Below are 72,089 nucleotides of genomic sequence, written 5' to 3'. Positions count from 1 at the left end.
CTCGCTAAACGAGGAGAGGTTTCCTACCAGTTGGAACTACCCCCACATCTTTCTCGAGTTCATGATGTCTTCCACGTCTCTCAACTCAGGCGTTGCTTCTCGGTTCCCATCCGCGGAGTGGACCACGAAACGCTTGATCTCCAAGATAACCTCACTTATCGAGAGTACCCCGTTCGCATTCTGGATCAAGCAGAGCGTGTCACTCGACGTCATAACATCAAGTTTCTCAAGGTTCAGTGGTCTCATCATTCCGAGAGAGAAGCTACTTGGGAGCGAGAAGATCGTCTTCGACTTGAGTACCCCGCTTTCTTTCTGCCAACTCCTGAATCTCGGGACGAGATTTTTTCGAGTGGGGGCGAGTTGTCACATCCCTAGCTCTGGTATGTTATAGGTTTGCTTTGTGCATCATGTTTAAATTTCAAATGAAGTTGAATTGGGGATTGATAAACCCTAGCACAAATGCAATTGAAATAGGTTCAACCAAAATATTTTCAATGGCCTCAAAATATCCTTTTAAAATGTTCATGATTTATGGAAAAAGGTGAAAGTCTCTACCAGAGATGACACATATTTTTCCAGGACATTTTGGTCATTGAATTAAATCATTATGGTATTTGGGTTGGAGTTTAAAATTTACCATTAAATATTGGTTGCTCCAAATATTATGAAATTTGTTGTGTGGTTTGAAAATATTTCAAATATTCCTCACAAAAATTTATAGAATTAACCAAAGTGTTTTGGTTAGTATTTTATTTGCAAAACAGTAGCAGAAATTAGAAAAACTGAAACAAATAAGAGAGAGAGGGAGAAAGCACTTACCTGGCGCTCACCTGGCAGCCCATCTGGCCGGCCGAGCCCACCAGGGGCAGGGAGGTCTTCTTCCTCCCGCCAGTCAAATGCGCAGCGCGTGCCTGACGCACGCACGACCGCCGCATGCAACCTCCTGCCTACCTGCTTGCTCCCGCGACCCCTGGAGACGCCACGCAGACCCCCTCGACTCTCTCTCACTCTCCCTTCGCTCTCTGATCTCTCCCCTGGCCTCTAGCCCCTCTCCCGAGCAGACCCGAACCGCCTCATCGCCACCGACGCCGTTCACCGTAGCCACCGTGCCCCTCTGGGCCTCTCATCTTGCCCCAGAGCTCTGCCTCGCCGCCTGCTACATCCTCAATGAGCCAGGCAACCTGGGAAGCTCTGCATCAACGCCATCTCCATCTTCTTCATCGCCGGCCACTGAAGCTCGTCGGCGTGGATTGGCAAGCTCCAGACCCTCCCCGGCCTCGCCGTTGACTCTGCTGGATTCGCCATGAGCCCCTGTCTCTTTCCCCTCTCTCCCCGTGCTCGTCCGCGCCTTCTAGCCACCGTGGCCATCGGAGCAGACTGCTCCTCGCCGCCGGCCATGTCGCCACCGCGGCTACTGCCATGCAAGCACGCGTCCAAGCTTACCACTGAGCTCACCGCACCCCCACGAGTCCAACGCGCCTAACCGCGGCTCCTGTCATGCCCTGCACCGTCGACTCGTTCGACGCCCGAACGCCGGCCGCCACGCTTGCCATCACCGCCGTTGTTCTGGGCCATCTACGGCGAAGCTGAGGGCACCACTGGATGCGCGCAAGCGCCAGCAACCCGTAGCCACAAACCGCTCGTCGAACAGTGGCCTGTAGAGCAAACCCGACGCGGGCACCGCGGCGGCCTGTCGTCGCCGGCGATTAAACGCCGGTGGCCGACGTGGCACCATTAGTTAGGTGGTTATAATGTTTAGTTATTGCCTGTGTCAATGACATGTGGGTTCCCGAGCATAGTTAGGTTAGTCTAATTTTCTGTTAAGATTAGTACTAATAGGTGTGGACCCCACGTGTCAGCTTTGACTTTGGTCAAGTCAACATGGACCGGTCCCACCTGTCATCCATCAAACCAGTCTGAGACACTGACGTATGGGTCCCACAGGTCAGGTTTGACCTGGCCGACCCAGTTGACCTGCTGACGTCACAGCTTTGTCATGCTGACGCATTAAATCATTTTCTAGGGTTAAATAATTAGAAAATTCCAGAAAATGTCTAAAACTTCTAAAAATCATAGAAATTCAACCGTAGCTCAGAATGAAATAATTTATGTATGAAAAATTATCAGAAAAATGCAAGGAATCCATTTACGCAATTACATGCATGAAAAACCAACTTATACATGCTGTATAAGTGAAAACCTAATATGGGCATTTTAAATGCTTCATTTTGAATTGCATTTGAATCTTTGATTCAAATGGGCTTCAACCAACTTGGTAGCATCTTGAATTAGCCCAAACACTAGCATTTGCACATGTCCTGTTCATGAATCATTTTGTTGCATTTGGTTGTGTGTTGATCGCCGGCACCTGTTGATCGCCGGCACCATTTCTTCTTGATAGGTTCCACTCTGGAAGGTGTTTCCGAGTACCTGTCAGAGGAGCCGTACCCCTTCGTCGTTCTATCGGGCAAGCAAACCCCCTTGAGCATTTTGATAAATCCCACTCTCTTGCTCCTGCTCCTTTTACTGCATTAGGACAACAACAAGTCAACTGCTACTTTTCTTCTTCGGTAGTTGAACCCATTCCTCTGCATGACCTGTCATTGCCACAGTAAATAGTTGAAACCCACTAGCATGAGTAGGAGTTGCTTGAGCCCTGATGTGCCTACTCTTCCATGCTTGTTTTCTTTATGCCGGCTATGCCTAGAGTTCTGTCAGGTCTGATTCATCGGTTATGAATCGGAGTGGTGAACATGTCCTACTGATAAAGGCTAGGTGTGTGAACATGTTTTGGTAAAGGTAGCGATGAGAGGCCATGTAGGAGTACATGGTGGGTTGTCTCATTGGAACCGTCCTAAGCACTGAGTTCTATGTATGTTATCCAAGGCTAGTTACTACCACACATTGGGTTCCGGTTATCCGGCCCCTCTCGGCTTATTAATCCACTTGATCTTTGTCCAGGAGTTGCAACTAGTTTCTGGCGTTTGTAGGTAGTGTTACTTGTCTACCAGGTGGTGTCCGACGGGACGGGCTCGGGGCAGACTAGGCACCGTGGCACGGTGTACCAAGTGGCACCCGGATGGTGGGCTTGGGAACCCTGCACACATCATTTGGGGCCGTGAGCGTCACCCTTGCCGGATCTCCTTGCTTATGGAACCCGAATAGGCGATAAACCTAGACGAGAAACTTGTGTGGTTAGTTAGGTCGTGGCCGACACCCTCGCCCGGCTTCCGCTTGAAGGTTGCCAAGGTACATGACGTGTACATGGATATAAGTGGCGAGAGCGTGTGTGAAGAAGTACACCCCTGCAGGGTTAACATTATCTATTCGAATAGCCGTTTTCCCCGGATATGGAAACTTGGAGGACTTATGTAGTACATAGACAACTTGAAGTGGATACCCTAAAATCCGCAAGATAAGCGTGAGTGCTATGGATGGCCTTCTCGTAGGGAGACCGGAACAGATCCATAGTGGAGTATTGATATGGTGAATATGTGGACTTGTGTGCGTCTTCTCACCTCAAAGAACTTTCTGATACTCGTAGTATAGGTTAGCCACTGAGTCAAAGCTGGCTTGCTGCTATTAAAACTCCACCATCCCCTTTGTTGATATTGTTGCATATGTAGATAGTTCTGATGTAAGACTTGCTGAGTACCTTTGTACTCACTTTTGCTTATTTATGTTTTGCAGTTGGTTACACTAGTGACTTCGACGAGTAGCTTGTATCCCAGCTACGATCTCGTACCCTTGGGAGGGTCATGTTTAGTCAGGCTTCTTAGACTTTTCTTTTTGTAGTTGTTAGTACTCAGACATGTAATGCTTCCGTTGCTTGTATGCTCTGAATGATGGGTCATGAGACCCCTGTTTGTATTGAATGCTATGAGGCTCTTCTGGGCCTTTATCTATATGAGTTTGAGTTATGTTGTGATGCCATGTTGCACAACACATACTTGCATGCTATGCGTACGTGTAACGTGTATTGCTATGTGTGGGATCCGACAACCTAGTTGTTTATCCCTGGTAGCCTCTCTTATGGGGAAATGTAGTCTTGTGCTTCCATGAGTCATAGTAGCCCGCTACAGCCCGGTTCACCGGAGTCCTGCTAGCCTAGCACTGCTGCTCCGGAACACTTGACTGGCCGGCATGTGATTCACTTTGTTCCTGTGTCTGTCCCTTCGGGGAAATGTCACGCCGTGACATCCGGAGTCCTGCCTAGCCTGCTACAGCCTGGGTTCCCGGAGTCCTGTTAGCCCAGTGCTATAGCCCGGATTCATACGCTGTTGACCGACATGCTCGAGGTTGAATCATGTATGCCTGTCCCTATAGGTTAGTGCCACTTTGGGTTCATGACTAGTCATGTCGGCCCGGGTTCTTTGTCCTATGGATGCTAGCGACACTATCATATACGTGAGCCAAAAGGCGCAAATGTTCCCGGGCTAGGTAAGGTGGCACCCGTGGGAATACCGTGCGTGAGGCCGCAAAGTGATATGAAGTGTTACATGCTAGATCGGTGTGACTTAGGATCGGGGTCCCGACATGAGATGAGATGGTGCTGATGAAGATGTTGATCGAGATTGCCCTCTCCTGATGAGAGGAGCGTTGGTGATGATGATGGCGATGATTTCCCCCTCCGGGAGGGAAGTTTCCCCGGCAGAATAGCTCTGCCGGAGATCTAGATTGGATCCGCCAAGGTTCCGCCTCGTGGCGACGGAGTTTCGCCCCGAAAGGTTGCTTCCAATTTTTTTCTCGACGGAAGACTTCATATAGGGGAAGATGGTCATCGGAGAGCCACCAGGGGGCCCACGAAGTAGGGGGCGCGCCCCCACCCTCGTGAGAAGGGTGTGGCCCCCCTGGTCTTCATCTTTGGCAAGGATTTTTCATTATTTATTATAAGGTGTTCCATGGAGTTTCAGGGCTTTTGGAGTTGTGCGGAATAGGTCTCTAATATTTGCTCCTTTTCCAGCCCAGAATTACAGCTGCCGGCATTCTCCCTCCTTATGTAAACCTTGTAAAATAAGAGAGAATAGCCATAAGTATTGTGACATAATGTGAAATAACAGCCCATAATGTAATAAATATCGATATAAAAGCATGATGCAAAATGGACGTATCAACTCCCCCAAGCTTAGACCTCACTTGTCCTCAAGCAAAAGCCGATAACAATAAATATGTCCCCATGTTTAGAGGTAGAGGCGTTGATCAAAATAAAATACGGACATGAGGGCATCATGATTATTCTCATAACAGCAACATGCATAGATATTGTCATATGATTACTTATGTTCAAGTGATGATCTATTCACAATGCAAAAGTATGAATCAGAAACCTTATTGAGAACCAACAAACTATAACCTCAATCATTGAAGCAATTTCAATTTATCATAACATCAGAAAGAGTCTATGTCAGAGCTAAAAAGCAAGTCCACATACTGAACTATCATCTAGTCCTTCATACTTGCTAACACTCGCGCAATACTTGTGGTTACGGAGTTTTAATCGGACACAGAGAAATATAGGGGCTTATAGTTTCTCCCCACAACCTTTTACCTCAAGGGTGATGTCAACAATAATAACTCATGCCCCCTACATCCAATTAGATATATCTATCAGGATCTTTCCAACACACTGTGCTTGCCAAAGGATAAAATGAAAAAGGAAGAGGTGAAGATCACCATGACACTTGCATAAGGTAGAAGATAATAATAAAAGATAGGCCCTTCGCAGAGGGAAGCAGAGGTTGCCATGCACTTTTATGGTTGGATGCACAAAATCTTAATGCGAAAAAACGTCACTTTATATTGCGCCTTGTGATATGAACCTTTATTATGCAGTCCGTCGCTTTTATTACTTCCACATCACAAGATCGTATAAAGCTTATTTCTCCCACACCAATCAATCATACATATTTAGAGAGCAATTTTTATTGCTTTGCACCAATGACAACTTACTTGAAGGATCTTATTCAATCCATAGGTAGATATGGTGGACTCTCATGGCAAAACTGGTTTAAGGGTATTTGGAGGCACAAGTAGTATCTCTACTTGGTGCTGAGAATTTGGCTAGCATGAGGGGGAAAGGCAAGCTCAACATGTTGGATGATCCATGAAAACATACTTTATCTCAGATATAAGAAAACATAACCCATTACGTCGTCTTCCTTGTCCAACATCAACTCTTTAGTATGTCATATTTTGATGAGTGCTCCCAATCATAAAAGATGTCAATGATAATATATTTATATGTGAAACCTCTCTTTCCTTATTACTTCCTATTAATTGCAACGATGACCAAAGCTATTTCACCAACTCCCAACAACTTTTAATCATCACACTCTTCCTATGTGAAGTCATTACTATCAATAAGATCAATATGAACTTTTGTTTCTTCTTATTCCCTTTCTCTTTCTTTTATTCACCCAAGATCATAGCAAGAAAATCAAGCCCTTGACTCAACACTAATCTTTATTGTATAGCTCACGGACTCGATTACATAGAGAGATCATAAAGCAAAACTTAAAACTAGATCATGCCATAAAATTTATTCTACTAGATCAAACTACTACTAATAGGATCAAACTAAGGAAAACGGTAAAGATAAAAGTGATGGTGATACGATACCGGGGCACTCCCCCAAGCTTGGCAGTTGCTAAGTGGAGTGCCCATACCCATGTGATTATATCTCCTTTGTTGGTGAAGAAGGTGGAGTTGTTGATGACGGATAGTCGCACATCGAGCGTAGGAGGTCTTCTAACTTGCGGATAATGCCCTTGAGTGCGATGACATGCTCCTTCAACAAAATATTTTCACGTGTGATATACTTATTTTGTATACGAGCCAACTCAATGATCTTGAAAGCTTCGATTTCTGTAGGGGTAAGAAGATTATGATCCAGTTGAAGGGTGTCTTCTGTTGCTGGAACTTGGTCCTCCATGGCCTTCTTGATCCCGTCATCCTTGTTGATCTCCATAGGTTCTTCTCTCTTCAGCTTTATCTTCATTAGCCAAGCATCGTTGCCCTCATGGTTGGAGGAGGAAGGAGACGACATAGTGCCTGGCCTCGACAACCCTGACAGAAAAAACAACTCGAAACAAAGACATGAGATTTTTGTGTGATACTGGAGTCAAAACCTTCAGGAGAATATATAGTGAATTTTTACTGACCAAAATACGTAACGTCCAAGAAAATGGAGTCTGGAAGGCACACGAGGAGCTCACGAGGTAGGGGGGAGCGCCCAGGAGGGTAGGGCGCGCTCTCCACCCTCGTGGGGCCCTCGTGTCTTTCCCGGACTGCTACTTAATTTTCTATTTTTCTAAATATTCCAAAACGGAGAAATATTGCCTTAAAAATTGTTTTGGAGTCGGTTTACTTATCGCACCACATACCTATTCCTATTTGGAGTCTGAAACATTCTGGAAAGTGTCCTTTATGTATTCCTTCGGGGTTACGGTTTCAATAATATTGGTTTCAACATTTATGGGATTACCTGAGATATAATGTTTGATTCTTTGACCATTTACCACCTTCGGATTTGTGCCTTCGAAGTTGTTGATTTTTATGGCACCGGAACGATAGACCTCCTCGATAAAAGAGGGGCCTTCCCATTTAGAGAGAAGTTTACCTGCAAAAAATCTTAAATGAGAGTTGTATAGCAATACATAATCACCTACATTAAACTCACGCTTTTGTATCCTTTTGTCATGCCATCTTTTAACCTTTTCTTTAAACAACTTGGCATTTTCATAAGCTTGGGTTCTCCATTCATCAAGTGAGCTAATATCAAATAACCTCTTTTCACCGGCAAGTTTAAAATCATAGTTGAGCTCTTTAATAGCCCAATATGCCTTGTTTTCTAGTTCGAGAGGTAAGTGACATGCTTTTCCATATACCATTTTATACGGAGACATACCTGAGGGAGTCCTGAATTAGGGGGTATCAGGACAGCCGGATTATATCCTTTGGCCGGACTGTTGGACTATGAAGATACAAGATTGAAGACTTCGTCCCATGTCCAGATGGGACTCTCCTTGGCGTGGAAGGCATACTTGGCAATACAGAGATGTAGATCTCCTTCCTTGTAACCGACTCTGTGTAACCATAGCCCCCTCCGGTGTCTATATAAACCGGAGGGTTTAGTCCGTAGGACCAGCAACAAGAATCATACCATAGGCTAGCTTCTAGGGTTTAGCCTCTTCGATCTCATGGTAGATCAACTCTGTAATACTCATATCATCAAGATCAATCAAGCAGGAGTAGGGTTTTACCTTCATCGAGACGACCCGAACCTGGGTAAAAACATCGTGTCCCCCGTCTCCTGTTACCATCCGTCTAGACGCACAGTTCGGGATCCCCTACCCAAGATCCGCCGATTTTGACACCGACATTGGTGCTTTCATTGAGAGTTCCTCTGTGTCGTCATCGTCAGGCTTGATGGCTCCTTCGATCATCAATAGCAATGCAGTCCAGGGTGAGACTTTTCTCCCCGGACAGATCTTAGTATTCGGTGGCTTCGCACTGCGGGCCAACTCGCTTGGCCATCTCGAGCAGATCGAGAGTTATGCCCCTGGCCACCAGGTCAGGTTTGGAAGCTTAAACTACATGGCCGACATCCGCGGAGACTTGATCTTCGACGGATTCGAGCCCCTGCCGAGTGTGCCGCACGGTCACGATGAGCATGATTTAGCTCTACCATCGGACAGTGTTCAGGACACCGCACCGGCAACCGCTCCAACCCTCAATTCAGAGCCAATTGCTCCATCCGTGGATGGGTGGATAGACCCCACCATGGAGGCCACATTCTCAGCGGCGATCGGGCTGAGTATCGACCTTACCCTTCACGAGAGCCGTGACGCCAAACTGCCGGATTCTTCCCCGGCCACGGACTCAGAACTGCCTGCGCCCGTGCCTATCGAATCCGACTGAGCGCAGATCATGGAGTTCACCTCCACGGATATCTTTTAGCACTCGCCCTTCTGCGACATACTGAACTCATTAAGGTCTCTCTCCTTGTCAGGAGAGTCCTGGCCAAACTATGTCCGGCAGGATTGGGATGCGGATGACGAAGAAATTCGCCACCCACCCACCACCCACTTATTAGCCACTGTCGACAATTTGACTGACATGCTCGACTTCGACTCCGAAGACATCAACGGTATGGACGACGATGCAGGAGACGAACAAGAACCACTGCCCACAGGGACTGGACAGCCACCTCATCATATGATATATATATGGTGGACACACCCAAAGAAGGCAATGGTGACGGGACAGCGGAGGATGACCCCTCCAAGAAGCAACCCAAGCGCCGACGTCAGCGGCGCCGCTCTAAGTCTCGCCAAGGCAAAAGCGGTGATACCAGAACAGGAGATAATAGCACAACGGACAGTGCCGAAGATGACGAAAATCCCCTCCAGCAAGATTTAGAGCAGGAGGATGGAGAAGCTAGCCCTCCTGAGAGAGCGGCGGATGGAGAGGCGGAGGATGATAATTACATGTCTCCCTTCGAAGACGAGGCAAGCCTCGACGATGATGAATTTGTCGTGCCTGAGGATCCTGTCGAGCAAGAGCGCTTCAAGCGCCGGCTTATAGCCACGACAAATAGCCTTAAGAAAAAGCAACAGCAATTTCTAGGTGATCAAGATTTGCTAGCTGACAGATGGACTGAAGTCCTCGCAGCCGAGGAATATGAACTCGAACGCCCCTCCAAGAGTTACCCAACGCACAGGTTGCTACCCCAACTAGAGGAGGAAGCATTAAAACCTACATCTCCAGCGTATGACGCGGCTGATCGGCCACCTCGTGGCCGCGACAGAGAGGCATTTCAGCCAAAAGCTCAGCCCGCACCCCGGCGCCACTCAAATAAAAATGTCAAGGCACGGGGAAACACGCTAGACTTGCGAGACGTATTGGAGGACAAAGCAAAACACGCAAGATCGATCTATGGATCACGAGGGCGCGCCACTACGCGAGACGATAACCATCACGCCGGATACAGTAAAAGTAAATCCGGCCGGGCCAAACACAGCGGACAAGACTCATTTGAGCTTCGTCGTGATATAGCCCAGTACAGAGGCGCCGCACACCCCCTATGCTTCACAGACGAAGTAATGGATCACCAAATCCCAGAGGGGTTCAAACCCGTAAATATCGAATCATACGACGGTACAACAGATCCTGCGGTATGGATCGAGGACTTCCTCCTGCACATCCACATGGCCCGCGGTGACGATCTACACGCCATCAAATACCTCCCACTCAAACTCAAAGGACCAGCTCGGCATTGGCTCAACAGCCTGGCAGCAGAATCCATTGGCTGTTGGGAAGATCTGGAAGCCGCATTCCTCGACAACTTCCAGGGCACTTATGTGCGACCACCAGATGCCGATGACTTGAGCCACATAATTCAGCAGCCAGAGGAATCGGCCAGGAAATTCTGGACACGATTCCTGACAAAGAAAAATCAGATCGTCGACTGTCCGGATGCAGAGGCCCTAGCAGTTTTTAAGAACAACATCCGCGACGAGTGGCCCCCCCGGCACCTTGCCCAGGAAAAGCCGAAATCTATGGCAGCCCTCACGACACTCATGACCCGCTTTTGCACGGGAGAGGATAGCTGGCTAGCTTGAAGCAATAACATATCAAAGAACCATGGTACTTCGGATACCAAGGATAGCAATGGCAGGTAATGTCGCAACAAACATAAGCGCCGCATCAACAGCGATAATACCGAGGATACGACAGTCAATGCCGGATTCAGAGGCTCTAAACTCGGTCAGCGGAAAAAGCCATTCAATAGAAGCACTCCGGGCGCGTCCAGTTTGGACCGTATACTCGATCGCTCGTGTCATATACATGGCACCACCGACAAGCTAGCCAACCACACCAACAGGGAATGTTGGGTGTTCAAGCAGGCCGGCAAGTTAAATGCCGAAAACAAAGATAAGGGGTTACTTAGCGATGACGAGGAGGAGCCCCGGCCGCCAAACACCGGAGGACAGAAGTGGTTCCCCCCACAAGTGCGGACGGTGAACATGATATACGCAACCCACATCCCCAAGAGGGAGCGGAAGCGTGCGCTAAGGGACGTATATGCGTTCGAGCCAGTCGCGGCAAAGTTCAACCCATGGTCCTCTTGTCCGATCACCTTCGATCGCAGGGACCACCCCACTTGTATCCGTCATGGCGGATTCGCCGCACTTGTCCTAGACCCAATCATCGACGGATTTCACCTCACTCGAGTCCTTATGGACGGCGGCAACAGCCTGAACCTGCTTTATCAGGACACAGTGCGCAAAATGGGTATAGACCCCTCAAGGATCAAACCCACAAAAATGACCTTCAAAGGCGTCATACCAGGTGTAGAGGCCCATTGCACAGGCTCAGTCACACTGGAAGTGGTCCTCGGATCCACGGATAACTTCCGAAGCGAGGAGTTAATCTTTGATTTAGTCCCGTTCCGTAGTGGCTATCATGCACTGCTCGGGTAAACTACATTTGCGAGATTCAATGCGGTACCGAATTATGCATACCTTAAGCTCAAGATGCCAGGACCTCAGGGGGTCATCACAGTCAATGGAAACACAGAGCGCTCTCTCGGCGCGAAGGAGCACACTGCAGCCCTCATAGCAGAAGCACAAAGCAGCCTCTTCAGGCAATCCACTAGTTCGGTGATTAAACACCCGGACACCGTCAAGCACGCTCGGAGTAATCTACAAAAAGACCGCCTGGCACATTCTGAGCTCGCATAGCAATGCGGCCCACACCCCAGCCCTAGCAAAACGGTGAAATCCGTGCCACGCGCACATAATTATGCATTGAAAATACCATGGGCATAGGTGGGGGGGGCACGACTACGGCACGCCCCAAAACGCGGCTCAACCGCACTAGGGGCTTCCCGCTTTGTTATTTTTTTTCTCTCTTTTAGGACTTTACTCTCTAGAAACCCCGTCCGACAGTACGATTGTCGGACACATGATACAACAATCAAGGAGGCATAAAGCTACGTCGCACCATGGAACTCCCAGGTGGTCTCTGAGGGGACATGTCAAATAGTCCTACTTTTTGCTTATCGCACTACTTGTATCATTCTGCTTTGATGCACCTTTTTGAATAAACAATGCATAGCACTAGACCATTACTGCATTCTCTATTCATTTATATATATATATGTTCATTCATGACATTCAGCACCCGTACACTCTGGTACGGCCAATACGCCAGGGGCTTAAGCATACCCCATAATACGGCATGAGAAGTCCAAACACTTTCGACAGTGCGGCACCCCGAACTTATAGCATTATACGCATCAGCTCCGAATCATGTCTTGTGTCAATAGTTGGGTTTGCCCGACTCCCATGTTTTGGTACCTTACGTTCCGCTATATCGGCTAAGGTAGCACTGGGAGAACTACTGCGATTGTGCCTTGGTTCATCTGGGCAAGCACCTCAGTAGAGAAAGCTAAAACTGACTGTCATGATAAGGCGAGAGCTGGTCGCTGTTCGAGAGGTCTCAAGTCCCTAAAGACTTATGCCGCTTAGGGCGAGGAGTCACCTTTGTCCGGCTTAGGCGTGTATAGCGCCCCGAAATCGGCCTTCCGAATACTAGGGGCTTCGCCAAAATTTAAAATTGTAGACTTCTATGGCTAAGTGAGAGTGATAAAGCATTATAGTCCGATTGCCTTGTTCGTTGTGTTGAGCACCTCCCTCGAAGGACCCAACAATGGGAAAAAGGGTGCTCAGATTTATCCCGAACACCCGAGCACTCGTGGCATGGGGGCAGAAGCCGATGACTGGCCATCTCTCAGATTTGATAAACATCCGCAGAGAAGGTAATATTTTAAATTCAAACAAGCGTTGCATAGCGCACATGAACAAGTTTTCATAATACAAGATCACACGAGCAAGTTCATTCAAAAATTACATGCTTCGCACACTCGTCCGCCACAAGACGGGCACCCTTCAGGACATCCTCATAATACATTTTAGGGTGGCGATGCTCCTTGCCCTGCGGTGGCCCCTCCTTCACCAGCTTCTCGGCGTCCATCTTGGCCCAGTGCACCTTCGCACGGGCAAAAGCCCGGCGTGCACCTTCGATGCAGACGGACTACTTTATGACTTCCAGCCGTGGGCAGGCATCCACAAGCTGCCTCACCAGGCCGAAGTAGCTATTGGGAAGGGAGTCGCTAGGCCACATCCGGACTATAAGGCCCCTCATGGCCTTTTCGGCCGCCTTGTGCAGCTCGACCAGTTGCTTCAGCTAGTCGCTCACATGCATCGGGTGTTCGGTCCCAGTATACTGAGACCAGAACAACTTCTCCGTCGAGCTTCCCTCCTCGGCCCGGTAGTACTCTGCGGCATCCGACACGCTGCGGGGCAAATCTGCGAATGCTCCTGGAGAGGTCCGGACTCGGGTAAGTAACAAGTAATTTACTTTCACATGCTTGCTTTGCATAATGAATGCCTTACTCGCCGCTATCTTCCTCATTGCCTCAATTTCCTGGATGGCCTTTTGGGCTTCAGCCTTGGCATGCTTTGTGCTCTCGAGGGCCGCGGCAAGCTCGGACTCTCGCCTCTTCGAGTCAAGCTCCAAAGTCTCGTGCTTCTTCACGAGAGCCTGGAGCTCCTGCTGCACCTCGCCCACCCGTACCTCTTGTTTCTCCCGCTCGGTGCGCTCCTCGGCCGCTTTGTTTTTGGCCTCGGACAATGCTTGCTTCAGGGTTGCCACTTCGGTCGTGGCCCCTGGCACATCCATGATGATCCTATCATTTTGCAACCACATATTATATATATATATATATATATATAGACAAGGTATTACTTACCTTTGTTCTCCTCGAGCTACCTCTTGGCAAGGCCGAGTTCTTTCTTGGACCGCTCGAGGTTCTGCTTCAGTGTTGCGACCTCCGTAGTCAGTGCGGCAGAGGTCAGCAGGGAAGCCTGCATATGCATATAGACATACTTGTATTAGACTCCTGCGAATATTATTTGATCCTCTATTTGGCTTTTCTTTGTGAACACCAAACAGAGCATCAGGGGCTACTGTCTATGCAGTAATATTTTCCTATATTTTAAATACTTACCGCAAAGCCTGTTAGAGGCTAGCACAGGCTTCAGTCAGTCCGCTCTTGGTGGACTGAACCTTGTTGATCACCACACTCATAATAGCGCGGTGCTGTTTGTCGATGGAAGTGCCGCGAAGCGCTCGCAGCAGGTTGTCCGGTGCCTCTGGATAGACGGAGGTCACTTGACTACCTCCCCTCAGTTCGGTGCCCCTTGAGATAATACCTCGACATTGTCCGTAGGGCGAGGAGAGGAGGCGGTTGGAAGTGACTCGCTATTCATGTTCGACGAGTCCAAGGAACCGTCCGACAAGGATACGTCGATGCGGGCTCGGGGCGGACTGCATGCTCATATTCGACGTTAGGAGAAGCAGTGCAATAAAAGTATGCTATGAGTTACTCTGGTATCCGAATACTTACGACTTCGCCAGGGGCTTGGCCCTGAGTAACCACTCGTCTTCGTTGTCGGCGGCGGTGGTGGAACAGTCCGGAAGGAGAGTCCTTCCCTTCTTGGACCCTCCGGCCTCCCCGGTTGGGGCGGCCTTCCTTTTCCTGTCTCCCCTGGCTGGAGGGGGAGAACCGTCATCTTCCTCCTCCTCGTTTTCACGGGAGGAGTGCATCTCGGAGTGTCACACCCTAGCTAGTTCATGCATTAGAGTGTTGCATCATGTTTAAATTCCCAGAAAGGTGAAATGGGGATCACAGAACCCCCAGCACCCCCCTGGAACAACTAGGGTTTACTAAAAACTTTTTCAATGAACCTGAAATGCCCTTCTAAAAAGTCCACCCTTTTTATTTTGGGTTAAAACCTTTGAAAAAATGGTGCACATTTTTCTAGGACATCCTAAGGTCATTAGATTAATTCATATAGTATTTGCATTTGGGCATTTAAATGCAATAAAATATTTTAAATGCTCAAATAATCGTAAACTAAAATGTTTGCTGTTGGATATATTCTAAGCAGTAGCCATGATTAATTTTATGATTTTTGGAAATGCCCTAGCATTTTTAATAAAGCCTTGAAGTTACAGAAATAATAGAATAAATAAAAAAACAGAAAAAGAGAGAGAAAGGAACTTACCTGGCGCAGCACACCTGGCCCACTGGCCGGCCCAGCAATGTGCTGGCCCGTGCCAGTCATCGCCTACCTCTGCCAGTAGGCAGAGGAGGGACACGGCGCACGCGCCCGAGCTCGCCACGCCACCTCCCTGCTCGTCCGCTTCACCTGGCCACTGCCTCGACGCCGCGAACGCCTCCTCGGTGTCGCCCCGACCTGCCCGACACCTCACACTCCCCCCTGCGCTCTCCCTCGCCCTCTCCCACCATGGCCGACGCCTCTACCGCCACACCATCGCCGTAGCCGCGCCTTTCGTCATCCTCGCGCCACGCCGTCGTGTCCACGAGCTCCGCCGTTGTCGACTACATCGAGCAGGCCAAGCCCCGAGCGCTCGCCCGCTCTGGAATCGCCCCGACCTCGTCTTCCCCAACTCCGGCCACCGGAGATCCCCTTCGCCGTGCCCGCCACATCAGCTCGCCCCCACCTCACTAACTGCCTTGTCGTGACCCCCGTGAGCTCAGCCATCTCCCCATCCCCTCCGTTCACCATAGCGACTGCACCATGCTCACCCGCACGCGCCACCGCTCGCGCTCGTCGCCAGCGATGCTCCTGTGACCATTTGGTCCCGGGCATGTGCCCAACGCGCTCCCCGCATCGCGTAGAACCGCCACAGCACTTCACCGTGCTCATTTGCGCACCACAGCCCCATCCCCACCTATACCCGAGCTTCGGCCGCCGCCAAGCTCGTCGCCGGCGCCACTCGGGCCACTCCCTGGCCGTGCCACCACCACGGTTGGATGCGGACGAGCGTCCGCGTCCCGTAGCTGTGCTCCGCGCGCCAAACGGTGCCTCGTAGGTGAATCCCGTGTTGGTCCGCCGCGTCTGGCCTCGCTGGTTGCTAAACGCCGGCGAGTTTGACCCTATTTGACCCTGTGTGGGCCCAGGTTGACCTCCCCTGAGTCACTGACGTGTGGGCCATGCCCCTGTCTAATTAGAATTAGTTTAGCTAACACTAATTATTCTAGTTAATAGGTTGACTCACTGACACGTGGGCCCAGGGCCTAACTAACCTAGTTTAGTGCTAACAAAACACTAACTAACTCTGTTAGTTAGTTGTTACACTGACAGATGGGGCCCACCAGTCAGTTTTGACCTGGGCTAGCACCTTTGACCCGCTGACGTCACATTGACGCCAGGCTGACGCACTAAATCCTTTTTTGGATTTATTCTTATATAGGAAATTCCAAAAAATAACCAAAACTTCAAAAATTCATAACTTTTAATCTATAACTCCAAATGCAAACATTTATATATGAAATTTGATCAGATCAATCTTTCCATCTATAATGGTTTCATGCATGACAAAACACTTTAACCTTGCTATTTAGGTGAAACAAGATAATACACTTATAATGCTTAAGAACATAAGCTCCCATTTGAATCTTTGATTCAAATGGACCCAATTCAACTTGTTTCACATTGCATTAGGCATGACACCTCATATTGCCATGTCATAGCATGCATCATATTGTTGCATATTGCCATGTGATGATTGTATTCTGTGGTGTCTTTCGTGGTAGGTTCTGCCTCCGAGGATATCTCCGAGTATCCAACTGAAGGGCAGTACCCTACTACTACTCCATCAGGCAAGCAGCCCCATTGATCATATTGATACAATAACATGTTCTCGCTTCTGCTCTCACTTACTGCATTAAGACAACAACGTTTCAAACTGTTGTGTGCTGCGGTAGTTGAACCCTTAGCCTCTGCATGACCTGTCATTGCCACAGTAACTAGATGAAACCCACTAGCATGTGTAGGAGTTGATTGAGCCATGTATGTGTTTCCTACCTTGATATGCCTGCTATGTTTAGAGTTGTGTCAGGTCTGGTTCATCTGGGTGATGGGCTAGAGTGAAAATTATGTCGGTAATGTGAGGGATGTGTTGAACATGATTTGGTAAAGGTACCGATGAGAGGCCATGTAGGAGTACATGGTGGGTTGTTTCATTGAGGCCGCCCCTAAGAACTGAGATCTATATGTGTGATTTAAGAATCAGTTACTACCATGCATTGGGATCCTTAATTGACCCTCTCAGCTACTTAATCACCCTAGTACTCTGTCCAGGAGTTGCAACTAGTTTATGGTGTTTGTAGGTTATGTGTTGGCGGCCGTGCTTAGCGCTGACCCTAGGGGTGGGCTATGATGTGGTAGATACACCGTGGCACGGTGTACCGAGTCACCCGTTTGGTGTCTCGGGAACCCTGTTCACATCGTTCGGGGCCGTATGTAGAGACTTGAGTGTTTAGGTAGGCTGTGGCCGACACCCTCATTGGGCTTCCGCTTGAAGGTTGCCGAGTACATGTCGTGTAAATGACGATAAGTGGTGAGAGCGTGTATGAAGAAGTACACCCCTGCAGGGTTAACATCATCTATTCGAATAGCCGCGTCTGCGGTAAAGGACTACTTGGTTGCCTATAAAGTTCATAGACAAGTTAATGGTTACTACTAAAAGACTCAAGATAAGTGTGAGTACCGAGGATGGCCCTCTCGTAGGATGACGAGGGAGGATCCCTGTTGGAGTATTGTGTTGGTGATTAGTGGACTCATGTGCAGAAACTATTTTACAGTGGTGTCTCGTAGGATAGCTTAGCCAAGAGTCAACGCTGGCTTGCTGCAATAACTCCACCACCTTCTTGAGAATGAGCATGTGTAGTAGGATCTGTTGTAAGACTTGCTGAGTACCTATGTACTCATGTTGCTTTAATTACTGTTTTCAGACGACAACACCGCCCCCTCCGATGGGTTTCATGTAGACCTCGACGTCGATGAGTAAGTTGCCACCCAGGTGGTGATTCTGGCAATGGAGGGCCCTATGTAGATAGTCAGGCTTCGACAAGCCTTCTTTCTTTCTAGTGTCTGTACTCAGACTATTTGCTTCCGCATGTGCTTGTATGCTTGTATGACTTGAGTGTCGGGTCATGTGACCCCTACCTGTATGAACATGTTATGTATGGCTCTCTGGAGCCTTTAAATAAAGTACTTGAGTTGTAGAGTTTTGTTGTGATGCCATGTTGTATTTGCACATATCGAGCATATTGTGTGTATGATTGAAATGCTTGGTATGTGTGGGATCCGACAATCTAGTTGTTTATCCTTGGCAGCCTCTCTTATGGGGAAATGTAGTCTAGTGCTCCTTGAGCTATAGTAGTCCGCTACAGCCTGGTTCACCAGAGTCCTGCTAGCCCAGTACTACTGCTCAGGACACTTGACTGGCCGGCATGTGTTTCACTTCGTTCCTATGTCTGTCCCTTCGGGGAAATGTGACGCGGTGACATCCAGAGTCCTTCCTAGCCTGCTACAGCCCGGGTTCCCCGGAGTCTTGTTAGCCCAGTGCTACAGCCCGGATTCACTAGCTGATGATCGACATGCTCGATGTGATTCATGTATGCCTGTACCCATAGGTTAGTGCCGCTTTGGGTTCACGACTAGCCATGTCAGCCCGGGTTCTCTGTCATATGGATGCTAGCGACACTATCATATACGTGAGCCAAAAGGCGCAAACGGTCCCGGGCCATGGTAAGGCGACACCTGTGGGGATACCGTGCATGAGGCAGCAAAGTGATATGAGGTGTTACCGGCTAGATCGATGTGACTTGGAATCGGGTCCTGACAGCATTGACATCAGAGCCGGACTGCCTGTAGGTTCACTGAGCCAAACTAGTCGATGTCGAGTGTAGAAATGCTTTAGTTATATGTTGGGGAATTGATTGTGGGAGGGAACGTAAGGCTCTTTTACTCCTTTACCTTATGCCCTCTGATCTGAGTCATTCTCTTCTCATTCTACGTGGGTTAAGGACTAGGCTCTCTTCTCTCTATCAGGTTCATGTGTTACTAATCCGTAGTAGCTTATAGGATTGTTGTTACAAGCCTCAGTACACTTTATACTACTTTTAGTATGTTGTTAGTTGAACCAGAACCTTGATATGATGTTGTTGAGTGGTATTGCAAACTGTTGTGGATGTGTCAAATCTTTTTCTAAGCATTTACAGCCGTTATGCCGTCTGATTTCTCCTAGAAAATTCTAATGCCTTTGCATTATTCTGTGCTTTCATATGGCCACCCGTTCCCAGAACCAAGTGGTTCGTCTGACCCGGTGCCTCGATGTACCCGGTCACATGGCCATGTTGGTTCGAGTGATGGCCGAGTCAGGCTATCGGTGATATCCGAAATATACCTTCGAGGAGCAGTTCTGAGACTTCAACCAGAGCCAGTACCTTTGTACCGTCAGGATATATCCCTCTTATCCTGGAGCCACTGAACCCCTTCACTGTTCCTATGGACTTGGGGTCACTATTGAGATGTCTATGTAGGATGCAGCTTATTCAATGATGACTATCATTCGAGCCAGGACTGCCTTGCTTCAGAACACCGATTTCCGCTACATGCCAGCCTCACTTCCTGGAGCAGAGGGGTACTATCAGGCTTTGTACTATGAGTCTACACATGAGGAGTCACTACTCTGCACCACTGCCGAGATGCTCGAGGATAAGGACCTCGAAAATCGGGCCTTGTGTATGGAGCTTTTCCACTCTCGTGCTGATCACTGGGCCACTTTGACTCGGTTTGCACCTGCGGTGCAGGCAGGATACATGGATCTGAGGGACCTGTACCCTGTGCGGTCTGGATTGCCAGATTGCATGGAGTGGCGTGATGTAGGAGGCATCACCCTTCCTTGTGGTCCCCGTCTGCCACCGTCTGTGGGACCAAGGCCACATCCGAGTCCCTATGGTCCGCAGGCTCCGCAGGAGCGTCTGTTCCCAGATGATCATGTTCCACTTCCAGGCTTTGGTGGTGACTTTTATGAGGATTACTACGGAGTCGTCTGAGCTAGTAGTAGTTTCACTAGTACTGTGATAGTTGTATTCTCCACAGTCCTGCGTGACCGTGGGATACGACTTGGTGTGTATCACGCTCCGGAGGTGTAGAAAAATAATGTATAGGAGCTTGGAATGCCTCCGATGAGATGTAATGTCTTTCACCATAGTTGTACTCTAGCCTGGGCTTGTACTAAACTATGAACGGTGTGTATGACCAATGGTATATATATGGCAGTTTCTATATTACCATGTCATGCAATGAGCATCTTAGCATTCCATGTTATCCATTACATTTTGGACTTCCTTGCCAAGTTTGTGCCATCCTTCTCTAAACCGTTGTCTTGTTTTTCCTAGGATGGTCAACACCCGCAGCAACCCTGCTGCCCCGGAGCAGGGGGAAGCCAGTGCAGCTAGGGGTGAAAATCTGCCTCACCCGCCTTCTCTGGCCGAAGTTATGCTGGAGGCGGAAAGAAACAAGCGTGAGACTAACCGCTTGCTGCAGCGGATTGAGCAGAACACTGCATGCCATCAGCGAAATGACTTGGTGTCAATCAATGACTTTATCAAGTTGTACCCACCAAATTTTAATCATTCCGTCGAGCCCCTCGACGCGGATGGCTGTCTTCGCAGCATCACCCACAAGCTACGTTCTGCCAACGTAGCCGAAGCTGATAAGGTTACCTATGCTGCTTATCACCTCGAAGGCCCTTCTAGCCTTTGGTGGGAAAACTTTGAGGCTATGCGCCCGGTCGGCCAAATCACTACTTGGGCTGAATTCAGTGAGGCTTTCCGTGAGCATCACATCCCGGAAGGTCTCATAGATCGCAAGAGGGAAGAGTTCTGCAATTTCACCCAAGGCAGACTGACTGTGGATGCATATAGTCGTGAATTTGGGAATCTGGCACGATATGCTCCTGAAGAGGTATCCACCGACGCTAAGAAGCAGGCAAGGTTCCGCAAGGGACTTAGCCCCGAGCTTCGCCGCGATCTTCGTCTGCACGAGTGCACCTCCTTCCAGAAGTTGGTCAATAAAGCCATCAGTGCTGAGACAGGCCAGTCTGACTATGACGCTTCACGCAAGCACTCTCGTGATTTTGGTTCTTCATCCGGCTCTGGATCTCAGAAGCGCCGGGTGTGGATTCCAAGCACGGCACTGCCACCCAGGTTCATTCCGAGGCCATCCTTTGAGGCGCCTCGCCCCAACCAGCAGTTTGCACCGTCTAAGCCCTATGGTGGCCCCGCTGCTAATGCTGCTCCACGCCCCAATGTTGTGACATGTTTCAAGTGTGGAGAGCCGGGTCACTACAGTCGAGAGTGTCCCCAGAACAACAACCCCAATCAGTCTGGAAAGTCGTTGGCCGTGGTAAGCCAGCGGGAAAGACATTCTACGCCAAGCCAGCCACCACTGCACGTGGCCATGTCAACTATGTCTCAGCTGAGGAGGCTCATGAGGATCCTAACGTCGTCCTTGGTACGCTCCTTGTTAATTGCCATCCGGCATCTGTTCTTTTCGATACTGGAGCATCTCATTCATTCATATCTGAGAACTATGCTCGATTGCATAACACGACATTCTGTGACATGCCCACTTCCATGGTAATTCAAACTCCGGGTTCCAAATGGCAAACTTCTAGAGTAAGCCATGGGAATGAAATTCTTGTCGATAGACTTGTCTTCCTTGCATCTTTAATAGCTCTCAAGTCCTCGGACATAAACATCATCTTGGGTATGGACTGGATGTCAGCTCATTATGCTAAGATTGATTGTGCCACTAGAACCGTTCAACTTACTCACCCATCGGGCAAGACAGTCAATGTCTTAACTCGAGTGGCCAAGCGCCAGCTTTACTCCCTAAATGCCAACCCCCTTCCAGACCTTGAAGATATTCCGGTAGTCCGAGACTTCCGGATGTCTTTCCAGAAGAACTGCCAGGTGTTCCACCTGACAGGGATGTCGAGTTTGTGATAGACCTTGTTCCAGGAACCGTCCCAATTTCTAGAAGACCCTATAAGATGGCACCCTTAGAACTAGCCGAGCTTAAGAACCAACTCGATGAGTCCTTGAAAAAGGGTTTCATCCGTCCTAGTTCCTCTCCTTGGGCTTGCCCCGTCCTCTTCGTCAAGAAGAAGGATGGAACGGATCGGATGGTTGTAGATTACCGACCTGTCAACTTGGTCACTATCAAGAACAAGTATCCGCTTCCCAGGATTAACGATCTGTATGATCAGCTCGCTGGATCCTCAGTCTTTTCCATGATGGATTTGAGGTTGGGCTACCATCAAATCAAAATCAGAAACGGGGACATTCCCAAAATGGCCTTTATTACTCGCTATGGCCAATACGAGTACACCGTCATGTCCTTCGGTTTAACCAATGCCCCAGCCACCTTCTCTCAGTTAATGAACTCGGTCTTCATGGAGTATTTGGATAAATTCGTCGTAGTATACCTCGATGATATACTCATCTACTCCAAGAGCGAGGAAGAACATGCCGAACATCTAAGGTTGGTATTGACGAAACTTCGAGAGCATCACCTTTATGCCAAATTCTCCAAGTGTGAATTTTGGTTGCCAGAAGTGACCTATCTAAGCCATGTAATCTCTGGTAAGGGTATTGCTGTCAATCCCGAGCGAGTTCAAGCCGTCCTTGATTGGACTCCACCTGAAACGGTCAAGCAAGTTCGGAGCTTCCTTGGCTTAGCGAGCTATTGCCGCCGCTTCGTCGAGAATTTCTCCAAGGTTGCTAAACCTCTAACTGAACTCCTCAAGAAAGATAAAAAGTTTGAGTGGACCCCACAGTGCGAGTTCAGCTTTCAGGAACTGAAAAGACGCTTGACATCTGCTCCCGTACTGGTACCACCAGATTTCTCCAAGGACTTTATTATCTATTGCGACGCCTCGCGACAAGGACTAGGTTGCATACTCATGCAAGATCGTCAGGTAATTGCCTATGCCTCACGGCAATTACATCCACATGAGGAAAACTATCCCACACATGATCTAGAGCTTGCAGCGGTAGTCCATGCACTTAAAACTTGGCGACATTACCTTCTCGGTAATCGTTGCAAGATCTTCACCGATCACCAAAGTTTTAAATATATCTTCACCCAATCGGATTTGAATCTCAGGAAAAGACGTTGGGTCGAGTTGATCTTGGATTACGACTTAGGAATAACTTACACCCCGGGCAAAGCGAATGTCATGGCTGATGCGCTAAGTCGTAAATCCTATTGTAACAACCTGATGTTACAACAAAGTCAACCACTTCTGCACGAGGAATTTCGTAAGCTTAACCTTCACATTGTTCCTCAAGGATTCCTATCCACCCTGGTGGCGAAACCGAACCTTATGGATCAGATCATAACCGCCCAGCGGTATGACAAGGGAATATCCCGGATTAAGGAAAACATCGCTAGCAGAGTTTCTAAATGTTTTTCCATGGATGAGCGAGGTGTTGTCTTCTTCGAGAACCGCTTGGTAGTTCCCAAGAAACAACATCTACGTCAGTTGATTCTTAAGGAAGCTCATGAATCCCCTCTCACCATTCATCCTGGTAGTACTAAAATGTATCAAGACCTACGCCAGAGGTTTTGGTGGACTAGGATGAAGAGAGAAATTGCTCAATACATTGCTAGTTGCGACGTCTGTCGTCGTGTTAAAGCGAAGCATCAACGGCCTGCTGGCACCCTTCAACCTTTGGCTATTCCTGAGTGGAAATTGGATAAAATCAGTATGGATTTCATTACTGGGTTTCCTAGGACCAAGAGAGGGAATACTGCTATCTTCATCATGATCGATCGTCTTTCCAAAGTAGCCCATTTCCTACCTGTTCGTGAGAGTATCACCGCTAGCCAGCTTGCTGACTTATACATCTCCCGAATAGTGTCTCTCCATGGTATCTCATTGGAAATTAACTCAGACCGTGGGAGTCTCTTCACCTCTCGATTTTGGGAAAGTTTCCAAAATGCTATGGGAACTCGTCTCTCTTTTAGCACCGCCTTCCACCCCAATCAAGTGGTCAAGTAGAGCGAGTCAATCAAATTCTGGAAGATATGCTCCGAGCTTCTGTCATCTCATTCGGAATGGATTGGGAGAAATGCCTTCCATTCGCGGAGTTCGCTTATAACAATAGTTATCAAGCTAGCTTGGGCAAAGCTCCTTTCGAAGTTCTCTATGGACGAAAATGTCGAACACCTCTTAACTGGTCAGAAACCAGGGAAAGACAACTCTTTGGCCCGGATATGATTCAGGAAGCAGAAGAGCAGGTTCGCGTTATTCGTGAGAAATTGAAAACAGCCCAATCTCGTCAAAAGAGCCAATATGATCGTAAATATAAGCTCATGACTTATGAAGTCGGCGAGAAGGCTTACCTTCGGGTTACTCCGTTAAAGGGAACCCATCGTTTCGGTATCAAAGGCAAATTGGCTCCTCGTTACATTGGACCCTTTCACATTCTTGCCAAAAGAGGAGAAGTTGCCTACCAATTGGAACTACCTCCGCATCTTTCCAGAGTTCACGATGTCTTCCATGTTTCTCAGCACAGGCGTTGCTTCGCGGATCCTATCCGTGGAGTGGACCACGAAACGCTTGATCTACAAGATAATCTCTCATATCGGGAATATCCCGTTCGTATCCTTGATCAAGCCGAGTGTACCACTCGACGCCATAACATCAAGTTTCTCAAGGTTCAATGGTCACACCATTCCGAAAAGGAAGCCACTTGGGAAAGGGAGGATCGTCTTCGACTCGAGTACCCCACCTTCTTCCCAATGGATCCTAAATCTCGGGGCGAGATTCTTTTGAGTGGGGGTGAGTTGTCACACCGTAGCTAGTTCATGCATTAGAGTGTTGCATCATGTTTAAATTCCCAGAAAACTGAAATGGGGATGACAGAACCCCCAGCACCCCCTGGAACAACTAGGGTTTACTAAAACCTTTTTCAATGAACCTGAAATGCCCTTCTAAAAAGTCCACCCTTTTTGTTTTGGGTTAAAACCTTTGACAAAAATGGTGCACATTTTTCTAGGACATCCTAAGGTCATTGGATTAATCATAAACTAAAATGTTTGCTATTGGGCATTTAAATGCTATAAAATATTTAAATGCTCACATAATCATAAACTAAAATGTTTGCTATTGGATATATTCTAAGAAGTAGCAATGATTAATTTTATGATTTTTGGAAATGCCCTGGCATTTTAAATAAAGCCCTGAAGTTACAGAAATAATAGAATAAATAAAAAAACAGAAAAAGAGAGAGAAAGGAACTTACCTGGCGCAGCCCACCTGGCCCACTGGCCGGCCCAGCACTGTGCTGGACTGTGCCAGTCATCGCCTACCTCTGCCAGTAGGCAGGGGAGGGACACGGCGCACGTGCCCGAGCTCGCCACGCCACCTCCCTGCTCGTCGGCTTCACCTGGCCACCGCCTCGACGCCGCGAATGCCTCCTCGGTGTCGCCCCGACGTGCCCGACACCTCACACTCCCCCCTGCTCTCTCCCTCGCCCTCTCCCACCATGGCCGATGCTTCTGCTGCCGCAACATCGCCGTAGCCACGCCCTCCGTCATCCTCGCGCCGCGCCATCATGTCCACGACCTCCGCCGTTGTCGACTACGTCGAGCCGGCCGAGCCCCGAGCGCTTGCCCGCTCTGGAATCGCCCCGACCTCGGCTTCCCCAACTCCGGCCACCGGAGATCCCCTTCGCCGTCCCTGCCGCATCAGCTCACCCCCGACCTCGCCGACTGCCTCGTCGTGACCCCCGTGAGCTCAGCCATCTCCCCATCCCCTCCGTTTACCTTCTCGTGCACCGTAGCGACTGCACCATGCTCACCCGCCCGCGCCACCACCCGCGCTCATCACCGGCGATGCTCCGGTGACCTTTTGGTCCCGGGCATGCGCCCAACGCGCTCCCCGCATCGCGTAGAACCCCCGTAGCACCTCGCCGCGCTCATTTGCGCACCACAGCCCCATCCCCACCTGCATCCGAGCTTCGGCCGCCGCCAAGCTCGTCGCCGGCGCCACTCCGGCCACTCCCGGGCCGCGCCACCACCACGGTTGGATGCGGACGAGCGTCCGCGTCTCGTAGCTGTGCTCCGCGCGCCAAACGGCGCCTTGTAGGTGAGTCTTGCGCTGCTCCGCCGCGTCTAGCCTCGCCGGCGGCTAAACGCCGACGAGTTTGACCCTGTTTGACCCCGTGTGGGCCCAGGTTGACCTCCCCTGAGTCACCGACGTGTGGGTCATGCCCCTGTCTAATTAGAATTAGTTTAGTTAACACTAATTATTCTAGTTAATAGGTTGACTCACTGACATGTGGGCCCAGGGCCTAACTAACCTAGTTTAGTGCTAACGAAACACTAACTAACTTTGTTAGTTAGTTGTTACACTCACAGATGGGGCCCACCAGTCAGGTTTGACCTGGCTGGCACCTTTGACCTGCTGACATCACACTGATGCCAGGCTGACGCTATAATTCCTTTTCTGGATTTATTCTTATATAGGAAATTCCAGAAAATACCAAAACTTCAAAAATTCATAACTTTTAATCTATAACTCCAAATGCAAAGATTTATACATGAAATTTGATCAGAAAAATTCAATCTTTCCATCTGTAATGGTTTCATGCATGACAAAACAATTTAACCTTGCTGTTTAGGTGAAACAAGATAATACACTTATAATGCTTAAGAACATAAGCTCCCATTTGAATCTTTGATTCAAATGGACCCAATTCAACTTGTTTCACATTGCATTAGGAAGGACACCTCATATTGCCATGTCATAGCATGCATCATATTGTTGCATATTGCCATGTGATGATTGTATTCTGTGGTGTCTTTCGTGGTAGGTTCTGCCTCCGAGGATATCTCCGAGTATCCAATTGAAGGGCAGTACCCTATTACTACTCCATCAGGCAAGCAACCCCAGTGATCATATCGATACAATCCCATGTTCTCGCTTCTGCTCTCACTTACTGCATTAAGACAACAATGTTTAAACTGCTGTGTGTTGCGGTAGTTGAACCCTTATCCTCTGCATGACCTGTCATTGCAACAGTAACTAGATGAAACCCACTAGCATGTGTAGGAGCTGATTTAGCCATGTCTGTGTTTCCTACCTTGCTATGCCTGCTATGCTTAGAGTTGTGTCAAGTCTGGTTCATCTGGGAGATGGGCTAGAGTGAAATGATTATGTCGGTAATGTGAGGGATGTGTTGAACATGATTTGGTAAAGTTATCAATGAGAGGCCATGTAGGAGTACATGGTGGGTTGTTTCATTGAGGCCGTCTGTCGGTGTCAAAACCGGCGGATCTCAGGTAGGGGGTCCCGAACTGTGCGTCTAGGCCGGATGGTAATAGGAGGCAGGGGACACGATGTTTTACCCAGGTTCGGGCCCTCTTGATGGAGGTAAAACCCTACGTCTTGCTTGATTGATATTGATGATATGGGTAGTACAAGAGTAGATCTATCACGAGATCAGAGAGGCTAAACCCTAGAAGCTAGCCTATGGTATGATTGTATGTTATGGTTGTTGTCCTATGGACTAAAACCCTTCGGTTTATATAGACGCCGGAGAGGGTTAGGGTTACACAAGGTCGGTTACAAAGGAGGAGATATCCATATCCGTATTGCCTAGCTTGCCTTCCGCGCCAAGTAGAGTCCCATCCGGACATGAGACGAAGTCTTCAATCTTGTATCTTCATAGTCTAACAGTCCGGCGAATGGAGATAGTCCGGCTGTCCGGAGACCCCCTAATCCCGGACTCCCTCAGTAGCCCCTGAACCAGGCTTCAATGACGATGAGTCCGGCGCGCAGTATTGTCTTCGGCATTGCAAGGCGGGTTCCTTCTCCGAATACGTCACAAAAGAATTTGAATACGAGGATAGTGTGCAACCCTGCAAAATAAGTTCCACATTCCACCGTAGAGAGAATAATATTTTCGTAGATCTAATTTGCTGGCTTGTTTTGGCAGCATGACGTTACGTCATGTCCCGGTGATTATTCGAACGGTTTCTTTTAGCCAGCCCCACACATAATGCGAGGCAGTTTTTCGACACGTCTTGTCAAATCAGAGATCGTGTCCCCTTATTACGGGATTCTCATCAATACGGGCATGGGTAACCCAACCGCGCCATCAATTGCGGCGCTTGGGGGATAAGCGAGTTTTACCAGGCAAGTGGGGACGCTTAGTTTCGTCTGCCCCTACAAAGGGATAAGGATTCACCTTTCTATCCACGCCTTCTTCCTCCCTTACCCATCCGTTTTCGCACACTCGAGCTCTAGCTCCCAAGTTCGCAATTCCCACCTCGACCTTCTCCAATCATGTCTGGAGCGGGAGGCAGGTGGATGGTCTCCTCCGTCACGGAGGGAGACATCAAGAAACTGAGGAGATCCAGATACCTACCCGACGACATCGCGCACCGGCTCCTAGATGAGGGGCAGCTCATCCCCACCCCCAGGCCCCATGAGAGGGTAGTATTCCTCACCCATTTCCTCCGCGGACTGGGATTCCCTCTCCATCCCTTCGTCCGGGGCTCATGTTTTATTACTTCCTGGATTTCCACGATCTGGCCCCGAACTTCATCCTCAACATCTCGGCGTTTATCATCGTGTGCGAGGCCTTCCTCCGCTTCAAGCCCCACTGTCGGTGTCAAAACCGGCGGATCTCGGGTAGGGGGTCCCGAACTGTGCGTCTAGGCTGGATGGTAACAGGAGGCAAGGGACACGAAGTTTTACCCAAGTTCGGGCCCTCTTGATGGAGGTAAAACCCTACGTCCTGCTTGATTAATATTGATGATATGGTTAGTACAAGAGTAGATCTACCACGAGATCGGAGAGGCTAAACCCTAGAAGCTAGCCTATGGTATGATTATTGTTCTGTATGTTGTCCTACGGACTAAAACCCTCCGGTTTATATAGACACCGGAGAGGGTTAGGGTTAAACAAAGTCGGTTACAATGGTAGGAGATCTACATATCTGTATCGCCAAGCTTGCCTTCGACGCCAAGGAAAGTCCCTTCCGGACACGGGACGAAGTCTTCAATCTTGTATCTTCATAGTCCAGGAGTCCGGCTGAAGGTATAGTCTGGCCATCCGGACACCCCTAATCCAGGACTCCCTCAGTAGCCCCTGAACCAGGCTTCAATGACGACGAGTCCGGGGCGCAGATTGTCTTCCGCATTGCAAGGCGGGTTCCTCCTCCAAGTACTTCATAGAATATTTTGAACACAAAGATAGTGTCCGGCTCTGCAAAATAAGTTTCCACATATTGCTATAGAGAGAATAATATTTACACAAATCTAATCTGCTGATGTATTCCGTAGTCTGACACACCACAACCAAGCCTTTATCCGAATCGTTTTATTATCCCACCTCAGCGCCTCATGCGAGGCGGTTTCCTTGGCACATCTTGTTAAAGCAGAGATCGTGTCCCCTTATTCCGGGATTCTCATCAATATGGGCGTGGGTAACCGAACCATGCCATTGATTACGGCGCTTGGAGATAAGCGAGTTTTACCAGGCTGGTGGGGACACATAGTTGCATCCACCCATATAAGGGGATAAGGATCCACCTTTTCACCTATGCCTTCTTCCTCCATTGCCTATCCATTTTCGTGCACTCGAGCTCCAGCGCCCAAGTCCACACTCCCCACCTCAACCTTCTCTAGCCATGTCCGGAGCGGGAGGCCAGTGGATGGTCTCCTCCGTCACGGAGGGACACATCAAAAAACTAAGGAAGGCCGGATAATTGTCTAACAACACCGCGCACCGGCTTCCCGAAGAGGGGCAGCTCCTCCCCACCCCAAGGCCCCATGAGAGGGTAGTATTCCTTCCCCACTTCCTGCGCGGACTGGGCTTTCCTATCCACCCATTCGTCCGGGGACTCATGTTCTACTACGGCCTGGATTTCCATGATCTGGCCCCGAAATTTATCCTCAACATCTCGGCGTTTACCGTCGTGTGCGAGGCTTTCCTCTGCATCCGCCCCCATTTCGGCCTATGGCTCAAGACTTTCAATGTCAAGCCGAAGGTCGTGCGCGACAACCAGGCGGAGTGCGGAGGCGCCATGGTGGGCAAGATGCCCAACGTCTTATGGCTCGAGGGCTCCTATGTGGAGACCCTGAAGGGGTGGCAATCGGGGTGGTTTTACATCACCGAGCCGCGTGACCCCGAGTGGGTCGCAGCCCCCGAGTTCCAGTCCGGACCCCCAACGCGGCTTACATACTGGAAAGAGACGGGCCTGTCATGGGGTAGCAAAGGAGAAGTGACTGGACTGCAAACATGCATCCAAACCCTGGTGGACAAGCAGCTCAAGCTTGTCAACGTAGTCCAGGTTATGCTCATCCGCCGGATCCTCCCGTGTCAACAACAGGCCTTCAATCTGTGGGAGTTCAACCCGGCGCAGCACCGAACTCTGAGCAAGCTCTTCGACACGACGTACGAAGATGCCTGGAAGGTGCTTTTCAAGGGCGCCGAGGCTCCCGCGTCCGCTATCGAGGATCGCGGATTCAGCGCGCAGCGTCACGCTAGCGCAGTAAGTTGTTTGTATCTTTTACAGGGTATTAGTTTTTCATAGTTTAACTCTATGCGGGATCTAAGCTCCCTTACCTTTGACAGGTTTGGCAGGCGAAATCCGGACAGATCGACTGTCCAGCTCCTTTGCCCGAAGACCCATCTAATGCCCGCTTGGCGAAGCTGCTGGTTCCGGCACCCCATGTGGTGCCGGAGAAGAAGGTCACAAAGAAGGCCACGGGGACTCGAAAAAGTTCCCGGCGCCAGGAGGTGTCGAGTTCATCGTCCGAAGGCTCCAAGGCGCATTCCTCCCGTGAAAACAAGGAGGAGGAAGAAGAGACCTCTCCCCCTCCGGCGGGGGGAGAGAAGAAAAGGAAGGCCACCCTCACTGGGGAGGCCGAAGGGTCCAAGAAGGGGAAAACCCTTCCTCCGGACTACTCCACCAACGCCGACGACGGCGGAGAGGAGTGGCCACTCAGGGCCAAGCCCCTGGCGAAATCGTAAGTAATCCGGATACCAGAGTAATTCATAGTATTCCTTTATTGCACAGCTTTCCCTTATGTCGAATATGATTATGCCGCCCACCCAAAGACCGGCTCGACACGTCGTCGAGCGGTTCACTGGACTCGTCGGATGTGAATTCGCTTCCAACCGCTGCCTCCCCCCGCCCTGCGGATGACGCCGAAGTGTTGTCCCGACAGGTTCCAAGCCAGGAGGTGGTGGTCTTGGAGGCGCCACAAGGCGACCTCCTGGACTCCAAGAGTAAAGGGGATAGAACCCCCCAGGGCTCCAAGTCCGGCCCTAGGCCGGACACCGCTCCGGAACCTTCAAAGGTTCCGGAGTCCAGCGGGCGACCTCCTTCCAAGAGGAGCAAGCCCAACATGCCGGTGACCCCCGTCCAACCGGAGGCGCTGGACAATCTGTTGGAGGTGCTCAAAGGCGCCTCCATCGGCGAGGAGCACCGCACCATTATGAGTGCGGTGGTCCAGAAGGTTCAGTCCGCCAAGAGTGGACTGACTGAAGCTTGTACTAGCCTTCTAACAGGCTTTGAGGTAAGTAAAGAATGTGTAAATAATATTACCACATAGACAGTAGCCCCTGATGCTCTATTTGGCGTTCGGGAAGAAAAGCCGAATAGAGGATCAAATAAAATTCACAGGAGTCTAACAAAAAGGAGTCAATATGCGTATGCAGGCCTCTCTGCTGGCGTCCGCCACACTGACTGCGGAAGTGGACACGCTAAAGCAGAACCTCGAGCAGTCCGAGCAAGACCTTGGGCGTGTCAAGAAGCAGCTCGAGGACAAGGAAGGTAAGAAATACCTTGTTTATATATATATATATATATATAAAGTGCAATTGCAAAAAATGACTGGATTATTGTGGCTATTGTAGGGGCCACGTCTAAGGTGGCGACCCTTAAGTAAGCATTGGTCGAGGCCGAGAAGAGGGCGGCCATGGAGCGCACCGAGCGGGAGAAGTATGAGGCCCAGGTTGGCAAGGTGCAGCAAGAGCTCCAGGCTCTCATGAAAAAACACGAGCGTCCGAGCTCGCGGTGGCTATTAAAAATGCCAAGTCTGCCAAGGCCGAATCCCAGAAGACCCTCCAGGAGTTGGATGCGGTGAAAAAGATAGCTGCGGGTAAGGCATTCTTTATGCAAAGCAAACACATAAACGTGAGTTACTTGTTACTTACCCGAATCCAGAGCTCTCCAGGGGCATTCGCAGATCTTCCCCGTAGCGTGTCTGATGCCGCCGCATTCTACTGAGCCGAGGAGGGCAGATCGACAGAGAAGGTGTTCTGGTCTCAGTATGTCGAGGCCGGACACCCCGTGCCCCTGAGCGACCAGTTGAAGCAACTGGTCGAGCTCCACAAGGCGGCCGAACAGGCCATGAAAGGCCTCATAGTTCGGCTGTGGCCTGGAGAGGCTCTGTCTGGGAGCTATTTCGGGCTGGTGTAGCGGCTGGTGGGGGCCTGTCCAAGGCTCGAAGTCATCAAGTGCTCCGTCTGCATTGAAGGTGCCCATAGGGCCCTTGCCAGTGCTAAGGTGCACTGGGGCAAGCTGGATGCTGAGAAGCTTGTGAAGGACGGGCCACCGCCGGGCAAAGAGCATCGCAAGCCCAAGAATTATTATAATGATGTTCTGAAGGGTGCCTGCCTTATGGCGGATGAATGTTCCAGGGATGTAATTTTTGAGTAAAACTCGCTCGTTTTGTCCTGTGCGCTGTAAACTTGTTCATATGCGCTAAGCAATGCTGTTGGAATTTAAAATATTACCTTCTGTGCGGCTGTTTATCAATTCCGAGAGATGGCGAGTCTTCGGCTTCTGCCCCCGTGCCGCTAGTGCTAGGGTGTTCGGGGATAAACCTGAGCGCTCTTTTGCCCATGTTTGGGTCCTTCGAGGGAGGCGCTCAGCACAACGAACAAGGCAATCAGACTATAATGCTTGAACATTCTCACTTAGCCATAGAATTCTATAATTTTCAATTTCGGCGAAGCCCTTGGTATTCGGAAGACCGAGTTCAGGGCGCTATCCACGCCTTGGCCGGACAGAGCCGACTCCTCGCTCTAAGCGGCATAAGTCTTTAGGGACTCAAAAAACCTCTCGAACAGTGACCAGCTCTCGCTTCATCATGACAGTCAGTTTTAGCTTTCTCTACTGAGGTGCTCGACCCAGCTCAACTGGGGCACAATCGCAGTAGTTCTCCTAGTGCTACCTTAGCCGACACAGCGGAACATAAGGCACCAAAACATAGGAGCCGGGCAAACCCAACTATTGACCCAAGACATGATTCGGAGCCGATGCATATAATGCTATAAGTTCGGGGTGCCGCACTTGTTAAAGTGTTCGGACTTCTCACACCATATTGAGGGGTACTAAAGCCCCTGGCGTATTTTGGCAGTACCAAAGTGTATGGGTGCAACATGTCGTTAAGGAACATATATTTGTAAAAAAAGTAATGCAAAAAAGACAGAAGCTTTGCATTATTTATTAAAAAGGGCTGCGATCAAAGCAGAATGATACAAATAATGTGATAAGCAAAAGGTTGGACTATTTAACATGTCCGTTCCAGGGGCAGGCTGCAGAATGGTATGCAAAACAGGTATACTGCTCGTGATAGAGACCACCTGGGAGTTTCGTAATGTGGCATGGCTTGTCTGCTTCCCTGGTTCTTGCATCGTTTGTGCGGCAATTGAACTGCCGAACAGGCCTGCCGAAGAATGGAGTCCTGAAAGTAAGAGAAAATTAAAAAAAAATCGGCAGCCCCTGGTGCGGTTTAAGCCGTGTTTTGGGCGTGCCGTGATGGTGCCCCTCCCCCTGTACCCATGGTATTTCTAGAGCGTAGTTATGTACGGAAAGCACTGGGGTCGCATTTTTGCGAGGGCTGGGGTTGGGGCCGTATTGCTACGCCTGCTCGGAACGTGCCAGGCGGTCTTGTTGTAGGTTACTCCAGGTGCGCTTGACAATGTTTGGACGTTTAATGGCCGGACTGGAGAACTGCCTGGAGAGGCTGCTTTGAACTTCCGCTGCAAGGGCCGCCGTGTGCTCCTCCGTTCGGAGGGAGCATTCGGTGTTTCCATTGACCGTAATTACTCCTCAAGGGCCTGGCATCTTGAGCTTAAGGTATGCGTAGTGAGGTACCGCGTTGAACTTGGCGAATGCGGTTCGCCCGAGCAGTGCGTGATAGCCACTGCGGAATGGGACTATGTCGAAGATTAACTCCTCGCTTCGGAAATTATCCGGAGATTCGAAGACCACTTAAAGTGTGACTGAGCCTGTACTGTTGGCCTCTACACCTAGTATTACGCCTTTAAAGGTCGTTTTGGTGGGCTTAATCCTCGAGGATCTATGCCCATTTTCCACACTGTATCCTGGTAAAGCAGGTTCAGGCTGCTGCCGCCGTCCATAAGGACTCTAGTGAGATGAAATCCGTCAATAATTGGGTCTAGAACCAATGCGGCGAATCCGCCATGACGGGTGCTAGTGGGATGGTCCCTTCGATCAAAGGTGATCGGGCAGGAGGACCATGGGTTGAACTTTGGGGCGACTGGCTCTATCGCGTATACGTCCCTTAACGCGCGCTTCCGCTCCCTCTTGGGGATGTGGGTTGCGTATATCATGTTCACCGTCCGCACTTGTGGGGGAAAACCCTTCTGTCCACTGTTGTTCGGCGGTTGGGGCTCTTTGTCGTCATCGCTATGCAGCCCCTTGTCGGTATTTTCGGCATTTAACTTGCCTGCCTGCTTGAACACCCAACAATCCCTGTTGGTGTGATTGGCCGGCTTTTCGGGGGTGCCATGTATCTGGCACAAGCGGTCGAGTATTCGGTCCAAACTGGACGGGCCCCTAGGATTTCTTTTGAATGACTTTTTCCGCTGACCGGATTTATAGCCTCTGAATCCGGCATTAACTGCCGTATCCTCAGCATTGTCGCCGTTAATGCGGCGCTTCTGCTTGTTGCGACGCGACCTGCCACTACTGTCCCTGGTATCCGAATTACCAGGGTTCTTGGTCATATTGTTGCTACGAGCAAGCCAGCTGTCTTCTCCCGCGCAAAAGCGGGTCATGAGTGTCGTGAGTGCTGCCATAGATTTCGGCTTTTCCTGTCCAAGGTGCCGGGCAAGCCACTCGTCACGGATATTGTGCTTGAAGGCTGCTAGGGCCTCTGCGTCCGGACAGTCGACTATTTGATTTTTCTTTGTTAGGAACCGTGTCCAGAATTGCCTGGCCGATTCCTCTGGCTGCTGAATTACGTGGCTTAGGTCATCAGCGTCTGGTGGTCGCACATAAGTGCCCTGGAAATTGTCGAGGAATGCGGCTTCCAGGTCCTCCCAACAACTGATTGATCCTGCTGGCAAGCTGTTAAGCCAATGCCGAGCTGGTCCTTTAAGCTTGAGTGGGAGGTATTTGATGGCGTGGAGATCATCGCCGCGGGCCATGTGGATATGAAGGAGATAATCCTCGATCCATACCGCAGGATCTGTTGTGCCATCATATGATTCGATGTTTACGGGTTTGAAACCCTCGGGGATTTGATGATCCATTACTTCGTCTGTGAAGCATAGTGGGTGTGCGGCGCCTCTGTACTGGGCTATATCACGACGTAGCTCCAATGAGCTTTGTCTACTGTGTTCGGCCCTACCGGATTTGTGTCCGGTGTGACGGTTACCGTCTCGAGTCGTGGGGCGCCCACGCGATCCGTAGATCGATCTTGTTTGCCTTGCCTTGTCCTCCAACATATCTCGCAGGTCTGGCGCATTTTCCCGTGCCTTGGTACGGGGTGCAGTTTGAATGGAGGGCCTAGAGGCCTCTCTGTCGCGGCCACGAGGTGGCCGGTCGGCCGTATCAAGTGCTGGTGATGTAGGTTTAAGTGCTTCCTCCTCTAATCGGGGTAGCAACCTGCGCTTTGGGTAGCTCTTGGAGGGGCGTTCGAGTTTATGCTCTTCGGCCGCAAGGACTTCAGTCCATCTGTCGGCTAGCAATTCTTGATCAGCTCTAAGTTGTTGCTGTTTTTTCTTGAGGCTTCTTGCCGTGGCCATAAGCCTGCGTTGAAAACGCTCTTGCTCGTCGGGATCCTCTAACACGACAAATTCATCGTCGTCGAGGCTTGCCTCGTCTTCGGAGGGAGGCATATAATTATCTTCCTCGACCTCTCTATCTGCCGCTCTCTCATGAGGGCTGGCTTCTCCATCGTCCTGTGCTGAATCTTGCTGGAGGGGGGTTTCTTCGGCACTCTCTAGAGTATTATTATCTCCCGTGCTGGAATCACCGTATTTTCTTTGGCGGGATTTTGAGCGGCGTCGCTGACACCGGCGCTTAGGCTGTTTCTTGGAGGGGTCATCCTCCGTTGTTCCATCGCCATCTCCTTCTTTTGGGGTGTCCAACATGTATATGTCATATGACGAGGTGGCTTTCCAGGGCCCAATAGGCGCTAGTTCTTCATCGTCTCCTGCATCGGTGTCCATACCGTCGATGTCTTCAGAGTTGAAGTCAAGCATGTTGGTTAAATTGTCGACAACGGCTACAAAGTTGGTGGTGGGTGAGCTTTGAATTTCTTCATCGTCCGTATCCCAACCTTGCTGACCGTAGTCCGGCCAGGGCTCTCCTCATAAAGAGAGAGACTTTAGTGTCTTGAAAATATCGCTGAAAGGCGAGTGCTGAAAGATGTCCGCGGCAGTAAACTCCGTGATCGGCGCCCAATCGGATTCGATCGGCAGGGGCACGCAGGGTTCAGAGTCCGGAGAGGAGTCCGGCTCCTTGGAGTCACGAGTCTCGCGGAGTGCGGGGCTAGTGTTCGGATCGATCGCCGTTGGGATCGTAGCCCCCGAGGCGACATCCAACCACCCATCCTCGATCGGCGTAGTTGGCTCTGAATTAAGGGTCGAAGCATATGCGGGTACGGCCTCCAGGACACTGTTCGGCGGCAGAGCTAGATCATGGTCTTCGTGACAGTGCGGCGCGCTCGGCAGTGGCTCGAATCCATCGAAGATCAAGTCCCCGCAGATGTCAGCTGTGTAGTTTCAACTTCCAAATCTGACCTGACGGCCAGGGGCATAGCTTTCGATCTGCTCCAGATGACCAAGTGAATTGGCCCGCAGTGCGAAGCCGCCGAAGACAAAGATCTGTCCGGGGAGGAAGGTCTCACCCTGGACTGCATCGCTATTGATGATCGTAGGAGCCATCAAGCCTGACGGCGACGACACAGAGGAACTCTCAATGAAAGCACCAATGTCGGTGTCAAAACCGGCCGATCTTGGGTAGGGGGTCCCGAACTATGCGTCTAGGACGGATGGTAACAGGAGGCAAGGGACACGAAGTTTTACCCAGGTTCGGTCCCTCTTGATGGAGGTAAAACCCTATGTCCTGGTTGATTAATATTGATGATATGGGTAGTACAAGAGTAGATCTACCACGAGATTGGAGAGGCTAAACCCGAGAAGCTAGCCTATGGTATGATTATTGTTCTTTATGTTGTCCTATGGACTAAAACCATCCGGTTTATATAAACACCGGAGAGGGTTAGGGTTACACAAAGTCGGTTACAATGGTAGGAGATCTACATATCCGTATCGCCAAGCTTGCCTTCCACGCCAAGGAAAGTCCCTTCCGGACACGGGACGAAGTCTTCAATCTTGTATCTTCATAGTCCAGGAGTCCGGCTGAAGGTATAGTCCGGCCATCCGGACACCCCCTAATCCAGGACTCCCTCACCCACTTCGGCTTATGGCTGAAGACCTTCAATGTCAAGCCGAAGGTGGTGGGCGGCCGCCAGGCAGAGTGCGGAGGCGCCATGGTGGGCAAGATGCCCAACGTAACATGGCTCGAGGGCTCCTTTGTGGAAACCATAAAGGGGTGGCAATCGGGGTGGTTCTATATCACCGAGCCATGCGACCCTGGGGTAGTTCGAAAGAGCTGACCGGACTCCAAACATGTATTCAAAACATGGTGGACAAGAAGCTCAAGCTTGTCAACATAGTCCAAGTTATGCTCATCCGCCGGATACTCCCGTGCCAACAACGGGAGTTCAACTTGTGGAAGTTCAATCCGGCGCAGCACCGAACTCTGAACAGGCTCTTCAAGACGACTCATGAAGACACCTGGAGGGTGCTGTTCAAAACTGCCGAGGTCCCCCCCCCCTATTACGGAGGATCGCGGATTCAGCGCGAAGCGCCATGCCAGTGCGGTAAGCTGCTTTACCTTTCACAGGATACTTATTTTTTATATAGATCGACCCTATGCAAGATCTAAACTCCCGTACCTTTGACAGGACTGGCAGAAGATGGCCGGACAGATCGACTGTCCGGCTCCTTTGCCCGAAGGCCCCGCAGACGCTCTTCTGGCGAAGATGTTGACTCCGGCCCCTTATACGGTGCCGGAGAAGACAAAGAAGGCCAAGGGAACCCGAAAGAGTTCCCGATGCCAGGCATCGTCGGACTCACCGTCCGATGACTCTGCGACGCACTCTTCCCCCGAAGAGGAGGAGGAGGAGGAAGAAGATGCTCCCCCACCGACTGGGGGAGACAAGAAAAGGAAGGCCGCCACAACCGGGGAGGTCGGAGGGTCCAAGAAGGGAAGGACTCTCCTTCCGGACGGTTCCACCGCCGCCGACGAAGGCGAAGACGAGTGGTTGCCCAGGGTCAATCCCCCGGGGAGATCTAAGTATTCGGATACTAGAGTAACTCATAGGATTCCTTTGTCGCACTGCTTTCCCTAACGTCGAACTCAATTATGCGGGCCGCCACGAGCTAGTATTGATGTATCATCGGACGGCTCCTTGGGCTTGTCGGACATGGATAGCGATCCAGTCCCGACCGCCACCTCCCCTCATCTTGCCGACGATGCCGAGGAGTTGTCTCAAGAGGCACCGGATCGAGGGGAGGCAGTCCCAGAGGCGCCTCAAGGCGACCTTCCGGACTCCGGGAGCCAAGGGGGCGGGGCCCCTGAGAGCTCCGAGTTCGGCCCTCAGCCGAACATCGCACTGGAACCTCTAGTGGTTCCAGGCTCGGGCAGGCGGCCTCCTTCTAAGACGGTCAAGACACCTGTGCCGGTGACCTCTGTCCATCCAGAGGTGCCAGACAATCTGCTGGAAGCACTTTGCAGCGCTTCCATCGCCGAGGAGCACCGCACTATCATGAGTGCGGTGATCCAGAAGGTTCAGCCCGCCAAGAGCGGATTGACTGAAGCCTCTGCCAGCCTTCTAATAGGCTTCGAGGTAAGTGTTTGAAAATGTGGTAGAAATATTACCGCATAGACAGTAGCCCCTGATGCTTTGTTCGGTGTTCACAAAGAAAAGCCGAACAGAGGATCAAATAATATCGCAGGAGTCTAATATAAGTATGTCAATATGCATATGCAGGCTTCGCTGCTGGCGTCCGCCGCACTAACTGCAGAGGTCGCCGTACTGAAGCAGGACCTCGAGGGGTCCAGGAAAGAGCTCGGCCTTGCCAAGAGGCAGCTCGAAGAGAACAAGGGTAAGTAATACCCTATCTTATGTCTATATATAAAAGAGGACGCGATTGCAAAATGACAGGATCATCGTATGTTTGCCAGGGGCCACGACCGAGGTGGCGACCCTGAAGCAAGCGTTAACCAAGGCCAAAGATACAGCGGCCAAGGAGCACACCGAGTGAGAGAAGCACGAGGCTCGGGTGGGCGAGGTGCAGCAAGAGCTCCAGGCTCTTGTGGCGAAGCACGAGGCGTTGGAGCTTGACTCCAAGATGCGGGAGTCTGAGCTTGCCGCGGCCCTCGAGAGTGTAAAAAGTGCCAAGGTCGAAGGCCAAAAGGCCCTCCAAGAGATCGACGCGATGAAGAAGATAGCGACGGGTAAGGCTTTCTATATTCAAAGCAAGCATGTAAAAGTAAATTACCAATTACTTACCTGGATCCGGAGCTCTTCAGGAGCATTCGCAGATTTGCCCCACAGTGTGTCCGATGCCGCACAATTTTACCAGGCCGAGGACGGAAGCTCGACGGAGAAGCTGTTCTGGTCTCAGTATGCTGAGGCCGAACATCCGGTGCCAATGAGCGACCAGCTGAAGCAGATGGCCGAGCTACATAAGGCGGCCGATCAGGCCATGAAGAGCTTTATAGTCCGGCTGTGGCCTGGCGACGCCCTTCCGAACAGCTTCTTCGGCCTGGTGAGGTGGCTTGTGGATGTCTGCCCGCGGCTGGAGGTCGTCAAGCGATCTGTCTACATTGAAGGTGCACGTCGGGCTTTCGCCCATGTGAAATTGCAGTGGGTCAAGCTAGACGCCATGAAGCTGATCAAGGAGGGGCCGCCAGAGGGCAAGGAGCACCGCCACCCCGAGATGTACTACGAGGGTGTTCTGCCGGGTGCCTGTCTCATCGCGGACGAGTGTTCACAAGATGTAATATTTGAATGATACTTGCTCGTTTTATCCTGTATGTATGAAAACTTGTTTCATATGCGCTATGCAACGCTTGTTGGAATTTAAAATATTACCTTCTGTTTGGCTCTTTTTATCCAATCTGAGAGATGGCTAGTCCTCGGCTTCTGCCCCATGTCACGAGTGCTGGGGTGTTCGGGATAAACCTGAGCACTCTTGTTCCCATGTTTGGGTCCTTCGAGGGAGGTGGTCAGCACAGCGAATAAGGCAACCGGACTAATGATGCTTTATCACTCTCACTTAGCCATAGAATTCTATAATTTTAAATTTCGGCGAAGCCCCTGGTATTCTGAAGGCCGAGTTCGGGGCGCGATACACGCCTTTAAGCCGGACAGGGCTGGCCCCTCGCTCTAAGCGGCATAAGTCTTTAGCGACTTGAAAACCTCGCCGAACAGCGACCAGTCTCTCACCTTATCATGACAGTCAGTTTTAGCTTTCTCTACTGAGGTCCTGAACCCAGCAGAACCGGGGCACAATAGCAGTAGTTCTCCTAGCGCTACCTTAGCCGATAGGGCGGAACGTAAGGTACCAAAACATAGGAGTCGGGCAAACCCAACATTTGACCAAAGACATGATTCGGAGATGATGCATATAATGCTATAAGTTCAGGGTGCCGCACTTGTGAAAGTGTTCGGACTTTTCACACCGCATTGTGGGGTACGTAAGCCCCTGGTGTATTAGTCGTACCATAGTGTACGGTTGCAAGGCATCATTAATGAACACATAGCAGGTCACGCATTGTTTATTAAAAAATTGCATTGTGATACAGGTAGTGCGATAAGCAAAGAGTGATACATTGTTTATTAAAAAATTGCGTTAAAGCAGAGTGATACAGGTAGTGCGATAAGCAAAGAGTAGGACTATGTCCCTTCCTAGGGCAAGCTGAGGAATGATGTTAAATTGAATATTTCACTCGTTACTGTAATCAACCTGGGAATTCCGTGGTGTAGCGTAACTGTCTGCCTCCTTGGTTGCTGCATCATGTGTTCGACAATAGTGCTGCCGGACAGTGTTTCCAGAGATTAAGGTCCTGAAAGAAAAAGAAAAAAAATAACCGAACGGGAAGCCCCTAGTGCGGTTTAGGCCGCGTCTTCAGACTTGCCGCAGGTGTGCCCCCTCCCCACCTGTGCCCATGGTATGTTTAATGCGTAATTATGTACGCGCGGCACGAGTTTCGCCGCCGGGCTGGGATTGGGGTGGCCGCCGTATTGCTACGCGAGCTCAGATCGCGCCAGGCGGTCTATTTGCTGATTGCCCCGAGCGCGCTTGAAGGTGTCCGGGCTATGAACCACCGAACTGGTTGATTGCCTTGAGAGGCTGCTTTGCGTTTCTGCTGCGAGGGCTATGGTGTGCTCCTCTGTTCGGAGAGAGCGCTATGTGTTTCCGTTGATTGTAATAACTCCACAAGGTCCTGGCATCTTGAGCTTGAGGTATGCATAATGCGGTACCGCATTGAATCTAGCAAATGCGGTTCTCCCTAGCAGCACGTGATAACCACTGCAGAACGGGACTATATCGAAGATTAACTCTTCGCTTCGGAAGTTATCCGGGGATCCGAAGACCACTTCCAGTGTAATTGAGCCTGTGCAATGGGCCTCTACACCTGGAATGACGCCCTTAAAGGTTGTTTTTGTGGGTTTGATCCTTGAGGGGTCTATACCCATTTTGTGCACTGTGTCCTAATAAAGCAGGTTCAGGTTGCTTCGGTCGTCCATAAGGACTCGAGTGAGGTGAAATCTGTCGATGATTGGGTCTAGGACCAGTGCGGCGAATCCGCCATGACGGATACTAGTGGGGTGGTCCCTGCGATCGAAGGTGATCAAACAGGAGGACCAAGGGTTGAACTTTGGGGCGACTGGCTCCAACGCATATACGTCCCTGAGCGCACGCTTCCGCTCCCTCTTGGGGATGTGGGTTGCGTATATCATGTTCACCATCTGCACTTGCGGGGGAAACCTCTTCTGTCCTCCAGTGTGCGGCTGCCAGGGCTCCTCCTCGTCATCGCTATGCGGCCCCTTGTCCTTGTTTTCGGCAATTAACCTGTCGGCCTGCTTGAACACCCAACAATCCTTGTTGGTGTGATTGGCTGGCTTGTCTGGGGTGCCGTGTATTTGACACGAGCGATCGAGTATACGGTTCAAGCTGGACGGACCCGGCGTACTTTGTTTGAATGACTTTTTCCGCTGACCGGGTTTAGAGCCTTTGAATCCGGCATTGACTGTCGTATCCTCAGTATTTTTGCTATTAATGCGACGCTTATGCTTGTTGCGACGTCACCTGCTATTGCCATCCTTGGTCTCTGAGGTACCATGGTTCTTTGATATGTTGTTACTGCGAGCCAGCCAGCTGTCTTCTCCTGCACAAAAGCGGGTCATGAGCGTCGTAAGAGCTGCCATAGATTTCGGCTTTTCCTGACCAAGGTGCCGGGCTTGCCACTCGTCTCGGATATTGTGCTTGAAAGCCGCTAAGGCCTCCGCATCCGGACAGTCAACAATTTGATATTTCTTTGTAAGGAACCGAGTCCAGAATTGCCTGGCCGACTCTTCTGGCTGCTGAATTATGTGGCTCAAATCATCGGCGTCTGGTGGTCGCACATAAGTGCCCTGAAAGTTGTCGAGGAATGCGGCTTCCAGATCTTCCCAACAGCTAATAGAGTCTGCTGGCAAGCTGTTAAGCCAATGCCGCCCTGGTCCTTTGAGCTTTAGTGGCAGGTATTTGATGACGTGTAAGTCATCGCCGCGGGCCGTGTGGATGTGGAGGAGGAAGTCCTCAATCCGTACTGCGGGATCTGTTGTGCCGTCGTATGATTCAATATTTACAGGTTTGAAACCTTCTGGGAATTGATGTTCCATTACTTCGTCTGTGAAGCATAAGGGGTGTGTGGTGCCTCTGTATTTGGCTATATCGCGACGCAGCTCGAATGGGTCTTGCCCGCTGTGTTCGGCCCGGCAGGATTTGCTTTTACTGTATCCGGCTTGACGTTTCTCGTCTCGCAGAGTGGTGCGCCCTCGTGATCCGTAGATCGATCTTGAATGCTTTGCCTTGTCCTCCAATATGTCTCGCAAGTCTGGCGTATCTCCCCATGCCTTTTTATTTGAATGGCGTTGTGGTGGAGGCTGAGCTTTTGGCCGAAATGCCTCTCTATCGCGGCCACGAGGTGGCCGATCAGCCGTATCATACGCTTGTTCCTCCAGTCGGGGTAGTAACCTGCGCCTTGGGTGAATCTTGGAGGGGCGCTCGAGTTTATATTCCTCGGCCGCGAGGACTTCAGTCCATTTGTCAGCTAGCAGATCTTGATCAGCTTGAAGCTGCTGCTACTTTTTCTTCAAGATATTTGTCGTGGCCATAAGCCAGCGCTTGAAGCGCTCTTGTTCGACGGGATCCTGTGGTACGGTGAATTCATCGTCGCCGAGGCTTGCCTCGTCTTCGGAGGGGGCATGTGATTTTCATCCTCCTCCTCTCCGTCTGCCGCTCTCTCAGGAGAGCTGGCTCCTCCATCCTCCTGCTCTAAATCTTGCTGGAGGGGTTTGTTATTGTCTTCGGCACTATCGGGAGTGTTATTATCTCCTGTGTCGGTATCACGACTTTTGCTTTGGCGGGACTTAGAGCGACGCCGCTGACGTCGGCGTTTGGGTTGCTTCTTGGAGGGGTCATCCTCCGGTATCCCATCGCCACTGCCTTCTTTGGGTGTATCCACCATGTATATGTCATATGACAAGGTGCCTTTCCAGTGCCCTATAGGTGCTGGTTCATGTTCGTGTCCTACATCGTCGTCCATACCATCGATGTCTTCGGAGTCGAAGTCGAGCATGTCGGTTAAATCATCGACAGTGGCTACGAAGTGGGTGGTGGGTGGGCGTCGAATTTCTTCATTGTCCGCATCCCAATCCTGTTGGCCATAATCCGGCCAGGGCTCTCCTGACAAAGAGAGAGACCTTAGTGAATTCAGAATGTTGCCAAAGGGCGAGTGCTGAAAGATATCCACGGCAGTGAATTCCATGATCGGCGCCCAATCGAATTCGATTGGCAGGGGCGCGGATGGTTCGGAGTCCAGAAAAGAGTCCAACACCTTGGAGTCACGGGCTGGGCAGAGGGTTAGGCTGGTGTTCGGCTCGATCGCCGTTGAGACTGCAGCCCCTGAGGCGGTGTCTAACCACCCGTCCTCGACTGGCGCAGTTGGCTCCGAGCTAAGGGTCGGAGCTGATGCGGGCGCAGCCTCTGGGGTACTGTTCGGCGGCAGAGCTAGGTCATACCCATCGCGACAATGCGGCGCGCCCAGTTGTGGCTCGAATCCGTCGAAGATCAAATCTTCGCGAATGTCGGCTGTGTAGTTCAAACTTCCAAATCTTACCTGACGGTCAGGGGCGTAGCTTTCAATCTGCTCTAGAAGGCCAAGCGAAATAGCCCGCAGTGCAAAGCCGCCGAATACGAAGATCTGTCCGGGGAGAAAAGTCTCACCCTGGACCGCATCGCTATCGATGATAGTAGGAGCCATCAAGCCTAACGGCGATGACACAGAGGAACTCTCAATGAAAGCACCAATGCCGGTGTCAAAACCGGTGGATCTCGGGTAGGGGGTCCCGAACTGTGCGTCCAGGCTGGATGGTAACAGGAGGCAGGGGACACGATGTTTTACCCAGGTTCGGGCCCTCTTGATGGAGGTAAAACCCTACATCCTGCTTGATTGATATTGATGATATGGGTAGTACAAGAGTAGATCTACCACGAGATCAGAGAGGCTAAAGCCTTGAAGCTAGCCTATGTTATGATTGTATGTTATGGTTGTTGTCCTACTCTCACATCTCTAGTTCTGGTATGTTATAGGTTTGCTTTGTGCACCATGTTTAAATTTCAAATGAAGTTGAATTGGGGATTGATAAACCCTAGCACAAATGCAATTGAAATAGGTTCAACCAAAATATTTTCAATGACCTCAAAAGATCCTTTTAAAATATTCATGATTTATGGAAAAAGGTGAAAGCCTCTACCAGAGATGATGCATATTTTTCCAGGACATTTTGGTCATTGAATTAAATCATTATGGTAATTGAGTTGGAGTTTAAAATTTACCATTAAATATTGGTTGCTCCAAATATTCTGAAATTTGTTGTGTGGTTTGAAAATATTTCAAATATTCCTCACAAAAATTTACAGAATTAACCAAAGTGTTTTGGTTAGTATTTTATTTGCAAAACAGTAGCAGAAATTAGAAAAACTGAAACAAAAAAGAGAGAGGGAGAAAGCACTTACCTGGCGCTCACCTGGCAGCGCATCTGGCCGGCCCAGCCCACCAGGGGCAGGGAGGTCTTCTTCCTCCCGCCAGTCGGATGCACAACGCGTGCCCGAAGCGCGCACGGCTGCCGCACGCCACCTCCTGCCTCCCTGCTTGCTCCCGTGACCCCTGGAGACGCCACGCAGACCCCCTCGACTCTCTCTCACTCTCCCTTTCCTCTCTACTCTCTCCCCTGGCCTCTAACCCCTCTCCCGAGCAGACCCGAACCCGCTCGTCGCCACCGACGCCGTTCACCGTAGCCACCGTGCCCCTCTGGGCCTCTCATCTTGCCCCAGAGCTCCGCCTCGCCGCCTGCTACGTCCTCAATGACCCAGGCGACCCGGGAAGCTCTGCATCAACGCCATCTCAATCTTCTTCATCGTCGGCCACTGAAGCTCGCTGGCGTGGATTCGCGAGCTCCAGACCCTCCCAGGCCTCGCCGTTGACTCTGTTGGATTCGCTGTGAGCCCCTGTTTCTTTCCCCTCTCTCCCCGTGCTCGTCCGTGCCTTCTAGCCACCATGGCCATCAAAGCCGATTGCTCCTCGCTGCCGTCCAAGCTTACCACTCAGCTCACCGCACCCCCACGAGTCCAACGCGCCTAACCACGCCTCCTGCCATGCCCTGCATCGTTGACTCATTCGACGCCTGAACGTCGGCCGCCGCACTTGCCATCACTGCCGTCTTTCTGGGCCATCTCCGGCGAAGCTGAGGGCACCACTGGATGCGCGCAAGTGCCCGCAACTCGTAGCCACAAACAGCTCATCGAACGGTGGCCTGTAGAGCAAAACCGATGCGGGCACCGCCGCGGCCTGTCGTCGCCGGCGGTTAAACGCCGGTGGCTGACGTGGCACCATTAGTTAGGTGCTAATCATGTTTAGTTATTGCCTGTGTCAATTTTCTGTTAAGATTAGTACTAATACGTGTGGACCCCACGTGTCAGCTTTAACTTTGGTCAAGTCAACATGGACCGGTCCCACCTGTCATCCACCAAACCAGTCTGAGACACCGACGTATGGGTCCTACAGGTCAGGTTTGACCTGGCCGACCCAGTTGACCTGCTGACGTCACAGCTATGTCATGCTGATGCAGTAAATCATTTTCTTGGTTTCAAATAATTAGAAAATTCCAGAATATTTCCTAAACTTCAAAAAATCATAATAATTCAACCGTAGCTCAGAATGAAATAAATTATATATGAAAAATTATCAGAAAAATGCATGGAATCCATTTGTGCCAGTTACATGCATGAAAAACCAACTTATACATGCTGTATAAGTGAAAACATAATATGGTCATTTTAAATGCTTCATTTTGAATTGCATTTGAATCTTGGATTCAAATGGGCTTCAACCAACTTGGTAGCATCTTGCATTAGCCCAAACACTAGCATTTGAACATGCCATGTTCATGCATCATTTTGTTGCATTTGTTTGTGTGTTGATCGCCGGCACCATTTCTTCTCGATAGGTTCCACTCCAGAAGGTGTTCCCGAGTACCTGTCAGAGGAGCCGTACCCCTTTGTCATTCTATCAGGCAAGCAAACCCCCTTGAGCATCTCGATAAATCGCACTCTCTCGCTCTTGCTCCTTATACTGAATTAGGACAACAACGATTCAACTGCTACTTTTCTGTTGTGGTAGTTGAACCCATTCCTCTGCATGACCTGTCATTGCCACAGTAAATAGTTGAAACCCACTAGCATGAGTAGGAGTTGCTTGAGCCTTGATGTGCCTACTCATCCATGCTTGTTTTCTTTATGCCAGCTATGTTTAGAGTTGTGTCAGGTCTGATTCATCGGGAATGAATCAGAGTGGTGAACATGTCCTACCGATAAAAGGCTAAGAGTGTGAACACGTTTTGGTAAAGTTAGCGATGAGAGGCCATGTAGGAGTCCATGGTGGGTTGTCTCATTGGAACCGTCCCTAAGCACTGAGTTCTGTGTATGTTATCCAAGTCCAGTTGCTACCACACATTGGGTTCCGGTTATCCGGCCCTCTCGGCTTATTAATCCACTTGATCTTTGTCCAGGAGTTGCAACTAGTTTCTGGCGTTTGTAGGTAGTGCTACTTGTCTACCAGGTGGTGTCCGACAGGACGGGCTTGGGACATACTAGGCACCGTGGCAAGGTGTACCAAGTGGCACCCGGATGGTGGGCTTGGGAACCCTGCACACATCGTTTGGGGCCGTGAGCGACACCCCGGCCGGATCTCCTTGCAGATGGAACCCGAATTGGCGATAAACCTAGATGAGAGACTCTTGTGGTTAGTCAGGTCGTGGCCGACACCCTCGCCCGGCTTCCGCTTGAAGGTTGCCGAGGCACATGACATGTACAGGGCCATAAGTGGCGAGAGCGTGTGTGAAGAAGTACACCCCTGCAGGGTTACCATTATCTATTCGAATAGCCGTTTTCCTCGGATATGGAAACTTGGAGGACCTATGTAGTACATAGACAACTTGAAGTGGATACTCTAAAATACGCAAGATAAGCGTGAGTGCTATGGATGGCCTTCTCGTAGGGAGACGGGAACGGATCCATAGTGGAGTATTGATATGGTGAATATGTGGACTCGGGTGCGTCTTCTCACCTCAAAGAAGTTTCTGATACTCGTAGTATAGGTTAGCCACTGAGTCAAAGCTGGCTTGCTGTTGTTAAAACTCCACCACCCCCTTTGTTGATAATGTTGCATATGTAGATAGTTTTGATGTAAGACTTGCTGAGTAACTTTGTACTCACGTTTGCTTATTTATGTTTTGCAGTTGGTTACGCTAGTGACTTCGACGAGTAGCTTGTATCCCAGCTACGATTTTTTACCCTTGGGAGGGTCGCGTTTAGTCAGGCTTCTTAGTATTTTCCTTTTGTAGTTGTCTGTACTCAGACATGTAATGCTTCCGTTGCTTGTATGCTCTGAATGATGGGTCATGAGACCCCTGTTTGTATGGAACGTTATGTGGCTCTTCTGGGCCTTTAACTATATGAGTTTGAGTTATGTTGTGATGCCATGTTGTACAGCACATACTTGCATGTTATGCGTACGTGTAATGTGTATTGCTATGTGTGGGATCCGACAACCTAGTTGTTTATCCCTGGTAGACTCTCTTATGGGGAAATGTAGTCTTGTGCTTCCATGAGCCATAGTAGTCCGCTACAACCTGGTTCACCGGAGTCCTGCTAGCCCAGCACTACTGCTTCGGAACATTTGACTGGCCGGCATGTGATTCACTTCGTTCCTGTGTCTGTACCTTTGGGGAAATGTCACGCGGTGACATCCGGAGTCCTGCCTAGCCTGCTACAGCCCGGGTTCCCGGAGTCCTGTTAGCCCAGTGCTAAAGCCCGGATTCATACGCTGTTGACCGACATGCTCGAGGTTGATTCATGTATTCCTGTCCCTGTAAGTTAGTGCTACTTTGGGTTCACGACTAGTCATGTCGGCCTGGGTTCTCTATCCTATGGATGCTAGCGACACTATCATATACGTGAGCCAAAAGGCACAAATGCTCCCGGGCCAGGTAAGGTGGCACCCGTGGGAATACCGTGCGTGAGGCCGCAAAGTGATATGAAGTGTTATGTGCTAGATTGGTGTGACTTAGGATCGGGGTCCCGACAGCGTTGGTATCAGAGCCTGACTGACTGTAGGATTGCCATGCCAAACTGGTCGAAGTTGAGTTTAGAAATGCTTTAGTTATGTAAGGGAATTGATTGTGGAAGGGAACGTAAGGCTCTTTTACTCCTTTACCTCATGTCATTCTTTCTGAGTCAGCCTCTTCTTTTCTACGAGGGTTAAGGCCTAGGCTTCTCCTCTATCTCTCAGGATGACTTGTTTCTAAACCGTCAAGTCTTAGGATTGTTGGGTTTGTGTCTCTATTCGATTCTTCTACTTCCGTGTGTCCTCAGTTTGACCCAGAACCTTGATATTATGATGCTGATTGATTATGCTATTCCTTTGATGAATGTATCAAAATCCTTTTGAGCAATTACAACCGTTATGCTGCCGAAATTGTCCTAGGATTTCAAGAGTTTCCAATGCTTTTGCATTTCATTCCACATCCTTATGTCGATGCTAATTCCATCCTTGTTTGCTTGGTTTCTGTGCCAGGATGTCATCTGCTAACTGAGGTTCAGTTGCTCATAGCAACAACCATGGAGATGGTAGGGATGAGGATCCTCCTGACTAGCCTTTGATGGCAGAGTTCTTGTTAGCATCCGAGAGGAACAAGCGTGAGACTAACCACTTGCTAGCACAGATTGAGCAGAACACCGCACATCAGCGTAAGAAGTTGGTTTCCATCACCGACTTCATTGGTCTGAAACCACCCACCTTCCATCATTCCATTGAGCCACTCGTTGCAGATGACTGGCTCCGAAGCATCACTCACAAGTTGCATTCTGCGAACGTAGCTGAAGGTGACAAGGTCACCTATGCTACCTATCACCTGGAAGGTCCTACTAGTATTTGGTGGCAGAGCTATGAGGCTATGCTACCAGCTGGCCAGATTCCTACCTGGAGGGATTTCACCGAGGCTTTTCGTGACCACCACATTCCTCAGGCTCTCATTGACCGCAAGAGGGAAGAGTTTTGTAGTTTTACCCAGGGTAAGCTGTCTGTTGATGCTTGCAGTAGAGAGTTTGGAAACCTCGCCCGCTATGCTACAGAAGAAGTGTCCACGGACGCTAAGAAGTAGGCTAGGTTCCGGAAGGGTCTCAACCCTAAGTTGCGTCATGATCTCCACCTGCATCATTGTGATACTTTCCAGGCTCTTGTGAACAAGGAGTCTCATAAGCACAACCGTGATCTGGGTTCTTCCTCCCGCTCTGGTTCTCAGAAGCGACGAATTTGGATTCCCAACTCGGCTCTTCCACCTGGATATGCACCGAGGCCATCCGATGTGGCGCCTCACCCAACTTAGCAACGTGCTCCACCCAGGCCTATTAGTGGACCACTTGCCAATGTAGGTCCACGTCCTACCTCAGGAACTTGCTTCACCTGCGGAGAACCAGGACACTATGCACGTGACTGCCCTCACTCCAGTTATACCCCATGCCAGTCTGAGAGGTGTGTTGGCCGTGATAAGCCATCAGGCAAGATGATTAGTACCAAGCCAGCCACCACTGAACGAGCATGTGTGCACCACATCTCAGCTATAGAAGCTCAAGATGATCCCGACGTCGTATTGGGAACGCTTCTTGTCAATTGTCACCCAGCTTCAGTTCTATTCGATACTGGAGCATCCCACTCCTTCATATCTGAAGGTTATGCTTGGTTGCACGACATGTCATTTTGTGATATGCCAACTCCACTAATAATCCAGACTCCTGGTTCCAAATGGCAAACCTCCAAGGTATGCCATGGTAATGAAATCCTTGTTGACAGACTGGTATTCCTTGCTTCTTTGATATCTCTCATGTCTTCAGATATTACCATCATCTTGGGCATGGACTGGATGACAGCTCATCACCAAGATCGATTGTTACACTAGATCTATTCAACTTACACATCCATCTGGCAAAATAGTCACTGTCTCCACTAGAGTTGCAAGGCATCAACTCTATTCTCTTAATGCCAGCCCTCTTCCAGACCTCACTACTAGGAAAAGGGCTATAGATGGAAATGACACTAATGGCGCACCAGACATGTGGTGCGCCATTACTATATACTAATGGCGCACCATCTGTTGGTGCGCCATTAGTCTGGAAGACACTAATGGCGCACCAGGCACCCAGTGCGCCACTAGTAACAAAATGTTTTTTTCATTTTTTCAAACATACTAATGGCGCATCCAGGCAGAGTGCGCCATTAGTAGTTAGAACTACTAATGGCGCACCAGCCGTAGAGTGCGCCACTACTGTATTTTTTTTACTTTTTTGCAAAACTACTAATGGCGCACCGTTGCATAGTGCGCCATTACTAGTTTAAACTAGTAATGGGCACTTTTTTTTACTTTTTGATATCATGAATATTTTAAATTTCATGGGCACTTTTAGAATTCATGAATATTTTTTCAAATTTGATGGTATTTTTTCATATTCCATATGAAAAAATATTGAATATTCATGAGGACACTCGATCTCGATCCCCCTCCCTCTCGATAGCTAGCCCCCTCTCCACATCCCCCTCGCCGCCGAGCACCCCCCCCGCACCCTCCCCCCGCTCCACCACCGCCGACGACCCCCATCACCCTACCCCACTCCACCGCCGCCGACGACCCATCGCACCCTCCCCCGCTCCACCGCCATCGACGACCCCCCGCACCCTCCCCCGCTCCACCGCTACCGCCGATGATATTTTCAAATAACAAATTTGATGATATTTTTAAAAAAATTATTACTGTTTCGTATTCATTTTCTAAAAAATAATTATGAAAAATTGTAGACTACAATTGTTGTTAAACAACAATTATTACTGTTTTTATAAAAAATATTACTGTTTCATATTCATATTCATTCATTAAAAAATAATAATAATAAATATACTAATGGCGCACCAGCCTAGTGGTGCACCATTGCTATCTAAAAAAAGATTTCTAATGGCGCACCGGCGGTGGGGGCGCCATTGCTATCTAAAAAAAGATTTCTAATGGCGCACCGACGGGTGGTGCGCCATTAATAAGCTTCCCCCTATAGCTAAGTCTTCCCTCTCCCTCGCCAGAGATCCCCTTTCATCCCTCTCTCCCTCGCCAAACCCACGACGCCGCCGCCCCGACCCCCACCGGACTCCACCCTCGCCGCCCACGCGCCCCCGCGCCCCCACCCCCGCCACCCTGACCCTCAACGTCTTCACCTTCCTCCTCGCCGTTGGCGACGAGCAGCGACGCAGCACCATACGCCCCTCGACCCTCCTCCTCCCCTTCCCCTCCTCCTCCTCCCCTTGCCCCCCGCCTGCGCCGGGGCTGACAGTCCCTTCTCTGTCTCGCAGGGAAAGGTCTCCAGCACCTCTACGACACCGACGCCTCCACCGTCTAGGGCGTCTGCGCCTTCTTCCACCTCCGGCCACCGCGGCCTCACCGTCGATCCCCGCACGAGCTCGCCATCGTCTTCCTCTCGGTGAGCTGCACCGGTTCCCCTTCCCCCCCCTTTCTGTTAACTAAACATTGTCAGGTTTAGGTTCTATTAACTGAAAAAGTTTAGATTCAGAAACATTGTTGGACTGATAGGAAGTTTGTTGAACAGAGCAATCTACACCTGTAATTTCTACTGTTATGCCTCTGTTGATTGTGATCTCTGCACATGTTTAATGTCTATGCTGTTGTGCGGCTGTTATGTGTGTCTATGTCGGTGAGCTTGTGTTATGCACTTCTGCGTTTTGATGTCCCCCCTTACCTTAGTTTTTTCATCTCACTAGTCCTTTTCACTGTATTGGTCCTTTTCATTTTTGTCAAAGAGGCCCCGAGTTCTCTCTTCACTTGTGTGGTGATTGTCTTGCTCCTTTTCATTTTTGTCATGGCATTCTTGAGGTGCTGATGTGTCTAAGGGCATGAACCATGATCAAGTTGAGTTCAGATTTCATTAGATTAGATGGATTATCATGCCTTGTGTCCTGATAGTTGGATATTTGAGTAGTATTGTCAACAGTAATAACTTTTACATGTTTGCATTGCTTCCAAGAGTAACAGCAGGTGCTTATGACACCTTTAGGAGATCTACTCATCTCTAATCATGCTACTCAAGGATAGGAACCGTAGGCATCTCTATATATCTTTTCAGTGTCCTTTATTGGTGGTTCTATGATGTAGTCCAGATGAAACCAATTGCATGCATTGAGAAATAGAGTATTAAAACAGGACTTGACGTGGTTTTCCACTTAGCTATCGGCATTGATAAAAAACATAGCTTTTGCGGTCTCTGAGGCAAAACTTGCTACTCCATATACAACTAATACTACTACTAGACAAGATACTACTCCATATACTACTAATACTACTACTGTATTTCATTTCAAAGTTCAAAATGCTGGTACTGAGATTTTCATTTGCAATGAGTGATGTTTTTCCTAGCAGTAGAAAAAACATAGCAACTTCTCTATTTTTATAAATTTGTTCTTATATGCGTGAAACTTCACTTGTTTTTAGGCTAGTGGAGGGTGTTGCTTCTTCTGTATGGGCCAACTATGTCACAAATAAATTGTTCCTTCTTCTGTATTTGACAAGTAATGACTTTTAAAGATGATGATCATCTTGCTAGTTTGCTGGTTTTGTCTCCGACCATTGTGTCGTGATGAATTTGCAGGTACCCCGAGAAGCCCTTGAGTTTGCCGAAATGACGATTAACTTCTGTTCCGGCAAATTCGGGTACTCCATATGTCGTATTTTCAGCAAAGGCCATGCCGAAATTTTTCGTGAATTTTAGCATGACATTGCTAAAAATAGGACATATGGGGTACTTGCGACTAGTGCATGCATCGACGTCGACAAAACCTAAATGATGAAAGCTTAGGCTTTTAGGGTGCCTCGACGTCGACAAACCCTAAATGATAAAACCTTGGCTTTTAGGGTGCCTCGGTGTCGATAAGAACCTAAATGATGAAAGCTTAGGCTTTTAGGGTGCCTCAGCGTCGACAAACCCTAAATGATAAAAGCTTAGCTTTTAGGATGCCTTGGTGTCGACAAACCCTACATGATGTAGTTTTGAATTATGAACGTAGGATATGTCGTCATCATCATCGGACGATGAAATTCTCCCGGCGGAGTGCGACCGGTGCCACGACAATCAAGGTCTGTGCGACATGCCTCACCTGGACGATGATCGGCGCTTCAGGATTAAGGTCGAGGAGACCTTCAAAGTTGAAACAGTACAACGATGACAAGTGTTATTTTCATAATTAAGCATGACTTCAACTATTTCAACGTGTAATTTTCATCTTTTACAATTCGAGTATAGCTTATCCCATGCCATGCAAGACGCTATGTCTTGGAGAGGATGGATTTTGAAGACCATGAAATTTTTGAGACAAAGAAAATTCACCTAAGGACTCATCACGATGTGGACTTTGAAGTAAATCTATATAATTCTGAGAGCGTAACCCATTTTGGTTGCAAAAATTGGGAAGCATTTTGCAAGATGTATGGTTTTGATGAGGGTATGCTTATCACCATGGATCTTGGTAATCCTGACATCAACCAAGACTATATGGACATTTGGGTCCTTGTTGATACGCCTCCAGTTCTACCGCTATGTGAGTTTCTCAAACATAGTTATTAGCTAATTTATATTGTTTATTTCAAAATAGTTGACAGCTTATTTTTATTGTTCAAAGAATGTGTGGGAGATGGTAGACAAAACCCACTACACCGATGGCTCCGAATTAACAACTTACAAGGAGAAAAATCATCTGGTCGGATTTTGTACTGACATTGAGAATTACACTATCCACAATCAAACTCCTCAACATTATGGTAAATACATGCCACTAGTGCATGTGTTCAACTACGGTAACTACCATGGAGATACCCTGGTAAGATTTTTACTATTACGACATCCATGCATATTTTGCATACTTCTAAAACTACTACATCATTGCTAACTATGAAGTTATTACTATGTTTTTCAACAGATAATCCCAGAGAATTGTGTGCCTCATATGATATATCAGAAAGGTAGTGTTAATGTTTTGAACATACAGCCAGGTCGTCCTACGAATCTCAACTGTCCATACGAGATTTCTAAAAGAAGTGGAGACATGAAAATCAAAGGATGGAAAAAATGTATGGACAGTCGTAAGGAGCTTCTAGGATGCAAAAGGAAGCGAAGCGCAAGAATTGGAGACAGGATGTTCTCCATTCTCCATAATGGAGAGTCAGGGTCTATATTGTTTTATGCTATTTTAGCTTAAATAGGGTATTTAGATCCTGCCTAATACTGATGATCATGTGCTAATAACAATTAAGTAGGGTTGGTTCGATGACTATCAAGATGATGATCGTATGACTTGTTATGAATAACGAGTAGAAGTTGTATGATGATGATTAGTAGGACTTCTTAGGATTAGTATTACTTCCGACAAACTCGATACTCGCGGTCTCGAGACTTGTAATGTTTTATCTTTGTTCGGTCTTTTGAATTCGGAGACTAATATGATGAATTGTATTCGGAGACTAATTTTCTATTGTATTCGATGAATCTGTTGTTGCTGTGTGCTACTGTCTATATTCAGTTAAATAATATATTTTGTAACCTGTGCAAAAATCAGAAAAGTAAAAAAATAAAACCTAATATTCATACTAATGGCACATCATTACAGAGTGCGCCATTAGTATGCCAAGTATACTAATGGCGCATCCATCCGCAGTGTGCCATTAGTGTGCCAAAGCACATGGTGAAATATGGCCCTGGGAGGCATACTAATGGCGCATGGTGTTATAAACTAATGGCGCACTGGGTGGTGCGCCATTAGTATACCAGATACTAATGGCGCACCTGTGGTGTGCCATTAGTAATAAATACTAGTGGCATGATACTAATGGCGCACCAGTGATGCGCCATTAGTAGGCAAAACTGGTGCGCCATTAGTAGGCCTTTTCCTAGTAGTGCCTTGAAGATATTCCGGTAGTCCGTGACTTCTCGGATGTCTTTCCAGAAGAACTGCTAGGTGTTCCACCTGACAGAGATGTAGAGTTTGTCATAGAACTTATCCCAGGAACTGTTCCAATCTCTAGGAGACAATACAAGATGGCACCTTCGGAGCTAGCCGAGCTTAAGAAACAGCTTGATGAGTCCTTGCAAAAGGGTTTCATCCGTCCCAGTTCTTCTCCTTGGGCTTGTCCTGTCCTCTTCGTCAAGAAGAAGGATGGTATGGATCGGATGGTTGTAGATTATCGTCCCGTTAATGTGGTCACGATAAAGAACAAGTATCCGCTCCCCAGGATCAATGACCTGTATGATCAGCTCACTGGATCCTCAGTCTTTTCCAAGATGGATTTGAGGTTAGGCTACCACCAAATCAAAATCAGAAATGGGGACATCCCCAAAACGGCCTTTGTCACTCGTTATGGTCAATACGAGTACACCGTGATGTCTTTTGGCCTAACCAATGCTCCATCTACTTTCTCCCGCTTGATGAACTCGATCTTTATGGAGTACTTAGATAAGTTCGTCGTGGTTTATCTCGATGATATTCTTATTTACTCGAAGAATGAGGAAGAGCATGCCGAACATCTTAGACTTGTGTTAGAAAAACTCAGAGAGCACCGCCTTTATGCCAAGTTCTCCAAGTGTGAATTTTGGTTGCCAGAAGTGACCTATCTAGGCCACGTGATCTCTGGTAAGGGCATTGCTGTCAATCCCGAGAGAGTTAAAGCCGTTCTCGATTGGACTCCACCCGAAATGGTCAAACAAGTTAGGAGTTTCCTTGGTCTAGCCAGTTATTGTCGCTGCTTCATTGAAAACTTCTCCAAAGTGGCCAAACCCCTCACGGAACTTCTCAAGAAAGATAAAAAGTTTGAGTGGTCCCCACAGTGTGAGCACAGTTTTCAGGAACTAAAAAGACGCCTGACTTCTCCGCCCATACTCGTGCCACCAGATTTCACTAAAGACTTTGTTATCTATTGCGATGCTTCGCGTCAAGGACTAGGTTGCATTCTTATGCAGGATCATCATGTGATTGCCTATGCATCTCGACAGTTGCATCCACATGAGCAAAATTATCCTACACATGATCTAGAGCTTGCAGCCGTAGTCTATGCACTTAAGACTTGGCGACATTACCTTCTTGGTAACCGTTGCGAAATCTACACTGACCATCAGAGTCTCAAGTATATCTTCACCCAACCGGATCTGAATCTCAGAAAGAGACGTTGGATGGAGTTGATCTCAGATTACGACTTAGGAATCACCTACACCCCAGGCAAAGCCAATGTCATGGCTGATGCTTTAAGTCATAAATCCTATTGCAACAACCTCATGTTGCAACAATCTCAACCACCCCTCCATGAGGAATTCTGTAAGCTTAACCTTCACATAGCTCCTCATGGTTCCCTTTCTACCTTGGTGGCAAAAACTACCCTTACGGATTAGATCATAGAGGCTCAGAAGCATGATACGGTAATCTCCCGGATCAAGAAGAATATTTCAAAGGGAGTTGCTGGCTATTTCTATATGGATGAACGAGGTGTTATTTACTTTGGAAACCGTTTGGTGGTTCCCAAATGTCAACAGATGCAGCAACTGATCCTTAAGGAGGCCCATGAATCTCCTCTCACGATTCATCCCGGTAGTACAAAGATGTATCAGGACCTACGCTAGAGGTTCTGGTGGACTAGGATGAAGAGAGAAATTGCTTAGTATATTGCCAACTGTGACGTTTGTCCTCGCGTTAAGGAAGAGCATCAAAGACCTGCTGGCACCCTTCAACCTTTAGCTATTCACGAGTGGAAATGGGACAAAGTTGGTATGGACTTCATCACCGGCTTTCCCAGGACCAAGAAAGGAAATAATGCTATCTTCGTGGTCATTGATCGTCTTTCCAAAGTGGCTCACTTCCTACCTGTTCGAGAGAGTATCACTGCTAGTCAGCTCGCTAACTTATATATCTCACGAATAGTGTCACTCCATGGTGTTCCACTAGAGATCAATTTAGACTGTGGAAGTCTTTTCACCTCTCATTTCTGGGAAAGTTTCCAGAATGCCATGGGAACTCATCTTTCTTTCAGTACCGCTTTCCACCCTCAGTCAAGTGGTCAGGTGGAAAGGGTCTACCAAATTCTCGAAGACATGCTTAGAGCTTGCATTATCTCATTCGTTATGGATTGGGAGAAATGTCTTCCCTTTGCCGAGTTTTCTTATAACAATAGCTACCAATCCAGTCTTAAGAAAGCTCCCTTCGAGATTCTGTGTGGACGAAGATGTCGAACACCTTTGAACTAGTCAGAAACCGGTGAAAGACAATTCTTTGGACCGGATATGATCCAGGTGGCAGAAGAGCAAGTTCGCATCATTCGTGAGAATTTGAAAACAGCCCAATCTCGTCAAAAGAGCTAGTATGACCATCGTCATAAGGAAGTGGCTTATGAAGTTGGCGACAAGGCTTACCTTCGGGTTACTCCTTTGAAGGGTACCCATCGTTTTGGTATCAAGGGCAAGTTGGCTCCTCGTTACATCGGTCCTTTTCGCATTCTCGCTAAACGAGGAGAGGTTGCCTACCAATTGGAACTACGCCCACATCTTTCTCAAGTTCATGATGTCTTCCACGTCTCTCAACTCAGGCGTTGCTTCTCGGATCCCATCCACGGAGTGGACCATGAAATGCTTGATCTCCAAGATAACCTCACATATCGAGAGTACCCCGTTCGCATTTTGGATCAAGCAGAGCGTCTCACTCGACATCATAACATCAAGTTTCTCAAGGTTCAGTGGTCTCATCATGCCGAGAGAGAAGCTACTTGGGAGCGAGAAGATCGTCTTCGACTTGAGTACCCCGCTTTCTTTCCGCCAACACCTGAATCTCGGGACGAGATTTTTTCGAGTGGGGGAGAGTTGTCACATCCCTAGTTCTGGTATGTTATAGGTTTGCTTTGTGCATCATGTTTAAATTTCAAATGAAGTTGAATTGGGGATTGATAAACCCTAGCACAAATGCAATTGAAATAGGTTCAACCAAAATATTTTCAATGACCTCAAAAGATCCTTTTAAAATGTTCATGATTTATGGAAAAAGGTGAAAGCCTCTACCAGAGATGATGCATATTTTTCCAGGACATTTTGGTCATTGAATTAAATCATTATGGTAATTGAGTTGGAGTTTAAAATTTACCATTAAATATTGGTTGCTCCAAATATTCTGAAATTTGTTGTGTGGTTTGAAAATATTTCAAATATTCCTCACAAAAATTTACAGAATTAACCAAAGTGTTTTAGTTAGTATTTTATTTGCAAAACAGTAGCAGAAATTAGAAAAACTGAAACAAATAAGAGAGAGAGGGAGAAAGCACTTACCTGGCGCTCACCTGGCAGCCCATCTGGCCGGCCCAGCCCACCAGGGGCAGGGAGGTCTTCTTCCTCCCGCCAGTCGGATGCACAGCGCGTGCGCAATGCGCGCACGGCCACCGCACGCCACCTCCTGCCTCCCTGCCTGCTCCCGCGACCCCTAGAGACGCCACACAGACCCCCTCGACTCTCTCTCACTCTCCCTTCGCTCTCTGCTCTCTCCCCTGGCCTCTCGCCCCTCTCCCGAGCAGACCCGAACCCGCTCGTCACCACCGACGCCGTTCACCATAGCCACCGTGCCCCTCTGGCCCTCTCATCTTGCCCCAGAGCTCCGTCTTGCCGCTTGCTACATCCTCAATGAGCGTGGCGACCCGGGAAGCTCTGCATCAATTCCATCTCCATCTTCTTCATCGTCGGCCACTGAAGCTCGCCGGCGTGGATTCGCGAGCTCCAGACCCTCCCCGGCCTCGTTGTTGACTCTGCTGGATTCGGCGTGAGCCCCTATTTCTTTCCCCTCTCTCCCCATGCTCGTCCGCGCCTTCTAGCCACCATGGCCATCGGAGCCGATTGCTCCTCGCCGCCGGCCATGTCGCCACCGCGGCTACGGCCGTGCAAGCACGCGTCCAAGCTTACTACTGCGCTCACCGCACCCCCACGAGTCCAACGCGCCTAACCGCGGCTCCTGCCATGCCCTGCACCGTCGACTCGTTCGACGCCCGAATGCCGGCCGCCGCACTTGCCATCACCGCCACTGTTCTGGGCCATCTCTGGTGAAGCTGAGGGCACCACTGGATGTGCGCAAGCGCCAGCAACCCGTAGCCACAAACCGCTCGTCGAACAGTGGCCTATAGAGCAAAACCAACGCGGGCACCGCCGTGGCCTGTCGTCGCCGACGGTTAAACGCCGGTGGCTGACGTGGCACCATTAGTTAGGTGCTAACCATGTTTAGTTATTGCCTGTGTCAATGACATGTGGGTCCCCGAGCATAGTTAGGTTAGTCTAATTTTCTGTTAAGATTAGTACTAATACGTGTGGACCCCACGTGTCAGCTTTGACTTTGGTCAAGTCAACGTGGACCGGTCCCACCTGTCATCCACCAAACCAGTCTGAGACACTGACGTATGGGTCCCATAGGTCAGGTTTGACCTGGCCGACCCAGCTGACCTGCTGACGTCACAGCTATGTCATGTTGACACAGTAAATCATTTTCTGGATTTCAAATAATTAGAAAATTCCAGAATATTGCCTAAACTTCAAAAAATCATAATAATTCAACCGTACGTAGCTCAGAATGAAATAAATTATATATGAAAAATTATCAGAAAAATGCAAGGAATCCATTTATGCCAGTTACATGCATGAAAAACCAACTTATACATGCTGTATAAGTGAAAACATAATATGGGCATTTTAAATGCTTCATTTTGAATTGCATTTGAATCTTTCATTCAAATGGGCTTCAACCAACTTGGTAGCATCTTGCATTAGCCCAAACACTAGCATTTGCACATGCCATGTTCATGCATCATTTTGTTGCATTTGTTTGTGTGTTGATCGCCGGCACCGTTTCTTCTCGATAGGTTCCACTCTGGAAGGTGTTCCCGAGTACCTGTCTGAGGAGCCATACCCCTTCGTCGTTCTATCAGGCAAGCAAACCCCTTGAGCATCTCGATAAATCCCACTCTCTCGCTCTTGCTCCTTATACTGCATTAGGGCAACAACGATTCAACTGCTACTTTTCTACTGCGGTAGTTGAACCCATTCCTCTGCATGACCTGTCATTGCCATAGTAAATAGTTGAAACCCACTAGCATGAGTAGGAGTTGCTTGAGCCTTGATGTGCCTACTCATCCATGCTTGTTTTCTTTATGCCAGCTATGCTTAGAGTTGTGTCAGGTCTGATTCATCGGGATTGAATCGAAGTGGTGAACATGTCCTACCGATAAAAGGCTAAGAGTGTGAACACGTTTTGGTAAAGGTAGCGATGAGAGTCCATGTAGGAGTACATGGCGGGTTGTCTCATTGGAACCGTCCCTAAGCACTGAGTTCTGTGTATGTTATCCAAGTCCAGTTACTGCCACACATTGGGTTCCGGTTATCCGGCCCCTCTCGGATTATTAATCCACTTGATCTCTGTCCAGGAGTTGCAACTAGTTTCTGGCATTTGTAGGTAGTGCTACTTGTCTACCAGGTGGTGTCCGACGGGACGGGCTTGGGACAGACTAGGCACCATGGCACGGTGTACCAAGTGGCACCCGGATGGTGTGCTTGGGAACCCTGCACACATCGTTTGGGGCCGTGAGCGACACCACGGCCGGATCTCCTTGCGGATGGAACCCGAATGGGCGATAAACCTAGATGAGAGACTCGTGTGGTTAGTCAGGTCATGGCCGACACCCTCGCACGGCTTCCGCTTGAAGGTTGCCGAGGTACATGACGTGTACAGGGCTATAAGTGGCGAGAGCGTGTGCGAAGAAGTACACCCCTGCAGGGTTACCATTATCTATTCGAATAGCCGTTTTCCTCGGATATGGAAACTTGGAGGACCTATGTAGTACATAGACAACTTGAAGTGGATACTCTAAAATACGCAAGATAAGCGTGAGTGCTATGGATGGCCTTCTCATAGGGAGACGGGAACGGATCCATAGTGGAGTATTGATATGGTGAATATGTGGACTCGTGTGCGTCTTCTCACCTCAAAGAAGTTTCTGATACTCGTAGTATAGGTTGGCCACTGAGTCAAAGCTGGCTTGCTGCTGTTAAAACTCCACCACCCCCTTTGTTGATAATGTTGCATATGTAGATAGTTCTGATGTAAGACTTGTTGAGTAACTTTGTACTCACGTTTGCTTATTTATGTTTTGCAATTGGTTACGCTAGTGACTTCGACGAGTAGCTTGTATCCCAGCTACGATCTTGTACCCTTGGGAGGGTCGTGTTTAGTCAGGCTTCTTAGTCTTTTCCTTTTGTAGTTGTCTGTACTCAGACATGTAATGCTTCCTTTGCGTGTATGCTCTGAATGATGGGTCATGAGACCCCTGTTCGTATGGAATGCTATGTGGCTCTTCTGGGCCTTTATCTATACGAGTTTGATTTATGTTGTGATGCCATGTTGTATAGCACATACTTGCATGTTATGCGTACGTGTAACGTGTATTGCTATGTGGGAGATCCAACAACCTAGTTGTTTGTCCCTGGTAGCCTCTCTTATGGGGAAAAGTAGTCTTGTGCTTCCATGAGCCATAGTAGTCCGCTACAGCCCGGTTCACCAGAGTCCTGCTAGCCCAGCACTACTGCTCCGGAACATTTGACTGGCCGGCATGTGATTCACTTTGTTCTTGTGTCTGTCCCTTCGGGGAAATGTCACACGGTGACATCCGGAGTCCTGCCTAGCCTGCTACAGCCCGGGTTCCCGGAGTCCTGTTAGCCCAGTGCTACAGCCTGGATTCATACGCTGTTGACCGACATGCTTGAGGTTTATTCATGTATGCCTGTCCCTGTAAATTAGTGCTACTTTGGGTTCACGACTAGTCATGTCGGCCCGGGTTCTCTGTCATATGGATGCTAGCGACACTATCATATACGTGAGCCAAAAGGCACAAACAGTCCTGGGCCAGGTAAGGTGGCACCCGTGAGAATACCGTGCGTGAGGCCGCAAAGTGATATGAAGTGTTACATGCTAGATCGGTGTGACTTAGGATCGGGGTCCCGACACCTCCGGAATAAAACCCTTCGGTTTATATAGACACCGGAGAGGGTTAGGGTTACGCAAGGTCGGTTACAAAGGAGGAAATCCATCCAGACGCGAGACGAAGTCTTCAATCTTGTATCTTCATAGTCTAACAGTCTGGCCAATGGAGATAGTCCGGCTGTCCGGAGACCCCCTAATCCAGGACTCCCTCACCGTCCCTAAGAACTGAGATCTGTATGTGTGATTTAAGAATCAGTTACTACCATGCATTGGGATCCTTAATTGACCCTCTCAGCTTCTTAATCACCCTAGTACTCTGTCCAGGAGTTGCAACTAGTTTCTAGTGTTTGTAGGTTATGTGTTGGTGGCCGTGCGTAGCGCTGACCCTAGGGGTGGGCTATGATGCGGTAGATACACCATGGCACGGTGTACCGACTCACCCGTTTGGTGTCTCGGGAACCCTGTTCACATCGTTCGGGGCTGTATGTGGAAACCTCGGCCGGACTCCCTATGGATGGAACCTGGATAGGCGATAAACCTGGACTAGAGACTTGAGTGTTTAGGTAGGCCGTGGCCGACACCCTCGTTGGGCTTCCGCTTGAAGGTTGCTGAGTACATGTCATGTAAACGACGATAAGTGGTGAGAGCGTGTATGAAGAAGTACACCCCTACAGGGTTAACATCATCTATTCGAATAGCCGCGTCCGCGGTAAAGGACTACTTGGTTGCCTATACAGTTCATAGACAAGTTAATGGTTACTACTAAAAGACTCAAGATAAGTGTGAGTACCGAGGATGGCCCTCTCGTAGGATGACGAGGCAGGATCCCCGGTGGAGTATTGTGTTGGTTATTAGTGGAATCGTGTGCGGAAACTATTTTATAGTGGTGTCTCGTAGGATAGCTTAGCCAAGTGTCAAAGCTGGCTTGCTGCAATAACTCCACCACCTTATTGGGAATGAGCATGTATAGTAGGATCTGTTGTAAGATTTTCTGAGTACCTTTGTACTCATGTTGCTTTAATTACTGCTTTCAGACGACAACACCGCCCCCTCCGATGGGTTTTATGTAGACCTCGACCTCGACGTCGATGAGTAACTTGACACACAGGTGGTGATTCTGGCCATGGAGGGCCCTATGTAGATAGTCAGGCTTCGACAAGCCTTCTTTCTTTCTAGTGTCTGTACTCAGACTATTTGCTTCCGCATGTGCTTGTATGACTTGAGTGTCGGGTCATGTGACCCCTACCTGTATGAACATGTTATGTATGGCTCTTTGGAGCCTTTAAATAAAGTACTTGAGTTGTAGAGTTTTGTTGTGATGCCATGTTGTATTTGCACATATCGAGCATATTGTGTCTATGATTGAAATGCTTGGTATGTGTGGGATCCGACAATCTAGTTGTTTATCCTTGGCAGCCTCTCTTATGGGGAAATGTAGTCTAGTGCTCCTTGAGCCATAGTAGTCCGCTACAGCCCAGTTCACCGGAGTCCTGCTAGCCCAGCACTACTGCTCAGGACACTTGACTGGCCGGCATGTGTTTCACTTCGTTCCTATGTTTGTCCCTTCGGGGAAATGTCACGCGATGACATCCGGAGTCCTGCCTAGCCTGCTACAACCCGGGTTCCCCGGAGTCCTGTTAGCCCAGTGCTACAGCCCGAATTCACTTGCTGATGACCGACATGCTCGATGTGATTCATGTATGCCTCTCCCAATAGGTTAGTGCCGCTTTGGGTTCACGACTAGCCATGTCGGCCCGGGTTCTCTGTCATATGGATGCTAACGACACTATCTTATACGTGAGCCAAAAGGCGCAAATGGTCCCGGGCCATGGTAAGGCGACACCCGTGGGGATACCGTGCGTGAGGCCGCGAAGTGATATGAGGTGTTACCGGCTAGATTGATGTGACTTGGAATCGGGGTCCTAACACGGAGTTATCGGACAATGAGTCTGATACCACCTGGCGCCGGGAACTCTTTCGGGTTCCCGTGGCCTTCTTCTTGATCTTCTTCTCCGGCACCACATAAGGAGCCGGAGTCCGCATCTCCGTCAGGAGAGCGTCTACAAGGTCTTCGGGCAGAGGGGCCGGACAGTCAATCTGCTCCGATGTCTCCACCCAGTCCTGTCAAAGGCATGGGAGCTCAGACCCCGCACATGGTTAAACAATGGAAAATAAATACCCTACGAGGTGTAGAGAACTTACCGGATTCGCAGAGCGCGTCACGCTTAGCCCGTGGTCCTCGGTAAGGGGACGGGGGGACCTCGGCGCCCTTGACCAGCACCTTCCAGACGTCCTTATGCGTCTCGAAGAGCTCGCATAGAGTCTGGTGCTGGGCCGGGTCGAACTCCCGTAAGTTGAAAGCCCGTCGTTGACACGGGAGGATCCGGCGGAAGAGCATGACCTGGACTATGTTGACAAGCTTGAGTTTCTTGCCTATCATGTTCCGGATACACTTCTGGAGTCCGTCCAGCTCCACTGATGAGCTGCAGGACAGGCCCTTCTCCTTCCAGGAAGTGAGCCGCGTGGGGATTCCGGATCGAAACTCGGGGGCCGCCACCCAGTTGGTGTCGCGCGGCTCGGTGATGTAGAACCACCCCGATTGCCACCCCTTTATTGTCGATGTACAAAAAGAGGGGTACATACCCCTATAACTGTGCACGGGCAGTCTGAGCCACGGGCACCACCACACTGAGCAAGGCAAGGGAGGTGAGCCAAGGTAAGGCCGAAGCTCAGGAGAAGCAGAACGATGCCAAGACCAAGACTATAGAGAGAAAAGGGGACGAAGCGGACCGCCCCGGCAAGATCCTTGCCGGGAGGCGGTTTTAGCAAACCCGGCAAGACCCTTGCCGTGGCAGCTCGCCCCACGCCTACGGAGTGAGTCACCCTTGAGTCCACTGCCCCTATGGGGCAAGGATTCGGGAGACATCCCCGTGGTGGCATGCAGATCTTTGTGAAGGCATTCAAGATCAGATACACCCTTTAGAAGATGATGATCCTTGGCGGGATCCCAGCCAAGGAAGACCACAAGGCCCCCGGCAAGAGCCTTGCCGGGGATGACAGCAGGCACCACGGCAAGACCCTTGCCGAGAACACCCGTAGGGCAACCATCAGGCCCACGCCAGTCAAACGCCACCACCGTTCACATGCAGCTGCCGACCCAACCAGCTGGGCAGGAACCTGCGTGGCGGCATGCAGATCTTCGTGGAGACCTACCACTGCGCCACCTCAGCTGCCTGCCTGCCTACATGGCACCGCGGGCACTGCTGGCCAGGGCGCGTGTCAACACAAGAGGGTGCGGTGACGGACGAGACAAGGCTCTCCCCCATCCCCGATAAAGCAAGGACACCGGGGCAAGACGCATTAAATGCACCTTGTCATGTAATGCGAGGGATAACCTCGCATCACTGTTCCCTTTCCACCTCCTATGTGCCACTGTGGCTACCCGTTTCCCTATAAAAGGAGGCCCAAGGCAACCAGGAGAAGGATTCGGCTTTTGGAGCTCCTCACGCCCCATAGCTAGCTCAAGAACACAGATATACAATCCACCAAAGCAGGAGTAGGGTTTTACGCATCCTCGCAGCCCGAACCTGGATAAACAAACCGTGCGCTACCTGTTAGATCCGCTCTTCTCACGACCCCGGGCCCCACAACCGTAGCAGGGATTCTCGTGATCCCATAGGTGTCGTTCATCACCGACATCTTTGGCGTGCCAGGTAGGGGGGCGCAGTTGTGAGAATCGGCTTTAGCAGTTAGTTCGACGCTTCTTCATCATCATGGCGCCCAAGAAGAAGACGACGGTGGCGGTTGTCCCGTCGGAAGCCGGACATCCCGTCCCGACGAGGGCGAGTAGCGGACCGGTCGCAGAAAGGACCCGGGGCGCCGTTCACGAACACCAACACAGTCCCAGCAGCCGGAGTTTGGGAGACGGCGATGTTCGTGCGCCTAATAGCGGGCCGCACGCCGCCAAATCCAAAGACGGAGCCAGGCCCTCCGCGGGTGGCGCGGGGCCTTCCAAGATTGCTACCGCCTGGCCCGAAGGCGACGCGACGGCCTCCAAGACTCCCACGCCGGCGCCGACGGTGCGCTCCTCTCAAACGGCGCGTGACGAACGACGCAATCATGCAGAAGACCCCGGGCGTCGCCGCGGGAGGAGCCCTGAGCGCCACTCCCGGGAGGTAGAAGACCTGCCCGCTCGCCGAGGCGCTGGTGACGATGGCATGCGACCGCGGGGTCGTGATAGAGCTGAAGCGCATCGCGATCCGTGCAGGTTTCGCTGCCACCAACGCCAGTAGAAGCCCTGGCGCGCGTGTAGTTGCTCCTCGATTTTCCTCCCACTACAGGGAAACTCGACGAATGGAGAGCCACTATCCGCAGCCTTGTTGCGGTGGCCAACAAAGACGAACCGAGTCCGGTGGAGCCCCCGGGTCAACGCTCTGACGGAGTCCCACGCACCAGTGGCAGGAAAGACGGAGGTGCCGCGACCACGGTGCACTGGCCTCCTCCTCGCCCGGTACCGCGGACGCCAGCCCCTCGCGACGTTGCGGGCGACGAAATCTCCATAGCATCGTCCGACCTGCGGACCCACTATGACCAGCGCCAAGTCCTTCGGGAACGAGAACATGAAGACGCTCGAACCACTATCGAGCGCCGGCGCGGAGCGTGCCACCAGTCAGACAGGCGAGCAGGGCTTGCTGTGAACCACCCGGTACCGGAGAATCCTGGAGGCCTACCTTACGAGGTAGGCTGTCTGGCTTGTACCCGTGAGCTGTGGCAGTTCCAGTGGCCCACTCACCGCACTTTCAAACATGACGTGGGCGAAAAGTACAGCGGCAAGACCCACCCGTCCGAGTTCCTCAGCATCTACACCACTGCGATGCAAGCTGCCGGAGCTCGCGACGATAAGGTTCTTGCGAATTACTTTCCATTGGCTCTTAAACCCAACGCCATGTCATGGTTGATGCACTTGCCGATAGACTCTATTTCCTCCTGGTCGGATTTGTGCCATGAGTTTGTGGGCGCCTTCACTGGAGGCCACCAAGCCCATGGCCAAGCGAGCGACTTGCACGTCATTCCCCAGAAGGGAGGCGAGAGTCTCCGCAAGTATATACAGAGGTTCAGCTAGATACAGTACAATATCCCTGATGTTCACCCTGCCACCATCATCAGCGCATTCCATCAGAACGTGCGTAACCGCAAGATGCGCGAAGAGCTGGCAATGAACAAGGTGAAAGATTTAGCATAACTCTATGTTCTTGCTGACAGATGTGCCCGGGCTGAAGAGGGAAGGAAGTACCCCAGCGAAGACGCTGGCGTGGATACCGACTCCTCAGATGAAGATACTGCCGCCCCGGCGAAGAAGGGTCGGCGCCGCAATAGGAAGCGCAAAGGTAAAGCCGTTCTTGCCGTTGAGGGATCTGGTGACACCAGCTCCACCAAGAAAAAAAAGGAAGATGACCCTGGCAAGGAAATTGCCGGATGTGTCGCCTGCCGGGCCTTGGCGGTTGCCGAGAAGCCAGGAAACTCCGACAAGCGATACTGCAAGATCCATCGCACCAAAGGCCATGCTCTCCAAGAATGCCGACAGGTTGAGCTCCTCGCTGAGAAGCAGAGGGCTGAATATGAGAGGCGGGACAAGGAGAAGGGCCAAGACGGTGCTGAGGTGTCTGGCAAGAAGCGTGACGGCCAGGCGGGCCGTCGCGGCAAGGATAAACAGCTGGAGAGGCCCGCCCGGGGCCGTGACAAAAAGCCAGACGACAACGATCACGAAGAGGACGAAGAATCCGGTGACCAAGAGTTTCAGAAAGCTACAGAGGCCATGTGCGTCGACGGCGGCGCCTCGCGGCATACTTCTCACCGCCAGCTTAAACAGTGGGCGTGTGAGATTACATCGGCAGAGCCGTTGTTTGATGCCCAGAGGCCGCTGAAGTGGTCCAGCACACCTATCATTTTTGACACTGAGGATCACCCTGATCGCACTACTCCGATCGGGTGCTTGCCATTGTTGGTTTCACCAACAATTCGCAACCTCAAGGTGACAAAGATGCTAGTCGATGGCGGGGCCGGTCTGAACTTGATCTCGCCTGCCGTGATCGAGAAACTGTGGATTTCTGATGGAGACCTCGAAGATACGGGCATGTTTCAGGGGGTCAACCCAGGAAGAAGCCAACCTAAGGGAAAGGTCACGCTGCCCGTAACTTTTGGGAGCGATCTGAACTACAGGACGGAGAGGATTGTGTTTGACGTTGCCAAGATCCCCTTGCCCTACAATGGGATCCTTGGCCGCCCAGCGCTGGCCAAGTTCATGGCGGCGTCACACTACGCCTACAACACCCTGAAGATGCCAGGACCTGTGACGATCATCACCATCCCCTCCGATAAGAAAGATGCGCTGATTTGCGCTAACCAACTATACCAGCAAGCAGTTGCAGCAGCTGCCGCAACTAGGGCATTGCTCCTACTGCTGGGACCCCGGGAGGGAAGAAGAAGAAGACCGGTGAGACCTCGGACACCCACTCCGGCAAGCGCACCTCTTCGGAGTGTAGCGCTCCCATCGAGGACGTGCCAGAGAGCTCCACCGGCAGAAATAAGAAGCCTAGGGCCACACCGCCGGGGACCAAGAAGGTTTTTGTCAATGAAGACGGCAAGGGAGGGGCTTTCACCATAAGCTCCACCCTTGACGACAAATAGGAAGACGCGCTCGTCACCTTCCTGCGGGCGAATGTCGATGTGTTTGCATGGCAAGCTTCCGACATCCCCGGCGTTCCCAGGGACGTGATTGAGCACCACCTTGCTGTCTGTCCTCATGCACGGCCCGTCAAGAAGAAGGTCAGAAAGCAAGCTTTGTAATGACAAGAGTTCATCACAGAGGAGATTCGGAAACTGGAAGCAGCGGGTTTGGTAAGAGGAGTGCTCCATCCAACGTGGTTGGCCAATCCGGTCGTGGTGCGCAAGGCATATGGGAAGTGGATGCTGTGTATTGATTATGCAGATAACAATAAGGCTTGTCCTAAGGACCCCTTCCCATTGCCGCGCATCGATAGATTGTTGACTCCACGGCTGGGTGCGATCTGTTGTCATTCCTCGATGCCTACTCCGGCTACCACCAGATCTTCATGACAAGAGAAGACGAAGAGAAAACATCATTCATCACCCCATGTGGTATGTATTGTTTCATACAAATGCCTTTCGGGCTGAAGAGTGCTGGTTCGACGTTTGCAAGGGCGGTCCAGATTGGTTTTGAACCCCAGCTCCATAGAAATATGGAAGCTTATATGGATGACATAGTGGTCAAAACCAAGGACAGGGCAACCCTCATACCGGACTTGCAAGAAACATTTGCAAACCTGCGCAATATCAATCTCAAGTTGAACCCTGAGAAGTGCGTCTTTGGTGTCCCGTCCGGCAAGCTTCTCGGGTTCTTTGTGTCACAGTGTGGGATAGAGGCCAGTCCGGACAAGATCAAAGCTATAGAGCAGATTGAAGCACCCAAGCGAATCAAGGATGTGTGTCGGCTTGCTGGTTGCGTCGCCGCCATGGGCAGATTCATTTCCAAGTCTGCCGAGCGCGCCCTTCCCTTTTTCAAGATCCTAAAAAAGGCGGGCCCGATGGAGTGGACGCCAGAAGCCGAAGCAGCATTGCAAGATTTGAAGAAGTACCTCTCCTCCGCGCCGATACTGGTTGCGCCTAGGCTACACGAGCCGTTGCTGCTATACCTGGCGGCAGCGAACCAGGTGGTCAGCGCCGCACTAGTGGCGCAGAGAGAGGTTGGCGACGAGGTAGTGGCAGCGACAGAGCCCGACACCACCAATGCAGAGACGACATGGCCAGTTGAAGTGCCGCCGAAGAAGAAAATGATGTAGCACCTGGTCTACTTTGTCAGTTCCCTCCTGTAGGGAGCTAGATCAAGGTACTCCGGCATGCAGAAACTGCTCTTCGGCCTTCTTATGGCCTCGAGGAAGCTGCGTCACTACTTCCAGGCACACGAGATCACTGTCGTCACTCGCCTCCCTCTGCAATGGATATTGCACAATCCAGATGCAACGGGAAGAGTTGTGGAATGGGCACTGGAGTTATCCAGCTTTGGCCTCAAGTTTGAAAGTACTTCGACGATTCAAAGCCGAGTCTTGGCGGAGTTCATTGCGGAATGGACCGCAGCACCTAACGAAGAAGCCCAAGAGACTGCTCTCCCCGGGAAGGAGGCAAGTTGCAGTTGGATCATGTACTTTGATGGAGCTTTCACCTTACACGGCGCCGGGGCTGGCGTACTGCTTGTCGCGCCCACCGGAGAGCACCTCAAGTACGTGATCCAGATGCACTTCCCCAGGGAGGTGTCAACAAACAATACGGCAGATTACGAGGGGCTACTTGCCGGTCTTAGGATCGCGGCGGACCTCGGAATCAAGAAGCTCATCGTCAGGGCGACTCGCAGCTCGTCGTCAAGCAAGTCAACAAGGACTACCAGAGCCCGTTGGTGAAGGCCTACGTCGATGAAGTGAGAAAGATGGAAGAGCGTTCCGACGGTATACAGGCTGAATACGTTCCCCAAGCGGAGAACAATATCGCCGATTACCTATCAAAATGCGCTGCCCTCAAGCTACCTGTGGAACCAGGTACCTTTGTGCTCCAGCTAACTCAGCCATCCGTTGATCCATCAACAGAGCAGAACAAGAGGAGGAAATCAGGTCCCGACAAGTACTTTCCCGCCGAGCTCCCCGGAGCCGCCGGCAAGGATGTTGCCAGGGACACTGTGCCCGCCATGGGACGGCTAGCTCCGTCGGAGCGTCAAGCTCTTGCCGTCGAGACAGTC

This window comes from Triticum aestivum, chromosome 5A (assembly GCF_018294505.1).
Source record: "Triticum aestivum cultivar Chinese Spring chromosome 5A, IWGSC CS RefSeq v2.1, whole genome shotgun sequence".
In the NCBI taxonomy this organism is placed as follows: Eukaryota; Viridiplantae; Streptophyta; class Magnoliopsida; order Poales; family Poaceae; genus Triticum; species Triticum aestivum.
This window is presented reverse-complemented; position numbering follows the sequence as displayed.